Genomic DNA, 71,731 nt, shown 5'->3' on the forward strand with positions numbered 1-71,731 from the left:
CTAGTACTTGTCATCATAATGCAAACTAAAGATATCTGTTCTGAACTCAATTAGCAGGCTTGGCAGCTGAACAAAGTTCTCCTTTTCTGTGTGAACTAGTTTGTGTACCTTAATCCTGGCTGAATGAGAATCTTGATTTCAAAAGAGAGGTGTTCACTTTTGGTATTATGCACCTAATGTGAACCTTTACCCTGCATGACAGGTGGCTCTGTTTAAGGCGGATAGCGCTGGCATTCCTTGTGATGACAATGGCAGACCCGAGTGATCAGAGTCTTCTTCTGGAAGGACCACCTTTTCGACAACGCCAACTCTCGTCTTGACTTTTGACCTATACGTCACTGTGGCCTGGCATGAGCAAACCTGGCCTCTGGAGCAGTTATATCTCCTGCACGGACGCACTCTACAGTACTCCCTCATTGTTCGTAAAGAGGATACCTTCAACCAACAAGGCAATGGCGCTAGTGCCGTCGACGAGGACATCATTGCAAGTCCATTGTACCTACCAGGCATTTGAAGGCGAGGCAACTTTAACTCTAACTATTGCTCTAGTTGAAACTTTGACCTGAGAAGTTGTAGCAACTGGTAAGGAGTTCCTGTAGAAAGTTGAAATAGTAGTTCTGGAGAGGGACTTTGAAGGCGGAGAAGGCAATGACTGGACAGCTCGGGAGTTAAATAATAACATTGTTAGCGAAGGAGAAGGAGAAGGTAAATGGCCCTTGCTTCCGGAAACGTGTTTGTTGGCCGTGATGAGGCATTGACACAGTGGGAGATAGTAACTCAACTGCCTTGTGGTAAAGGATCATGTGGAGAATGTGAGTTTACACATTGCTTTTCAATTATTCTTTGTTTCTCGCACTCCTTCCACCTGAATATTTGACAAGTTCCGTCATATTGGCACAACGGCTTTAAAGTTGACAACTGCACATCCAGATATGAGCACATGAATTCCTTGTTGCACTCTAGATTTTTTTAGAGCACTCGCTGATAAAATAATGCTTTCTTAATGAAGGATTTTGACCAACATAGTTTACTGTTAATCTGTTACTGCTACTGACTGATCTATGCCATCTCCTCATCGTGTCAAATGCTACCAAAATGGGGGGAAAAATGAATTCCTCGCTTGTATGACTAATATAGTTTACAGAAAAGGAGAATGTATTCACTTTTGTTCATCTTATAGGTTTCTTAGAACAAATTCATGTACTTGCCCTTCTACCATCTGTTCTTACAATGTTTTGTTTGTTCCTTCTAGGCCGAAGTACATGCTGCTGTGAAACAAGCAAATGAAAACTGGAAGAATGTCTCCGACATCTGACAGTTAGTGAAACACTTTTGGAGTACCGATCACAGCTCTTGAATATGAGATCCCCATCTTTGTGTGAAAATGAATTTTATTGCCGGAGTCAAAGTTTGATCCCTTAATTTTATACTAGTCGGATCAACGCTCAACTGCTAAATCATATTTAGCATTGATCAATTGTTGCAGTAAATGTGATTTTTATGATGACATGGAGTGGACGATTAGAAGAATAAAATAGGTTCAAGAACCACTTGGAAATTTTTGGTTTATTTGGCATAAATCATGTTATTTTTCTTACAGATTGCTCATTATTTATATCAAAATATTTAAGAAAATAAAATATAGGTTAACAGCATAGACCATAAATATGTGTTATGAGATTTTTTTAAATATACAAAATAAATCAATTTAATTTATAAAAATCCACTGTTCTTTCTATTATATTATGCATTTTAATTCTTTTTTCTATTTCTATTATTTTCTTTTCCATTTTGTAAGAAACATTCGTTGTCAAACCCCTTTTTTGGCATAAACATAAGAAAGCTTTGATGGGCGATGGAGCGGGAGCCCGAGAATAATTTGGATTTCATCGCCTGATATATAGCGCTGACTACTAGGCCTTTAATAACCTCTCAAAAAAAAACTAGGCCTTTAATAGGTTGTTTTTCTTAAACGGCTTCGCCTAAAGAACCCTTGGAACCAGATATTGCAAAATACAGCCTCAGACTTTTAGATATGTGCAACGCTTGTAAAAATATCAAGACCTCAAATGTCCAGGAATGCAGAAAACCCTCCTTGAGGATATTACTAAATAGAAATAATTTTTCAAAACAGCGAGTTGCGAAGGATATCTGGTTATATACTCATTATATAAAGTGTGTTCAGGAATACTTCAACTATTAGCTTTGCTGACTCCAAGACGGAGTTGGCCCGAACGAAGCCAAATTTCAAGATCATAGGTCCCTCGAAGTAATTACGATTCATGGAGTTCCACGCAATTACTGAAATATGCCACCACCAAAGATATTTTGGTTTACTTCGAGGTTCCCTTGTAGTCGAAACCCTAGTCATGACCCTGCCGTCGGTCGCCCTCCAGACACCTCGACCTCACGTAGCCCTCATCCAGTCATCGTGACAAGCTCGGCCTCCCGCCTAACTTGCACTGCCTTGACACAAGCTCCTCTTCCCGCCGACCTCAAGCCACCGAAGCCTCCAACAGGGACATACAAGTCTCACTGCATCTCTCTCCAAGGATGGCTTGCCCACCTCTTATCCATCCATTTTATGAGATATTTCCAATCGCAACATGAATATTTACGTGACCCTCGCTTCCGTGCTCGCTACCGCGACTTCCATGGAGCTCCCCCAATTCCGTTCATGAGGGGAAAGATAACATCCCACACTTGTTCCCCACCACCAAATTCCGCGCGCGCATTCTCGACGACAAGTGTGGGTACTTTGAGCATGATGCGTGGGACTGCCGCCATGGCCGCGTTCTCCTCAGCCATATGGCTTACGAACCCGGCCCGCTCGTCGTTTGGGACCCCATGACGGGCCGCCGGAGGGAGCTGGACCAGCCCGGCCAGTTGGGCAGAAGCTATGGGGCAGCGGTGCTCTGCACCGTGGCTGGCTGTGACCACCGTGCGTGCCACGCAGGCCCCTTCCAGGTGCTCTACATCGGTTTGTACACGATTGAAGATGGTGAATGTGTTGTGCGCGCGTGCATGTCCTTGCCGGTGACGGGTGATTGGAGCAAGCCATGCTCTGATTCTCGTTTTAATAAGTGGAACGACCCATGCTCTGCTCTTCATCTTGGGCCCATCGCAGTTTGGGACGAAATGCACCCTGTCTTCGTTGAAGACGCACTTTACGTCAAGCTCATGTATGTGGATGATCGTCACATAGCAATTCACATAGCAACATTACTTCGCTTGTTTTCTCGTATTGTTTTAGGATTTTGCCACTAAGCATTTATAATTTCCCATTGTTGTTGGCATTTGTACGCGGGTGAATATATGTGTTATCTTGTAATGAACCCTTGCAGCATCACATATGCACTCTGTTATATCTGCAATCACTAGAATTGATATAGTGTATAACCAGATTTAGTGGTTATGCCATCCTAGAATTGATATAATGATGGTTTCTGCATGCTGGCCTGCTGATGCGTCCTAATTATACTTGTGGGTTTAATTAATGCTGCATGTCACCCTGAAAAAGATTAGTGCTACCTGTCAAGAGCTGATGTCACTGTTCTTCTTTGGGTGTGTCTAGGTCTCGGTCGACTGAGACTTAACAAAGTCTTAGTCAAGTGATATAGTATATGGAAAGAAAAAGAAAAAAAACTGAAAAGAATCTTTTGTATGAATCTCAATGCAAGATCGATGGAATATAACATCGACTGAGACATAATGAAGTCTAAGTCGACTGAGACTTAGCAAAACTGTTCTTCTTTTAGCAAGCAATGTTGCTGAAGAGCATAGCATGCAAACTGAATCTTTAGCCATAAGTTTAGGGTATTACGGGATATGGGGCTGCATGGCTGCTTGAAGATCTGATACAGGTTTTTAGTCGTTCAGCACGTCCGCAAAACTTTCAGGTACTTGCTGCATACTTTCGGCCTACAGTGGACATAATAGTAGTAGATTGCAATGTCCATGTAGTGGGATGAAGATATTCACATGTTATTATGCAGTGATCAACATATGAGGCAGGTGCCACTGGGCAGCAACATCAACCACATGTTGATGACTCACCCCCTCGGGGATTGAAGGTTTCAAGTTTTTTTGCAAGATGCCTCCTGGGAGAACAACTCTCTGCATCCTGCTACAAGCCTTGGAATCCATGTTTGCAAAGAACAGGACGATCATGGCAAGATGTGCTGATTCAGAAGGCCACGCTCCTAGCATATGATCAAACATTAGCTAAGCTGCAGCTTCAGGTGACCTCCTTTCCAATCCAAGACAGTGGGAAATTTGACATGATCTCGCAGATCTTGGAGGCTTATAAGTTATAACGATCTAGTAGGATTGAGGATATGTCACATCGATAGGGATTTTGAATGTGGCGCGGCACATAATTGTGCTACAGTAAATGCTCTTTGAAAAGCTGTGCGTTGTACTTGTATATCCCCCTCTGCTTACTGTACTAGTTCACTTCAGCTCAAAGGGCTATGCAGTGCCCAATGTTGCTCGGGCTGAGCAACTTTGTTCCCTGGGACTTCAAAGTCCTAGATGTACTATGTGTTTGAATTCGCAAGAAATGGCGCCCTAGGGGCTAGGGCGCCTCCTTCTGTTCAAGTGAATAAGTAAATTATTTTTTGTCAGAGATTGCAAGGGTACATTGATCATCGCTACTACTAACCTCTGTCCACTGATGCTTGTTGTAGAGCTAATGCAGCAACAGGGCTGGGCATACAGAAGATCGCCACGTCCCAATGCTTTTCCCCTAATCATGCATTATTAGCTGGTCAAACAATTTCACTTCCTGTTGGACAACAAAAAAGACTGTCAGGTTCAGGGGTGCAGACCAAACAATTCCACTTCCTGCTGTTAAGCCTCAAGATCTGTAACTTTACTACTCCCATTAGTTATGAGATCTTTATAAATCTCGTGCAGGTCAAATAATTCCACTTCCTGGTGCACATTACCAGTCTCTTGCAGGTCAAACAGTACCATTTGCTACTGGACAACAGAGAACTGTCTGAACCTGTACCTGTAACCGTCTGAAGAACGACATGCTACAGTAGACTGGAGTCTTCTTTGTCTATCAATTCATAGGCATGAAAACCAAATAGCAGAGCACCACACGTAACCTGCTCAAACTCTTCTCATACTCACCTTTGCACCATTCTATAGAGTCATTCAGATATGCCTCCGCCTCCATGTAGTAACTTGTTCTCACGCCTCAAAATCTGTAACTTTTATCAGTATGAGAATTTCTGCCAAATGTTTTTTGTCTAGAATATTGTCAATTTTAATACCAGAAGATCTTACTAGCAAGCTTGGAATATTTATTCCCCCCCCCCCCCCCCCCCCCCCATGTTGTATGACTTTTTCTTGTTTCAGTCATTAAGCCCGTCCCAGCAAAAGTGCAGCGAAAGCAAAGGCAAATCGTCCCGTTTCGCGCGTTTAGCGTCAGATCGCATTTTTTGAAGGATTGCGTCGCGGGGAGAGGCTTCCAGCCAGCGATTGCGCAACTTTCGCCCGTGATTTAAAATTTGGTGATTCCTGACGTGATCGATGGTTGCACAAAGGTTCTAGATGTCGATAAGCATGATGCAAAATGAGAGACCTCTAGTGTGAGGCAATATGTAGGCATGAAGAGGCGGCAAACCAAATACGGCAACTTGATATTGAAAGATATTAAGACATCAATTACAGAAAGATAAGACATTTCAATTATGAGGAAGAAGATTAAAGTCGGTTAGCTCTGTCCATCCGTAAATCCTGTGACAACTAGTAGGTTCATTACAAAGATAATCCCTTCACCCGCTTACGCATGCCACTTAACACCTGGAATTATTAAGCTGGCCGACTAAGTTACCAACAAAATGACAAAACAAACACCATTGCACCAAACCAGCTATTAATAGTGCATAATTCATCACGAGACCACGTTGCCCCTTCAAGTGGTCATTTTTCCAATTGATGATATTGGCCTTCTGCTCTTAAGCACATCCAACACTAAGCCATCAATGAGCTTCATCGTAGGGGTTGATCCTCTCTGCAAATGCAGATTTATTTGTGTGATTCCATACCCCTTCATAAGAATAACTGGGTCTAACATTCAAGTATAGTACATAGCGCTCAATGTTTTCTTGAGCCTACATACATTATCACAAATTAAAAACATCAAATATAAATTTTCATCTGGTTAAACATCAAATATAACTAGGTGTAAAATATTTCAGAGCGACACTTACTTTGGGACAGAGGGCTTATTATTTAAGGGTGGTTGTTACCAAATCAGAAAGAAATGGACATATAAATATACCTTGTGGATTGTAGAAACTCATGTAGGGAATCAAAGCACTGAACTTCTCGCTCTTCCATAGCTTCTTCCATATGAGGGACTTGAGACTAATCTGGTAGATGCCAAGGTCTGTAGTCACGAAAATGATATCACTGCCTTCCACGGATCCAATCAGCCTAAGACTTTCCTTGGGATTCTGAATAGGGAGAAGGTTCTGAAGATCGACAACTCTATGCTGAGTCCATGACGCAAGGCCCTCGGCACCCGTCTGGATTGAGCCTGACCATAGGTTGAGGGTTAACCCGTCCACTTGTGCAAACCCCAAATTGCCATCCCCCATGGCCATGGGGATAAAGGAATGGTCTTTGAGTGGTAAGCCATTAGAGCGCACGTCCGGTAGATCAATCAATGACAAGCCATCAGAGGCCATGTCGTACTTGAGAATAGCCATGTCACGAACACCATCAACAATGGAAAGCATGAAGTGGAGTGCGTCTTTGATGAGGACAGGGGGCATTATTTCAGGAATGAATGCATGCCTAGCTTCAAGTTCAAGACCAGGGCTCAGGGTCCACTCAAGCTCAAGATCAAGATCAGAGCTCTCGCTCCATGCATCATCCATCTCCAGCAACGCGACGGACACGTGTGCAACACAACCATCACCGTCAGCGGTCGTGAAAAAGACCACACGGACGGGCCCTCCGTCACACAAGCGGTGGTCACAGCCGCTCACAGCACAGACCACCGTGGCTCCATCGCCCCAGCATCCATCGGGCTTCTCCAGGTATCTCGTGCAGCCTGTCATGGGGTCCCAAACGAACAGCGGAGCGGGGCAACCAAAGGGGTTTTCAAAGAGAACGCGGCCATGGCGGCAGTCCAACGCTTCATAGTCGTCCCATTCCTGGACCTCGGGAATGCGCGCGCCGAATTTTGTGGTGAAGGCAAAGCGCTGGACGGGCCGTTCTCCTTCGTCGTGGGGGCGGTCGGCGTGGAGCCAAGAATAAAAGAAGCCAAGCATGGGGGGAGTATCATGGAACTCTCGGTAGCGAACGGAGAAGCTAGTGCCGGTGAGGAGGCCGAGCCAAAAATTGCTGGCCAGGGAGGCACGCATGAGGCTCGAGGGCTCGTCCGGTGGGAGGCGGAGGAAGACCTCCTCGATAAGCTCGTTCGGCAGCGTCGGTGCAGGCCTCGTCGCCGGAGTCGGAGGCGTCGGCATGGTTGTTGGTGGAGGGTAGGAAGGATTGAGATGGATGTGGCGGGTTACTTGTCACGGAATTACCCTCAGTCTGTTCCAACTGAAGCAGAAAGACAAATCAGAGAAATGAAGGAGGAAGAGGAGGGGAGTAATCAGTGGAGAAGACTCGCCTTGAGAGTTGAGACGTCGGGAAGCGTCCCTGCCGCCGTCGTTGATTGCTGCCGGGGACGCCTCTTGGTGGTGGTCACGGGCGGAGAGAGGGCCTACAGGAGAGCTAGCTACCGGGGAGGGGAGGACATGACGGAGGGCATATCATTTCTCATTTGATGATGCAATCGATGACATGCTGGCTCGTTGACCAAGTTTAGATTTAACAAATTGGGATCGTGATCGCTGGCGAACAGCCAGAGAGAGACATGTGACGCATCATGAGCCCACCGACACCGATTGATCCAACGTGCATGCACGTGGCTCCGTCCACACCAGTAAAAAACAGGGCTTTGGTTATAGGGCAATATTCATATTAGTCTCGGTTGCATTTAGTCCCGGTTCGAGCGGCTAAAGCCATTAGTCCCGGTTCAAATGGGCCCTTTAGTCCCGGTTTGAGACACGAACCAGGACTAAACCGGGACTAAAGATTAGACCTTTAGTCCCGGTTTGAGATATGAACCGGGACTAAAGGGTGCGATGCCCTTTAGTCCCAATTCGTGTCTCAAACCAGGACTAAAGGGCCCATTTCTCAAACTCTCCGCCCCGTGTATCGCCATTTCAGTTTTGAAAAAAACAAAAGAAAATGATAAAAACTTCAAAAAATAAAATCCTTCAAAATGTAGTTATATTACTACATCTACTAGTTAGGAAAATTAAAAAACTTAAATTTGGACATGTTTTGCAAAAAAGTGTCATAAAAAAGTAAAACGGCTATAACTTTTGCATACGATGTCGGAAAAAAACGTATAATATATCAAAATGTTCAGCACGAAAGTCCGCATCCGATTTTAACCGCCTATGGCCTGTTTGCAATTTTTTAGAATCCTCAAATTGTAAAAGGAAAAAAAGATATGCTCAAATTTCAGTTTTTTCTTGAATTTTGGTTAAATCTGGTCAAACTACTTATTCAAGAAGTATTAGTGTTACTACATAATTATTCAAGAATATTAGTGTTATTAAATAATTATTTCAATCTTTTTGAATTTTGATCAAAGCTGGTCAAACTACTTACTCAAGAAATATTAGTGTTACTAATTTTTTTTTAGAATAATAGTTCCAAACTCAAACAGTGAAACGTGTGACTTCATGCTCAAGCTAAACTCCTGAGGGTTAATAGGATTGACATATTACTATTGTCAGGAAAACAACAAGTGCAGACTTGGAAACAAGGGGGAATAGAACCCAGAAGTTAAGCGTGCTCAGGCTGAGTTAGTGAGAGGATGGGTGACCGGCTGGGAAGTTAGATGATTTGGAATGATGAGGGGTGATTAGAGATTAGAGGTTAAATTGAGCAGTGATGATGGGTGATTAGAGATTAAGAGGTAAAATAATTTAGAAATTTGAAAATCGTAAAAAAAATAAAAAAATCCTAAAATTTCTTTTAGTCCGGTTGGTAACACACCAACCGGGACTAAAGGTGGAGCTCCAGACAGCAGCCGCGTGTAGTCCCGGTTTTTATACGAATCGGGACTAAATGGGGGGCTTTAGTACCGACCCTTTAGTCCCGGTTCCAGAACCGGGACTAAAGGCCCTCTGGAACCAAGACAAATGACCCTTTTTTTATTAGTCCAGCGTGCGCTGGATCAGACGGACGACAGCCGCTCGCTGGAGGTTACGTCCCATCTGCCGTCGGTCTCATTTGTGTGAATCTTGATACACAATCGGAGCCAAAGTAGTCTGCTGTGTGACGAATACCAGCAAACGTATTATTAGAGAATCAAAACACCACATCACAGCGCAGTGGCTGGCGACTCGCTCTCGCACCCAGGAGACCTCGACCCTAGGCCCCCCATTGTTCGGCGGATGACATTTTTTTATCGCTATTTCATACCTAGTTGTAAAGTAGTTATCTCACATCTAAGTTCATCAGCATAGGATAAAACTTTACTATAAGATTCGTGCAACGGTCCCTCGCACTCGTATGTCCCATGCATATTTTTTTGTAACACACCCCATGCAGCTATGTTTGTTGCTCAGTTGTGTCAGGTTGTTTCTGTTGGGCCTGGCCCAATGACGAAAATAACCATTTTCTTTTATGCATTTTTTGTGGGTTAGGCTGTCCATGTGTTTGATGGATATAATTTTTTAAGGCAATGTAATTGAGAGCAAGGAGAAGTAAGGAAACGTATAGCTACGCTCCGTGAGAAGGGCGCTAGGGCGCCAATTTGTACTTCAGTTTTGCTAAAGCACATCTAGATGTGCCATAAATATTGCACATCTAAGTCATGTATCATTGATCTTACACAAAGATTCGTGTGGGTATTTTCTTTCCTCCTTTTCTTTTTTTTGTGCTTGATTAAGTTACTTAGATGTGCAATAACTATGGCACATCTGTAGTTTTAGTTCGGTCTTTTGGAACAAGACTCTTTAATAAAATTTCCTTGTTATCCTGAGTAGTACTCTTTTTTTCGCTCCTGGCTTCTGCAACATCCGAGTTAGGGTTTTCCTGTCTCTCGCTGGCGCCGGCGCCGTCGCCGGTCCGCCTCGTCTCCTATGGTCCTTGGATCATGGAGGCGTGGTGGATCCCGGCCCTTGCCGACGGGAGGGCTTCGTTTTTAGATGTTTTTTGGAGTTTTTGTTAGGGTTTGTGTCATGCTCAGGAAGACGAGGCGAAGGCGACTTCTTAAAAATGGAATAAGGTCCTCCCCGCCTAGCCCCCGTCTCGGGGATGTTTTTAGCATTGTCGGAGGGCGTGTGGAGGCGTGTCTCTGGCGGATCTCGTGGGATCCGTTCAGCGTTTGTCTTCGGTGGATCCGTTTGGATCCGGTCTTCGTTAGTCTATGTGTCTGCAGGTTGCATCCTGCCAATCTAGATGTCTCTTTATCGGCGGCGGTTGCTGTTCTGGTGCACTGGTCTTATGGGGCCTTAGCACGATGAATTCCTGATTGTCTACTACAACAATGTTTGCCCGGCTCCGTTGAGGGAGGGGCGATGACGGCGGCCCGCCTTTGGCTCGCTCCAGTGCTTGTAGTCGCCGTAGACCTGGATGTAATTCTTACTTCTGGGGTTCTTTGTACTACCTTGACAGTTGATGAATAGATTGGAAGTTTTGTCGCAATTTTTTTCCTTGTTTGTTCTTTCTAATTTTTTTTCTTTTTGGCTTTAAATTTTTTGTTTTTTTGTTATCTCTTGTTTTGGTCTTTTTAAAATTCATGATTTTTAAAATTTTATAAGTCTATTTTAAATTCATCATTTGATTTCGTTCCCGTAATTTTCATGCAAGCTCTCTATCTCCCGCCTCGCTTATTGATGTTTGTTTACTGCGTATCCTGTTGTTGGCCTAGACCTTTTTGGCTTCGCTTTTGTCGGCCGTTGACTCGCAACTGGATCCTGACCTTGTTTTGTCCCAGTTGCAAGTCCACCCTCGACTCGCAACTGGGACCCATCCTTTTTTGTTCCAGTTGCAAGTCCATCCTTAAATCGCAACTGCGGCATGACCTTTTTTTCCTCCTAGTTGCAAGTCCGCACTCGAATCACAACTAGGACCCGGTCTTTTTTGTCCCCGATGCAAGGCCACCCTCGAGTCGCAACTAGGGCCCGACCTCTTTTGTCCGAGTTGTAAGTTCGCCATCGACTCGTAAATGGAATCCGACCTACTTTTTTCCAGTTGCAAGTCCACTGTTGACTCGCAACTGGGGCCCGACCTTTTTTTCTAGTTGCGAGTCCACTATTGACTCGTAACTGGAGCTCGGCCTTTTTCCCCAATTGCAATCCTCCCTCGACAGATAACTGTGACCTCACCTTTTTTTGTCCCAGTTGCAAGTCCGACCTTTTTTGCCAGCTGCATTCCACCCTTGAGTCGCAACTGGGCCTTACCTTTGTTCCTTGTTGCAATTCCACTCTTGACTCGCAACCAGGCCCCTTTGTTCTAGTTACAAGTCCATCCTCGACTTGTAACTGGGTCTAACCTTTTTTTTTGCCTCAATTAGAAGTCCACCCTCGATTCGTAATTGGGGCCCAGGCTTTTTTGTCCTATTTGCATGTCCACTCTCAACTCGTAAATGGGGCCAAACCATTTTTTTGTCTAAATTGCAAGTCCACCCTCGACTTGCAACTAGGGCCCAACCTTTTTTGTCCGAGTTGCAACTCCAACCTCGACTCGCAACTGGGGCCCGGGTTTTTAAGTCCAATTGCAAGTCCACCCTCGATTTGCAACTGGGCCGACCTTTTTTTGTCCAAGTTATAAGTTCATCGTCGAATCACAACTAGGCTCGACCTTTTCTTGTCCCAGTTACAAGTTCATCCTCGACTCGCAACTAGGGCCCAACAATTTTTGTCCCAGTTGTAAGTCCAAATTCAACTCGCAACTGCAGCTTGATCGTTTTTAGTCCCAATTGCGAGTCTACTCTCGACATGCCTTTGGGGGTCCGACCTTTTTTATCCCAGTTGCAAGTCCACCCTCGACAACGAACAAACCGTAGATGAGCCGACCCAAGTAGTTAGGATACTTTTTTGTTTTGTTTTCTTCATGTTTATTCTGCTTTTTATTTTATCATTTTTCCATCATTTAGTTTTCCTCTCCTTTTAATTTTTCTATTTTTAAAAAGTTGATCTCATTTTTTTTGTTTTTTCTGATTCTTTTTCCATTTTTAATAAATTCACAAGTTTCAATAAATGTTCCAAAATTCATAAAAAAATATTTTCCTAAAATTGTCTGTGCTTACCAACTTAAAAAAAATCAAAATGTGTTCATTTTTGTTCTCTTGTTATTTATCTATTTTCTTTATTTGCTTTTCTAGTTTTTTTCCTGTTTACTTTTCATTCATTTTTTCTACATATCCTTTCCTTGTTATTTTCTAAAATTTCTGAACCTTTTTTAAACTTATTTTCATTTTTTAAATCATGAACATTTCGGAATTATGAACATATTTTTTTAATCTGCGAATAAATTTTGAATCGTAAATATTTTTTTGTAATCCATGAACTTTTTTGAATGCACAATCAATTATTTAGTATGTGTTTTAAATTAATTTAATGTATTTATAGAAATCTTCATTTACTATAAATAAAAAAGTCAATGTATATAATTTTTTGACTATTTAATAAAAATGTTCAATGTATATTGCAAAACAATTAGTGTGTATTCAGAAAAATGATCATTTATTAAAGGATTGTTTACTGTATATTAGAACTTTTTTGGTATTTGTTAAGATTTTTATAATTTGAAATTTTTTATGTAAATTCATGAACATGTGTCTTTATAATATATTTTGATCAAACTTTGTTCCTCACTGAAAATTAATTATAAAATATAAGGGTGAAAAACACAAAAACTAAAAGGCAAACAAAATCATTGGTAGCGTAGAAGCTAGCTGAGAGACATACTTGTAAATGTATAACGATCAGACGCAAAAGCTAACAAATCCATGTTAGCACTAGAGATCAGATTTTTTCCAGAAAAAGCTAGCGATCAGATTTTTTTTGTACTCGTATCTAGCGTCCAGATTTTTTTTTATGGGAGCTAGCGACCAAATTTACGTATAGGCCGGCCACCCAGGCGTACCCGGGGCATGCTGGTTTTTAGTTGACGTATTGAAATCAAACAAATAGGAAAAAATAATGAAAAAAATGAGGTGGGTGCTGACATCATACTTAGATGTGAGGTATTATCTCACATCTAGATGTGACACAGGCGGACCCTTTTTTTTGTTGAAATTTTTTACATGCTAGTTTATAATTTTTTTCCAGCAGGTGTCATTGTTCAGCAGATGCCATTGTTTAGCAGATGACATGACCTGGGTTGTAGCAAATTTCCCCGTTGGTCGTAGAAAAAGCCGACGGTTGTAGCAAATCGCCGTCACTGCCATCGTGGTCGCAGCTTCGCTATGAATGATTGTAGCAGTTACTGTTGCGTGTGGTACCAAAAGTCAATGACGATTGTATCCTCCGTTTTCTGTGGGTCAAGCAAAAAACATCGCCGGACGTAGCAATTGGTGCTACTAGGTGCAGCTTCACAACGTGCCGATTGCAGCACCATCTTAGCCGGTTGCAACATCCCCATGCAGTACTTTGGTGTAAGGAAGCATGGAAGGTGTGCTGCGAATGGCGGAAGGTGTGTTGCGAATGGCAAAATGTGTGAAGGTGTGCTGTGCGAAATGGTGAAAAGTGTGTTGCCATGAATGGCGGAAGGTGTGTTGCGCGAATGGCTGAAGGAGAACAAAATGACAGAATGGGAGAGAAGAATGGCGGAATGGCAGAAGGTGAGGTGATGGTGAAACGTCGTGGCTTTGCTGAAGCTCGGCCTCCCGATGCCCAGGTTTGGGCAGCCCACAGTCACTTTGTTGTTTCTTCTTTTTTCGGTTCCTTTTTCTTTTCATTTTTACTATTTCTATTTCTTCTTCTTATTTTTCCTTTTTTTGTGTATTATACAAAATTCACTGTGTGTTACAAATATGTGTATCGCATATAAGAAAATGTCACAATATATTACAAAAAGTTCATGATGCATTATAAAAATGTTCATAATATATTAGAAACAGTTCAATAATGCAAATATTCACTGTCGTTTTGCAATTTGTTGAGCATATGTTACACCAATGCTCAATATATATTAAAAAAATCAACTTATATTACCAAATGTTCAATGCATATTCTAAAATTGTTCAACATATATATTCATATTTTTTTAGAACTTTCATGTTTGACACAAAAAAGGTCATCGTGTTTTATAAAAAATGTTCAGTGTGTATTGAAATAATGAGCACCATATATATAAACTTGTTTACTGTACAGAAAATTATAAAAAAGTAAAATTGCGGAAAATAAAAACTAGAAATATAAAATGACCAAAAAGAGCAGCTCTTTTTATAGGGATCCAAAAAACGAACAGCTACAGTAGACGTTCATGTTGCTACAGTACGCGTCCTCAGCAGTCCAGTATAGTAATTCATGTTGGGCTGGGCCAATGTGCGTTGCCTCCGCTGTTTTGACGCCTGCGGGCGTCGAACAGGAGGTAACCGATTCTAAAAAAAAAAGACAAGGAGGTCTCCTAAAAACTTCCGGGAAAGTATAGGAGCAGACCTGTTCCCGTGACGGATTCTACTCAAACTTGGCAGCTACGTACGTGAGCCCCGGCTAAAAATAAGGACATCAACAACAAACTTATTGACAGATCCCATCCAAGAAGAAAGAGAATCACGGCGGGCGGGCCATGGAACGCTACTTCTCCACCGACGTGTTGGCAGACATCCTGCGGCGGCTGCCGCCGAGCTCCCGGCGCCAGGCACGTCTCGTCTGCCGTCACTGGCGTGACGTCGTCAACAGCCGCACCACCGAGATGCAGAGCCGCGCCAGCCCCCTCATCTGGGACCCCAGCAGCGGCGTCGCGTACATAATCGACGATCTGTCTTCGGCGGGGGCGGCGGCGGGGAGCTGCAGGCCGCTTTGGAGGAACGCCGCGAAACGCCTCCACTACGGCGATAGTGCTGTGCAGCTGGTCGGCACGTGCAACGGCCTGCTCTGCCTCTGCGACAACGAGGAGCGCGCAGGCGGCGCCGTCACGGATGTCAACCCGGCCACCGGCGAGGCCCTCGCTGTCCCGGCGCTGCCGTGCGCAGCACAACTCGTCGGGCGCCACATCACGCAGACCAAGTGGAGCGAGGCCAAGGCATGGCACGAGGCATACGGCTTCGCGTACCACCCGACGACGGGGAAGTACAAGGTGGTGCATGTCCCGTGCAGCTACGAGCGGGTCTGCGAGTTCGACGCCGTCCATGTGCTCACGCTCGGGGAGGCCACGTGGCGGGAGGTGCCTGTGCATGCCGGTCCGGGCTGCCTCTCGTCAGCGTCGACGCGTCAGCGTCGACGGCATGACTTACTGGCTCTGGGTCACGCTCAGCGGCACCCGCAAGGTCGCGGCGTTCGACCTGGACGACGAGCAAGTTGTCGCTCCCGCCGCCCCGGCGCTGCCCTCACTGCCGCCCGGACACATGCGCTACCACCTGACGGAGGTGCGCGGGAGGCTCGGCGTGGTCACCGGTGGCTCCATGTCGGCCGACGCGTGGGTTCTGGAGAAGGGACAGGGGTGGATCCACCGGTACGTCGTCGGGCAGCATGTCCCAGGGCCGCACTTTGCGTTCGCTGGCGGGTATTAGACAAGGGTTTTAGGGTTTGTGGCACACCTCCAACTTGGGGTGACCTTTTCATTATATAGAGAGGTACATAATAATGTACAACACAATTACAAAGTGGGGCCCAGTATATACATAGTCTAATACCCTCCCTCAATCTTAACCGTGCCCAGAAGAATTCACCAGGTTGAGATTGCGCCTACACCCTTCAAACCGAGGAAGAGGCAGTGGCTTCGTGAAGATGTCAGCAAGTTGATCTTTCGAGGAGATTAACTTGATAAGAAGCAGTTTCTGGGCAACACGTTCCCTGACAAAATGATAATCAACTTCGATGTGTTTGGTGCGAGCATGAAAGACTGGATTTGAAGACAAATACGTCGCACCAATGTTATCACACCAAAGTACCGGCGGCTGCTTCTGAGGGATCTTCAACTCTCTGAGCAAAAACTGTATCCAAATAAGCTCTGCTGTGGCATTTGCAACTGCTTTGTACTCAGCTTCAGTGCTACTGCGGGACACCGTTGCTTGTTTACGAGCATTCCAGGCGATCAAGTTCGAACCAAGGAACACTACATATCCCCCCGTTGATCGTCTGTCATCCGGGATCCCAGCCCAGTCTGCATCAAAGAACGCAGAGAGAACTCCAGAGGGGGCCGGTTGCAGATGCAAGCCATAAGAAGAAGTGAACCGGATGTAGCGCAAGATGCGCTTAACCGCAATCCAGTGAGAGTCTCGAGGAGCATGAAGAAACTGGCAGACACGGTTGACAGCATAGGAGATATCAGGACGAGTGATAGTCAAGTACTGCAAGCCGCCAACAATACTGCGATACTCAGTAGCCTCATCAGCAGAGAGGAGAGAACCATCGAGAGCAGATAGTCGGTCAGTGGAGGACATCGGTGTAGTAGCCGTCTTGCACTGGAGCATACCAGACCGTCGAAGAATATCGAGAGAATACTTCTGCTGAGTGAGAGTCAAGCCGGAACCAGAGGACAGAACTTCGAGCCCAAGGAAATAGTGAAGCTGCCCAAGATCCTTAACCGCAAAATCAGCACTCAAAGTAGAAACCAAGCGATCCACAACATAGTCCGAGGAGCTGACCAGGATGATATCGTCAACATAGACCAGTAGGTACATAGTAACTGTAGGTCGCTGAAGAAGAAATAACGAGGTATCGGCCAGAGAGGGAACAAATCCATGAGCTCGAAGAGTGGTGCCAAGACGCGCATGCCAAGCACGCGGAGCCTGCTTCAGACCATAGAGTGCCTTAACAAGACGACACAGATGCTACGGACGAGCTAGATCAACAAAACCGGGAGGCTGACGCATGTAAACCTCCTCCTCAAGGACACCATGAAGGAAAGCATTCTGAACATCAAGCTGACGAAGAGACCATCCACGGGTAATAGCCAGTGAGAGCAGAAGCCGGATCGTGGTAGGTTTGACCACTGGACTGAAGGTGTCCTCATAATCAAGGCCATGGCGCTGTTTGAATCCTTTAGCAACCAGTCGAGCCTTGTATCTCTCGATAGAACCATCAGCATGTTTCTTTACCTTGAAAACCCATTTCGAATCAATGATGTTGACACCAGCCTTGGGAGGAACCAGTCGCCACGTTTCATTCTTAAGAAGAGCGTGGTATTCTTGTTTCATCGTAGTACGCCAGTGAGGGATACTCAGGGCAGCCTGAAAATGCCGAGGCTCAGCAGTAGGGTCGGACTGGGCCTGTGCCATGCAAGTCGCAAGCCAGGCCACTGTGCCATCCGTGCGTTCCTTAGGACGAAACACCCCACTTTTGCTGCGTGTATGAGGACGCAACACAAGGGGCGGAGCAGGTGGCGAAACCGACGGTGAGGATGACGAAGGAGACGCAACATCCGTCATGGCAGATGCCGATGCAGTTGGTGGCGGTGACGAGGAAGACGCAACAGGAGATGCCGACCCACTGGAGGGCGACGCCGATCCAGGCGAGTGGGACAAGTGCCCCACAGGCAACGAGGACGGCGGGGGGCTCCCAGGCGGGGACGGCCCATGCATCGGTGCAGGTGACGGCCCAGGCGTCGGTCCAGAGGATGGCCCAGGCGTTGGTGTCGGGGACGCCGGTGCAGACAAGACGGCCCGCTGGGCCGACGCGCCAGTCAGCAGAAGCGGCGGCTGGGCCGGAGTGTTGACGCGTGGCGCAGCAGCCACGATCGCGGGCGCAGGCGGGCTCGTTGCATGGGACATGCACGAAGCCAGCCGATCGACGTGAGCGGGCGAGGATGACGTAGCAGTCGGGGACGAGGGAGCCGGAGGGTCAACCTCGTCCAGGAGCTCCAGCCGTGCACATCTCCCAATACCTGCACCATGGTTAGACAACAAAGAGTGCGAATATGCAGCATCTACAAATTGATCAGGCAATATAGTGGATGGGTGCACTGGCGGTGTGAAGCTTGTGTCAGGTGGGGGGAGAGCAGCAAAGGGAAAAACGTGCTCATAAAAAACGACATCTCGGGAGATATACACACGATTAGACGGGACATGAAGGCACTTATACCCTTTGTGAACAGAACTGTACCCCAGAAAGACACACTTCTTTGAACGGAACTCAAGCTTGCGATTATTATACGGACGGAGATGCGGCCAACACGCACAACCGAACACTTTAAGAAACGTGTAATCAGGAGTCTGACCAAGCAAGAGTTCAAGTGGAGTTTTCATATGAAGGAGCCGCGAAGGAAGCCTATTTATAAGAAAACAGGCTGTAGTAAAAGCATCACTCCAAAAATGAAACGGGATAGATGCATGAGCAAGCAGGGTTAACCCAGTTTCAACAATATGACGGTGCTTACGTTCAGCTGAACCATTCTGCTGATGTGTATGTGGGCAAGAGACACGATGAGCAATTCCAAGTTTTTCAAAGAAAGTGCTGAGATTGCGGTACTCACCCCCCCAGTCTAACTGTACATGAATGATTTTATGATTAAGGAGTCGCTCAACATGCGCTTGAAATTGTAAAAACACATTAAACACATCAGACTTATGCTTAAGAAGATAAATCCAGGTAAAGCGACTATAAGCATCAATGAAACTGACATAATATTCGTGCCCACTAACGGACAGCTGGACAGGACCCCATACATCTGAAAACACAAGCTCAAGAGGAGTTTTGACTATATGTGTAGAAACAGAAAAAGGTAACTGATGACTCTTGCCTTGCTGACAGGCATCACAGACGGCAGCATCTTTATTACTAGACTCGGACGGTAGCTCATGACGATGGAGGACATGGCGAACAATGGGTGATGCTGGGTGACCAAGGCGAGAGTGCCATAGTGAAGGAGACACACGAACACCACTGAAGACTTGGAACGCAGCAGCAGGAGTGGGAACGTCGGTGGGGGCATCAAGAGCATATAAACCATGGCGGTAGCGACCTCTAAGAAGTATGTTACGTGCAACTGTGGCAACACGAAGAACATTTCTAAGATGCAATGTCCTAGAGGTGTTTGTGGGAAGTGATGCCTAACCAACATGCGAAATGTGCATACCTGCCCCGTTAGCTGTGTGAACCTTGTCATGCCCGCGGTAAGGCTGCTGAACAGTTAGCTTGCCTAGCTCGTTCATGACATGCGTTGTTGCTCCAATATCCATGTACCAAGAAGGATCAACAGGATAAGAAGGAGTGTGACCCTGTTGCGCCATGTTAACTTGACACTCGTTACCCTTGCCATTATTGCCGAGGCCGAGGAAGTCCGTCTTGAACCGGTGATGATAGCGGGAGGTGACATGGCGAGGTAGGCCACAGAGCTGACATGGCTGAGCCGCACCACAGGCGGTACAGCGGGCGCAGGCGCGGTCGTCAACGACAACTACCGGGGCGCCAGGACGCGGGGCCTGCTGCTGCTGTGTCGAGGGCGCACCACCACCGGACTTGCCCCCCCTCCCGAGGACGAAGCTGCAGAGGGGCCATGGCCGCCGCCTTTGCCGCGGTACACGGCATTGACGGAGGAGTCGATGGAGACGTCGGGGCGGCGCGCATTGAGCCGTTGTTCCGTAGACAGGAGACGGCTGTAGAGTTCCTGAGGACGAAGAGGCTCCTTGCGTTCATTAATCACCTCGGCAAGCGAGTCGTAGTCGCTGTCGAGGCCGGCTAGGATGAAGGATGTGAACTCGCTATCACGAAGGGGCTCTTCAATGGAAGTAAGAGTGTCGGCCAATTTCTTGATCTTGTTGTAGAAGGCGGTCACCGTACCATTGTCCTTGCGAGTTTCACCAAGCTTGGCACGGATGGCCATGGATTGAGCAGTAGACTGAGACGAAAAACTCGGCTCCAGGATGTCCCACACCTCATGAGAGGACGCAGCAAAGAGGACGAGCCCGGCCACACCCTCACCTAGAGAAGACTGGATGGCTTGGTCCTAAGCGATCCACGCACGGAACATCGGATGATGTGGCGGTGGACACGGCAGGGTACCGTTGATGAACCCCTCCAAATAATGGCTGCGAAGGAGAGGTAGCACCTGAGCACGCCAGTACAGATAATTGTCCGGTTTAAGCTTCACCGGAAGGAGGTGCGAGAACAAAAACGGCGGCGAGGAGATCGCGGCCAGAGCAGCTTCAGCATCCACATATGGCGTAGGAGAGGGCATCGGTGCAGACGGAGCCGCAGCCGGTGCGTACATGTGCGAGGCGCCGTACGGGTAGGGCGCACCATAGGGCGGCGGAGCCAGATACGCGGCCTGGCCAGGGTACGCGCCATAGGAGGGACGCGCAGGTGGCGATGGGCCGTACGAGGCCGCATACAACAGGTAGCCGCCAGGGCCGCCGTGATTGACATGGGCGACGTCGGCAACAGTAGGGCCGGCTGCGGTGTAGATGGAGGCAGCCGGAGCAGGTGCGATCGCAAGTATCTGGTGCGACGCAGTAGGTGGCGGCGGCGCGGGCACAAGGGAGTGCATGGCAGCCGGAGGCGGCGGCGGTTGCTGGGACCGGGCCGAAGCAACGGGCGATGAGGATGACACGCCGGCGTACAGCGAAGACACCGGGCTGGCGAAGAGAGACTCCGCCGATTGGGTCTGCAGGGGGCCGAGCGATCCATCCGCCGTGTAGGGCGCAGTCCCGACGTTGAGGAGACACGTGAGGGACGGCGGGAGGAACGAGTGGTCCATGTGGACGGGGGCCGGCGGCAGAAGGGCGGGGAAGGAGACCGCGGTACCGACGGCGCTTGAGGCGACGGCGGCGGCTGGCGGTGGAGGCGGAGCGGAAGACATTAGATCGTTAGGTCGGATACCATATTAGACAAGGGTTTTAGGGTTTGTGGCACACCTCCAACGTGAGGTGACCTTTCCATTATATAGAGAGGTACATAATCATGTACAACACAATTATAAAGTGGGGCCCAGTATATACAGAGTCTAACAGCGAGTGCGTCCTCACGGTGCGCAAGAGGTCGTCCTTGTACGCCCACTGGCCGAAAGATGCGCCGCCGTCGGAATGGAGGCTGCGGCGCGACGACGGCCGCGGTGCGGTGCGCGTCGGCCACGGGCACCAGGGATGTCGCTCGTTGATATGGGAGGCTACTCTTTTGATAACTACCGGACGTTTGCCTACGTGAAGACGATGGAGCCACTTTGATTAACTTGATCATGTCTAATGAGGGTTTTCTTTCTTGTTTGCCCGCTGCTTAATTTGCTACTGATTATTTTTCATTAAAAGCTGCAAGTGCATCACTATTCACTAGCCCACCTTGATGACATAGCCCAATTCCTTTTTATTAAAGGCCAGTGCTAGGCGCCGGTGCGCCCGCCTAAATTGGGCCGGTCTCCGCGTGGCCGCACGATTTGCCGTTAATAGCTGTTCGATTAGAGCATCATCTTTGTCACCGTCCACCCCTCGCACGCAAAGAAACAAAAAAAGAAAAAGAAAAATTCAACAAAAGCTCCATGCGTCGCTTGACACATCTCGCCCGAGGAAAAAAAGTCCACCTCGTTCACCGCCAGTAACATCCCCTACTAACTACTGGAAACAGGGAATTTGCCATCAATCAGCTCTTTACCGTCTGCCAGTGGATGGCAAAAAACGTCTTTGCCATCTGCTTACAAAAAACAGACGGCAAAGAACTGACAGACGGCAAAGAACCTGATTGCCATCGGCCAGTTCTTTGCCATCTGCCAGCCGATGGCAAAAAATCTTTGCCGTCCGCTGGCGGACGGCAAAGAGGTGGGTGGGGGCCAGTGCTGCAACGGCCTATCAACCCACCTCTTTGCCGTCTGCCAGCAGATGGTAAAGAATCTTTTCCGTCTGCTGGCAGACCCACTTCTTTGCCATCTGCCAGCAGACGGAAATGATTCTTTGCCATCTGCTGACTGATGGCAAAGAGGTGGGGCTTTGCCATCCGCTGGCTGATGGCAAAGATGTGGGCCTTTACCATCCGCTGGCTGATGGCAAAGAGGTAGGACTATCTCCTTTCCCAGCCCGGCCCCACCCCCTCTCTCCCAGCCCGGCCCCACCCCTCTCTCTCCCCCACCTCACCCACCCACCACCGCACCCCGCGTGCCCCAACCCCGCGTTTCCGCCGCCGCCCAGCACCGCCGCCGGCCCGCCCCTCCCCGCCACCGCAGCCCGCCCCTTCCCGCCACCACAGCCTTCCCCTTCCCTGCCCCTCCCCGCCACCGCAGCCCGCCCCTGCGCCTGCCCCTCCACCGTTCCAGGCCACGGCGCCGCCCCCTCCCCGCGGCCCTCCCGGCCACCGCGGCGTGCCCCGCGGCCCTCCCTGCCACCGCAGCCCGCCCCTCCATCGAGCCAGGCCGCGGCACCGCCCCCTCCCCGCCACCGCGGCGTGCCCCACGGCCCTCCCCGCCACCGCAGCGCGCCCCTGCACCATCCACGACCCGCCCCGCGCCAACCTTCCTCCCTGCGCCGGCCTTCCTCAACCACCGCCGGAGCCAGGAAGTTACAGTGTATATATAGGGGCACTTTACACTATAATTCCCGGGTTAGTTCACTGTAAACCCTGGATCATCAACATTCTTGCAGTGTAGATGTTCATTTTTAGAGTGTAATTTACACTGTATATTCTAGGCGATTTCCACTGTATTTTTTGTGCAGTTACACTGTAATTCGTAGGTATTTTACAGTGTAAGCTGACAAGTTTTGGCAAGTTTAAATCTCTGGTACTTTTCAGTGTCAATTCTTGTGTTAATGTGGACTATAATTTCTAGGGGATTTACACTATAAGTCTTGGACTATTGCAATGTAATTGTTAGGCAGATGCAGTGTAAGTTGGCAAGTTCCGCTAGTGTAAATCTTGGACTGTAATTTGTAGGTGTTCTTGGACTCTTTTGCACTATAATTCTTGATAATTTTCAGTGTCATTTACTTTGTCAACACAGTGTGTAAGCTCTGATTTTTTCTCTTTCTACTCTTTGCAGCCTTGTTTTTGTATTATACTTCAGAAATGAGTTCCTGTCATTTTTCTGAATGTTTCTATGCTATTAGGTGCACACATTCTTTTGTATTTTTCTGCATGCTTTCACTAATATTGAGTCTGCAGTGTAATTTTCAGCTACCTCAGGATTATAGTGTAGGTTCTATGATTTTTTGCCACTGTATTTGTTCATTCTAGACTTCAAAGTTTCTGTAATTTGCAGAGTATCCTGTTTGTTTCTAATTTAATATACTAACATTTCCCCAGATTTTATTACTATATAGTAAGTAGAAGTGTTTCTGACCTGGTGATCTTCCTGGGATTTCCCCCAATGTTTGGCTGTTTGGTGGGTCGCAAGCTGATGGGCAGTTGTTCGCCATGGTCCAGGGTATTTGTGGTTCAGGTTTAGTTGAAACCGGGTGACAGTCTAGCCCGACCCATTTTTTAGAAATAGAAAGCATATAGTCGCCGGGGTGTGGTTTTTTGGACATACAAGTGTCCTCTGTTTATTTGTCAGGAAATGTGAATGTTACCGAATTGAAAAACAATCAAGTGCTAAATAGACACTCCCTAATTTTAAGAGGATTTTTAACCTAGCTTTTTCTGTCTAGTGCTGGTTTGGCTTGCCTTAGCTTTTATATTTGAACATCAGGTTCACAAATAGATACCAACCTAGACACGAGCTGGATAAACCCTATCTGATTTTGTTTTCTCCACTTGAGATTTGCAGGGGAGGTTGCATTGCCCGGAGGAAAGGCAGAGGAGGGTGATGCTGATGATGCAGCAACAGCACTAAGGGAGGCAAAGGAGGAGATTGGGCTTGATCCAGCCTTGGTCACTGTCACTTCTTGCCCAAGGTAAGATGTCTATGAGTTCTCGCTTATACCCCTACTGAAAAAAAATCACATTGTACAGCAGACAGACTATTTAAGTGCACACTGAAAGGCATGTTAGTTTTGTTTTCTTCTTAGACTTTGAAAAAACACATGCATGCAGCCAAGAATTAGGATATGCTTATAGATGTTTTGAGGATCATGCAGCAGGCTTTCTTTACAGTCCACTTTTTCCGGATAGAATTTATCTTTGCCCCTTTGACACCACGACACTCAGACACGACACCCCCGACCCCCGACACCTCTTCGGCTTCCTGTTGACTGAAAAGGTGCTTTTCGGCCTTCCAGAGGCCGACGGGGTCATATATTTATGAATTATGAGTTAGGTCATATATTTTCCGATTTTGTTATGAAAAACATCATATATATTTGTGTTGATCGGGTGGATTTAAATGTGCAGTTGTTTCGTCGCTGCGAGGGTCTGGTGTTCGACGACCTCCCCGTGCGTTCAACGAGCTCCGCCCCGGCGTTCGTGGGTGAGCACAAATGACATCTCCTCCTCCCCAATCATTTGCTATGTTCCGGTCTTCGTGCCGATGAAACATGCTAGCTGTAGGTAGATTGAATCATTAGTATGCGTGACCACTATGTGTCTCCCGTTCGAAAGGTTTACATCTATAAATATGCATGCGTTTGCATATTTATAACCGTGATTCTTTCGAATTGTCCAACGTTATCCATGGACCACCGGTCACACTAGTCAGAAAGACATGACCCATGAATGGATAACAAAAACCAAGGGGTTTGTGAGAGTCGCATTTGCAAATGGACAGAGAAAATTCTGGTGCCCCTGTGTCTGAGTGCGACAACTATCATAAGAGGTCAGAGTTTGAAATGATCAAACACCCGCAGAAGTGGGGTTTTACGCCTAATTATACGGTCTGGACATTTCATGGTGAGTCTGCCCAACGTGCCAGAGCTGAGGAGGGCCGTTGTCGCACCGACGAGCATGGTACCGGGATGGAGGACATGGTGGAAAACTTTGATGATGCTCGGGATTCGGATGATGAGATGGAGGAATCTGCAAAGGCCTTCAATGATATGTTGGAGTCTTCAAAACGTCCTCTCCACGAGCACACTGAGCTTTGTCAGCTGGATGCCATCGCACAAGTAATGGCTCTAAAGGCTCAATTCAACTTGGGCAGAGAATGCTATGGCGCGATGATGACACTATTTGGACGCTTTCTACCCAAAGGCCATGTAATGCCTGCAAACCTGTACCAGTCGAACAAAATCCTCCGTGTACTTAAGATGCCCTATAAGAAGATAGATGCCTGTGAGAAAGGATGTGCCTTATTTAGGCTTGAGTATGCGGACTTGAAGTATTGTCCCGTTTGCCAGTCTTCCAGGTACGTTGTGGTAGACAACAGTATGGATGAGAAGAGTCAGACAAAAATCCCAGTTAATGTTCTTCGGTATATGCCAATCATACCAAGACTTCAACATCTTTTCATGGTCGAAGAGACGGCCAGACAGATGACATGGCACAAATTGGGCAAAATAACCGAACTAGTTGCAGATGGGGAGATGATGTTGGTACACACATCAGACGGTTTTGCGTGGAAGCGTTTCGATGCAATACATCATGCTAAAGCGGCAGATCCAAGGCATCCTCGAATCGCCATAAGCACGGATGGGTTCAACGTGTTTGTTATGATGGCAGCCCAATACAGTTGTTGGCCTGTATTTGTCATTCCATTCAATCTCCCTCCCGGACAGATTATGCAAAGAAAGAACATTTTCCCGGCGTTGATAATTCCGGGGCCCAACTATCTGGGGAAGAGTATGAATGTGTACATGTAGCCGCTTAAGGATGAATTGCAAGAAGCTTGGGATAATGACATCAAGACATACGATGCCGCTACAAAAAAAACTTCCTAATGCGTGTGTGGTACATGTACTCGATGCATGACTTGCTGGCGTATGCGCTATTTGTTGGCTGGTGTGTGCATGGTAGGTTCCCGTGCCCCACATGCAAGGCAGCTCTTGAGTTTCGTCGGCTGCAGGCGGGTGGCAAGTTTTCTTATTTCGACATGCATAGACAATTCCTGGATCCTCGCCATAAGTTCAGAAAAGACAAGAAGAACTTCATCAAAGGTAGAGTTGTCAAAAACTCTGCACCACCTGCGTTGACAGGCCAACATACCCTGGATCAGTTAAATGCTCTCGAGCCGGATCCAGAGCGTCCAGGGTATTTCAAGGGGTATAATTCGGAACACGCTTGGACTCACAAGACATGCTTGTGGGATCTGCCTTACTTCAAAAACCTCCTTTGCCCACACAACATTGACGTGATGCACACTGAAAAGAATGTCAGCGAGGCCCTCTTTGGTACATTGTTCGGCATAGAGGGGAAAACAAAGGATAATCCTAAGGCTAGAGTCGATCAGGAGGCTCTATGTGATAGACCGCTACAAAACATGTGACAACCGAAAGGAAAGAAGAACTGGGCGAAGCCAAAGGCATGGTTCAATCTTGGAAGGCCAGATATGAGGGAAATTATCCTGTGGGTGAAAAAGGAGTTGATGTTGCCCGATGGGTATGCAGCGAATCTAAAGAGGGGAGCGAGCCTTGAAAAATTGAAAATATTTGGTCTCAAGAGTCATGATTGGCACATATGGCTTGAGCGGGTAATGCCGGTGATGTTGCGTGGCTTTATCCCTGAGGATGAATGGCTAGTACTGGCTGAGCTGAGCTATTTCTTCCGTGTTCTTTGTGCGAAAGAACTATCGCCTGGCTTGCTAGAAGAACTGGAAGAGTTGGCGCCGGAGTTGATCTGCAAGTTAGAGAAGATCTTTCCACAGGGCTTCTTTAATCCAATGCAGCATTTGATTTTGCATCTCCCGACCGAGGCACGATTGGGGGGGGGCATGCAGAATCGTTGGTGCTACGTAACTGAGAGGATGCAGAAGACACTTCGAGCAAAATGTAAAAATAAACGTCGAATTGAAGCATCGATAGCCGAGGCATTCATTACTGAGGAGGCGGCAAACTTCGTGACATCACACTACGAAGCAAAAATTCATCATTTGCATAATCCGAAGCCTCGGTACAATGCTGGCGACCCTAAAAAGGGTGGATCCAACCTCAGCCTATTCAAAGGGAAGCTTGCACCAGCCGGTGCTTATACTCCCTTATTGTTGGATGTCGACGAATGGCGGACCATTACATTGTATATCTTGAACAATGTAACAGAAGTGCGGCCGTACATCGAGTAAGTTCTCGGTACATTGTTTCGCAATCTCTAATTCCTTTGAACTGCTCTTATTCCCGGATATTTGATACAGTCGATACGTCGCCAAATTCTCGTATGGAGCGGTGATCCAAAAGGATTCCGTCGAAGAGTATGAGCTTCTCGCAATGCATGGACGCGGCTATCCCGGTTTCATCTCTTGGTTCAAACAAACGGTAATTTCCATTAGACCATTTCATTTCTTCATTTATTTTCCGGCTAATGCAACAATCATTTTGTATTAAACTTGTAGGCTAGTTCAGAGTCTATGGACGCTGAATTGAGACAAGTCGCTAAGGGTTTTGACTATAAGGTCCGTTCATTTGACAAATACGACATCAACGGGTATCACTTTCATACCTATGGTAAAGAGCTATCTATGGCCGACCGAAAGTCTACAAATTGTTGTCTCTCTGCTATCGGCGAAGGAGATACCGAGTATTATGGAAGAGTTGAAGCAATTTATGAACTTCTATTCTATGGTGCAAACCCACCGAACGTCGTAGTCTTCAAATGTTATTGGTTCCATCCGAAGGAGACTAGAAGGACTCATGAACATCTAGGGCTAGTCGAAATCAAACAAAGCACCCATTTGGATGTTCCCGATGTCTATATTACGGCTCAAGAGGCAACCCAAGTTTTCTATCTACTGTGGGCCTGCCAAAGTGATCCAAATCTCAACGGTTGGGATGTCGTTTATGAAGTGCCGCCACATGTTAGACCACCTCCCCCCAATGAAGAGGATTATGAACCTCACATTAACCCAGACACATATGAAGGAGAGTTTTTCCAAGAAACACGTCTTTCCAAAAAACATTTCAAGAACCGCTCTACTTCACCCCAGAACATTGAAGTAGACAGCGACAGTGAATCCGAGCATGAGCCGGAACAAGAAGAGCCGGAACAAGAAGAGGTTACTGCTGTGGATGACCTGTCAATGCTTGACTGATTACGTAAAGGAGGCCTTCCACATGTTGACGCATTTATTGATGATGATGATGAGCACGTCATCAGCGATAGTGATGATGATGATGCATTTATTGACCCCAAAGCATATATAGACGATGAAGATTAATATTATAGTTCATGTTAGGTATTCCATTTTTTTATGTTCATGATGATGACACACTTAAATTATATACATATTATTATTCATGTCAGGTATTCTTTTTTTATGTTGTACTAATTTCGTTTACTCTTTGTCATTGCAGGTGTTGACAGATGGTGGGCGCGGGTCGAGAGCGGTCCGAGGCTCCTTCCTCGGCGCGTGGTGGGAGGGGTAGTTCCATTCCACCCCAGACCCTCCGGAGAGCGCTAGATCTCAGTATGCAGACACCACCGGCGGTCGCTTCTTCTTCGGGCGGGAGAGGTCGGGGGGTGGGGGGTGTTGGGTAACGTAGCAGAAATTCAAAATTTTCTACGCATCACCAAGATCAATCTATGGAGTAATCTAGCAACGAGGGGAAGGGGAGTGCATCTACATACCCTTGTAGATCGCGAGCGGAAGCGTTGCAAGAACGCGGATGAAGGAGTCGTACTCGTAGCGATTCAGATCGCGGTTGATTCCGATCTAAGCACCGAAGAACGATGCCTCCGCGTTCAACACACGTGCAGCCCGGTGACGTCTCCCACGCCTTGATCCAGCAAGGAGAGAGGGAGAGGTTGGGAAGACTCCATCCAGCAGCAGCACGACGGCGTGGTGGTGATGGAGGAGCGTGGCAATCCCGCAGGGCTTCGCCAAGCACCGCGGGAGAGGAGGAGGAGGTAGGGCTGCGCCAGGGAGAGGAAAACTCATGTCTTTGCAGCCCCCAATGCCTCAACTATATATAGGGGAGAGGGAGGGGGCTGCGCCCCCTCTAGGGTTTCCACCCCAAGGGGTGCGGCAGCCCCAAACCCATCTAGGGTGGCGGCCAAGTGGGGGGGGGGGGGAGAGGGAGGCGCACCAGGCATGGGCCTTAAGGGCCCATCTGCCCTAGGGTTTGCCCCCTCTTCTCTCCAGGCGCATGGGCCTTGGTGGGGAGGCGCCCCAGCCCACCTAGGGGCTGGTCCCTTCTCACACTTGGCCCATGTATGCCTCCGGGGCCCTGTGGCCCCTCCCGGTGGACCCCCGGACCCCTCCGGTGGTCCCGGTACACTACCGGTGATGCCCGGAACACTTCCGGTGGCCAAAACCATACTTCCTATATATAAATCTTTACCTCCGGACCATTCCGGAACTCCTCGTGACGTCCGGGGTCTCATCCGGGACTCCGAACAACATTCGGTAACCACATACATACTTTCCCTATAACCCTAGCGTCATCGAACCTTAAGTGTGTAGACCCTACGGGTTCGGGAACCATGCGGACATGACCGAGACGTTCTCCGGTCAATAACCAACAACGGGATCTGGATACCCATGTTGGCTCCCACATGTTCCACGATGATCTCATCGGATGAACCACTATGTCGGGGATTCAATCAATCCCGTATGCAATTCCCTTTGTCTATCGGTATGTTACTTGCCCGAGATTCGATCGTCGGTATCCCTATACCTTGTTCAATCTCGTTACCGGCAAGTCTCTTTACTCGTTCCGTAACTCACATCATCCCGTGATCAACTCCTTGGTCACATTGTGCACATTATGATGATGTCCTACCGAGTGGGCCCAGAGATACCTCTCCGTTTACACGGAGTGACAAATCCCAGTCTCGATTCGTGCCAACCCAACAGACACTTTCGGAGATACCTGTAGTGCACCTTTATAGTCACCCAGTTACGTTGTGACGTTTGGTACACCCAAAGCATTCCTACGGTATCTGGGAGTTGCACAATCTCATGGTCTAAGGAAATGATACTTGACATTAGAAAAGCTCTGAGCAAACGAACTACACGATCTTGTGCTAGGCTTAGGATTGTGTCTCGTCCATCACATCATTCTCCTAATGATGTGATCCCGTTATCAACGACATCCAATGTCCATGGTCAGGAAACCGTAACCATCTATTGATCAACGAGCTAGTCAACTAGAGGCTTACTAGGGACATGGTGTTGTCTATGTATCCACACATGTATCTGAGTTTCCTATCAATACAATTCTAGCATGGATAATAAACGATTATCATGAACAAGGAAATATAATAATAACCTATTTATTATTGCCTCTAGGGCATATTTCCAACAGTCTCCCACTTGCACTAGAGTCAATAATCTAGTCCACATCACCATGTGATTAACACTCATAGGTCACATCACCATGTGACCAACATCAAAGAGTTCACTAGAGTCAACAATCTAGTTCACATCACTATGTGATTAACACTCAATGTGTTCTGGTTTGATCATGTTATGCTTGTGAGAGAGGTTATCAGTCAACGGGTCTGAACCTTTCAGATCCATGTGTGCTTTACGAATATCTATGTCATCTTGTGGATGCTACCACGCGCTACTTGGAGCCATTTCAAGTATCTGCTCTACTATACGAATCCGGTTTACTACTCAGAGTCATCTGGATTAGTGTCAAAGTTCGCATCGACGTAACCCTTTACGACGAACTCCTTTTCACCTCCATAATCGAGAAAATCCTTAGTCCACTAGATACTAAGGATAAGTTCGACCGCTGTCATGTGATCCATTCCCGGATCACTATTGTACCCCTTGACCAACTTATGGCAAGGCACACTTCATGTGTGGTACACAGCATAGCATACTGTAGAGCCTACGTCTGAAGCATAGGGGACGACCTTCGTCCTTTCTCTCTCTTCTTCTGTGGTCAGGTCTTGAGTCTTACTCAATACTCACACCTTGTAACACAGCCAAGAACTCCTTCTTTGCTGATCTATTTTGAACTCTTTCAAAATCATGTCAAGGTGTGCGTTCTTTGAAAGTATCATTAGGCGTCTTGATCTATCTCTATAGATCTTGAAGCCCAATATGTAAGCAGCTTTATCCAGGTCTTCCTTTGAAAAACTCCTTTCAAACAACCCTTTATGCTTTCCAGAAATTTTACATCATTTCGGATCAACAATATGTCATTCACATATACTTATCAGAAATGTTGCAGCGCTCCCACTCACTTTATTGTAAATACAAGTTTCTAACAAACTTTGTATAAACCCAAAAACTTTGATCACTCCATCAAAGCGTATATTCTGACTCCGAGATGCTTGCTCCAATCCATGGAAGGATCGCTGGAGCTAGCATACCTTTTAGCATCCTTAGGATCGACAAAACCTTTCTGATTGTATCACATACAACCTTTCCTTATGAAAACTGGTAAGGAAACTTGTTTTGACATCCATCTGCCAGATTTCATAAATGCAGCTAATGCTAACATGATCCGACGGACTTAAGCATCGCTACGGATGAGAAAATCTCATCGTAGTCAACTCCTTGAACTTGTGGAAATACTCTTTGCCACAAGTCGAGCTTCATAGACGGTAACATTACCGTCCACGTCCGTCTTCTTCTCAAAGATCCATTTATCTCGGATTTCATGGCTTCTAACCATTTGTCGGAATATGGGCCCACCATCGCTTCTCCATAGCTCATAGGTTCATCGTTGTCCAACAACATGACTTCCAAGACAGGATTACGCATTACTCTGAAGTAGTACGCATCCTCGTCCTCCTACGAGGTTTGGTAGTGACTTGATCCGAAGTTTCATGATCACTATCATAAGCTTCCACTTCAATTGGTGTAGGTGCCACAGGAACAACTTCCTGTGCCCTACTACACACTAGTTGAAGTGACGGTTCAATAACCTTATCAAGTCTCCACCATCCTCCCACTCAATTCTTTCGAGAGAAACTTTTCGTCGAGAAAGGACTCGTTTCTAGAAGCAATTACTTTTGCTTCCAGATCTGAAATAGGAGGTATACCCAACTGTTTTGGGTATTCTATGAAGATGCATTTATCCGCTTTGGGTTCGAGCTTATCAGCCTGAAACCTTTTCACATAAGCATCGCAGCCCCAAACTTTTAAGAAACGACAACTTAGGTTTCTCTAAACGGTGTCGTCTCAACGGAATTGCGCGGTGCCCCTTTTTAAAGTGAATGCGGTTGTCTCTAATGCCTAACCCATAAATGATAGTGGTAATTCGATAAGAGACATCATGGTATGCACCATATCTAATAGGGTGCAGTTATGATGTTCGGACACACCATCACACTATGGTGTTCCAGGCGGTATTAATTGTGAAACACTTTCCACAATGTCTTAATTGTGTGCCAAACTCGTAACTCAGATACTCATCTCTATGATCATATCACAGACATTTTATCCTCTTGTCACGACGATCTTCAACTTCACTCTGAAATTACTTGAACCTTTCAATAATTCAGACTTGTGTTTCATCAAGTAAATACACTCAGCATCTACTCAAATCATCTGTGAAGTAAGAACTTAACGATATCCACTGCATGCCTCAGCACTCATTGGACTGCACACATCAAAATGTATTACATCCAACAAGTTGCTCTCTTGTTCCATCTTACTGAAAACGAGGACTTTCAGTCATCTTGCCCATGTGGTATGATTTGCATGTCTCAAGTGATTCAAAATCAAGTGAGTCCAAACGATCCATCTGCATGGAGTTTCTTCATGCATATATACCAATAGACATGGTTCGCATGTCTCATTCTTTTCAAAAACGAGTGAGTCCAAAGATCCATCTACATGGAGCTTCTTCATGCGTTTCTATACCAATATGACTCAAGTGGCAGTGCCACAAGTATGTGGTACTATCATTACTATCTTATATCTTTTGGCATGAACATGTGTATCACTACGATCGAGATTCATTTTAGGTGCAAGACCATTGAAGGTATTATTCAAATAAACAGAGTAACCATTATTCTCCTTAAATGAATAACCGTATTGCGATAAACATAATCCAATCATGCTTAACGCAAACACCAAATCTTGATGGTAGAGGGAGCATGCGATGCTTGATCACATCAACCTTGGAAACACTTCCAACACATATCGTCATCTCACCTTTAGCTAGTCTCCGTTTATTCCGCAGCTTTTATTTCGAGTTACTAACACTTAGCAACCGAACCGGTATCCAATACCCTGGTGCTGCTAGGAGTACTAGTAAAGTACACATTCATATAACGTATATCCAATATACTTCTGTCGACCTTGCCTGCCTTCTCATCTACCAAATATCTAGGGTAGTACTGCTTCAGTGACCGTTCCTCTCATTACAGAAGCACTTAGTCTCGGGTTTGGGTTCAACCTTGGGATTCTTCACTAGAGCAGCAAACGACTTGCTGTTTCATGAAGTATCCCTTTCACCCTTGCCCTTCTAGAAACTAGTGGTTTTACAAACCATCAACAATTGATGCTCCTTCTTGATTTCTACTCTCGCGGTGTCAAACATCGCGAATAGCTCAAGGATCATCATAACCATCCTTGATATGTTATAGTTCATCACGAAGCTCTACTAGCTTGGTGGCAGTGACTATGGAGAACTATCACTATCTCATCTGGGAGATTAACTCCCACTCGATTCAAGCGATTGTGGCACTCAGACAATCTGAGCACACGCTCAACGATTGAGCTTTTCTCCCTTAGTTTGCAGGCTTAAGAAACTTGTCAGAGGTCTCATACCTCTTGACGTGGGCACTAATCTGAAATCCCAATTTCAGTCTTCGGAACATCTCACATGTTCTGCGACGTTTCAAAAACGTCTTTGGTGCCACAATTCTAAACCGCACTGAACTATCACGTAGTCATCAAAACGTGTATGTCAGATGTTTCGTAACATCTACAGACGACGCTGAGGTTCAGCACACCGAGCGGTGCATCAAGGACATAAGCCTTCTGTGCAGCAATGATGACAATCCTCAGTTTACGGACCCAGTCCGCATAATTGCTACTACCAACTTTCAACTAAATTTTCTCTAGGAACATATCTTAACCAGTAGAACTAAACGCAAGCTATGACATAATTTGCAAATACCTTTTTGACTATGTTCATGATAATGAAGTTCATCTGATTATGGAACTCCCACTCAGATAGACATCCCTCTAGTCATCTAAGTGATTCATGATCCGAGTCAAACTAGGCCGTGTCCGATCATCACGTGAGACGGACTAGTCATCATCGGTGAACATCTCCATGTTGATCGTATCTGCTATACGACTCATGTTCGACCTTTCGGTCTCTTGTGTTCCGAGGCCATGTCTGTACATGCTAGGCTCGTCAAGTCAACCTAAGTGTTTTGCTTGTGTTCCGAGGCCATGTCTGTACATGCTAGGCTCGTCAACACCCATTGTATTCGAACGTTAGAATCTATCACACCCGATCATCACGTGGTGCTTCGAAACAACGAACCTTCGCAACGGTGCACAGTTAGGGGGAACACGTCTCTTGAAATTTTAGTGAGGGATCATCTTACTTACTACCGTCGTTCTAAGCAAATAAGATGCAAAACATGATAAACATCACATGCAATCAAATAGTGACATGATATGGCCAATATCATTTTGCTCCTTTGATCTCCATCTTCGGGGCACCATGATCATCTTTGTCACCGGCATGACACCATGATCTCCATCATCATGATCCCCATCATTGTGTCTTCACGAAGTTGTCACGCCAACGATTACTTCTACTTCTATGGCTAACACGCTTAGCAATAAAGTAAAGTAATTTACATGGCGTTATTCAATGACACGCAGGTCATACAAAAAATAAAGACAACTCCTATGGCTCCTGCCGGTTGTCATACTCATCGACATGCAAGTCGTGATTCCTATTACAAGAATATGATCAATCTCATACATCACATATATCATTCATCACATCTTCTGGCCATATCACATCACATAGCACATGCTGCAAAAACAAGTTAGACGTCCTCTAATTGTTGTTGCAAGTTTTACGTGGCTTGTATAGGTTTCTAGCAAGAACGTTTCTTACCTACGTAAAACCACAACGTGATATGCCAATTTCTATTTACCCTTCATAAGGACCCTTTTCATCGAATCCGTTCCGACTAAAGTGGGAGAGACAGACACCCGCTAGCCACCTTATGCAACTAGTGCATGTCAGTCGGTGGAACCTGTCTCACGTAAGCGTACGTGTAAGGTCGGTCCGGGCCGCTTCATCCCACAATGCCGCCGAAACAAGATAAGACTAGTAACGGCAAGAAGAATTGGCAACATCTACGCCCACAACTACTTTGTGTTCTACTCGTGCATAGAAACTACGCATAGACCTAGCTCATGATGCCACTGTTGGGTAACGTAGCAGAAATTCAAAATTTTCTACGCATCACCAAGATCAATCTATGGAGTAATCTAGCAACGAGGGGAAGGGGAGTGCATCTACATACCCTTGTAGATCGCGAGCGGAAGCGTTGCAAGAACGCGGATGAAGGAGTCGTACTCGTAGCGATTCAGATCGCGGTTAATTCCGATCTAAGCACCGAAGAACGATGCCTCCGCGTTCAACACACGTGCAGCCCGGTGACGTCTCCCACGCCTTGATCCAGCAAGGAGAGAGGGAGAGGTTGGGAAGACTCCATCCAGCAGCAGCACGACGGCGTGGTGGTGATGGAGGAGCGTGGCAATCCCGCAGGGCTTCGCCAAGCACCGCGGGAGAGGAGGAGGAGGAGGTAGGGCTGCGCCAGGGAGAGGAAAACTCATGTCTTTGCAGCCCCCAATGCCTCAACTATATATAGGGGAGAGGGAGGGGGCTGCGCCCCCTCTAGGGTTTCCACCCCAAGGGGTGCGGCAGCCCCAAACCCATCTAGGGTGGCGGCCAAGTGGGGGGGGGGGGAGAGGGAGGCGCACCAGGCATGGGCCTTAAGGGCCCATCTGCCCTAGGGTTTGCCCCCTCCTCTCCAGGCGCATGGGCCTTGGTGGGGAGGCTCCCCAGCCCACCTAGGGGCTGGTCCCTTCTCACACTTGGCCCATGTATGCCTCCGGGGCCCTGTGGCCCCTCCCGGTGGACCCCCGGACCCCTCCGGTGGTCCCGGTACACTACCGGTGATGCCCGGAACACTTCCGGTGGCCAAAACCATACTTCCTATATATAAATCTTTACCTCCGGACCATTCCGGAAATCCTCGTGACGTCCGGGATCTCATCCGGGACTCCGAACAACATTCGGTAACCACATACATACTTCCCTATAACCCTAGCGTCATCGAACCTTAAGTGTGTAGACCCTACGGGTTCGGGAACCATGCGGACATGACCGAGACGTTCTCCGGTCAATAACCAACAGCGGGATCTGGATACCCATGTTGGCTCCCACATGTTCCACGATGATCTCATCGGATGAACCACTATGTCGGGGATTCAATCAATCCCGTATGCAATTCCCTTTGTCTATCGGTATGTTACTTGCCCGAGATTCGATCGTCGGTATCCCTATACCTTGTTCAATCTCGTTACCGGCAAGTCTCTTTACTCGTTCCGTAACTCACATCATCCCATGATCAACTCCTTGGTCACATTGTGCACATTATGATGATGTCCTACCGAGTGGGCCCAGAGATACCTCTCCGTTTACACGGAGTGACAAATCCCAGTCTCGATTCGTGCCAACCCAACAGACACTTTCGGAGATACCTGTAGTGCACCTTTATAGTCACCCAGTTACGTTGTGACGTTTGGTACACCCAAAGCATTCCTACGGTATCCGGGAGTTGCACAATCTCATGGTCTAAGGAAATGATACTTGACATTAGAAAAGCTCTGAGCAAACGAACTACACGATCTTGTGCTAGGCTTAGGATTGGGTCTCGTCCATCACATCATTCTCCTAATGATGTGATCCCGTTATCAACGACATCCAATGTCCATGGTCAGGAAACCGTAACCATCTATTGATCAACGAGCTAGTCAACTAGAGGCTTACTAGGGACATGGTGTTGTCTATGTATCCACACATGTATCTGAGTTTCCTATCAATACAATTCTAGCATGGATAATAAACGATTATCATGAACAAGGAAATATAATAATAACCTATTTATTATTGCCTCTAGGGCATATTTCCAACAGGGGGGGGGGAGAAGAAGGAGAAGGCTAGTAGAGGTGGACGTGGCGGCGGGAGAGGTAGGAAGGCTGCTACTACACCTTCGTCGCCGCCACCCCCAGCTGATTCACCTGACCACAGGACTGCTCCGTCTGAGATGAGCCGCCTGAGGTGGACCCGTCTCGGACCCCGGTCCACGAGCCTCGGGCCAACGAGCCTTCGCCCCACGAGACTCCGGTCCCAGAGGCTCCGTCCCATGAGACTCTGGATCAGGCTACATCGCAGCCGAACCGATTGGGGGACTGGCCGGAGGCGAGTGGCCATGCTGATGGTGGCGAGGGTGGCTATAGTTCTGATAGCTATCGTGAGAGCGAGTGGGTTGAGGGGGGGCAATGTCTACCAGCGTGGTGGTACAAAGCTCCTGCCCACCCCGGCGACCCCTGACCAGAGGTGGTTGATTACGCCTGATGGGGAGAAGTAAGTGCATTTACTCTTTTTTAACCTTTTTCCTTCACGTTTCTTCGAATATCTAATGCGTTAGCCTTGTCATACTGCAGGTCTTGGAATCACGGTCGTGGTGTCCGCAGGCCCAACACTGTCCTTGGTGTCATTTGTCGCCAGAGCTTCCCGGGGTGGGTCACATTGCCCGGTGAGGGCCAGGTTCCAAAGCTAGGAATGACCTGGGAGCACTACTTGGCTGCCCTGGCCCCGCCGGGGGAGAGGATCGGCGGTGTCGAGTGCCACATGGTGGCCGACGTTGTGATCTAGACGTTTTGGGTAATTTTTCCTCTCTCGTCCACGTTGTGTTTTCTTGTTTGATTGGCAACCCTAGTGATTGTACTAATCCGTGTTTTCTTGTTTGATTGTAGACCTTCTACAAGTGTGCTGAGGGACAGGAGGAGGCCGCGGCTCGGGTTATCGACGCCGAGTGCAGGCTCCTACTTCAAAACTGGCGGAACGGGGCTCGGACGCAGGCTATTCGAGACTACTTCCCCTCGACTGGTATTAGGATGTCCAAGTCGAAGTGCCGCACAAAGCATTTGAGTAAGGAGAAGTACATGAAGGTAATTACCTATTCTTAAGGCCTTATACTTAGTTTCCTTGATTTGATTCGTAGGCGTAGCGCTCAAATTTCTCTTACTTAACTTAGGTGCCCCCGAGATGGTGTGCAGATAGGCTGGATTGTTGGGAGGCGTTGGTGGATGAGTGGTGCTCTCCCCAATGGGTATCCACCCACAACAATGCAAAGGATCGGTGTGGCAAAATGAGCGGTGTGCCACACCATCAAGGCAGCATCAACCTATATCAGTACGGGGATAACTGGGTATGTGGTTTGCTTCATGATTCATGCAAATTCATTCTTCATGCTAGCTTGAGCCCTTAACTAATACTTTGTTCCTCTCTTTTAGGCGCGACACAACAAGACGGATGTGCCAGAGCTGTTTGACCTCTATGCCATGGCCCATAGTGCGCCGTATAAGAAGGCCAAGGCATTCTCTGAGTCTGATCTCGATGATCCAAAGAACTTCACCAACCACGCCTCCCACAACAAGCTCGTGAGGTACAAAGACGAGGGGAAGGCGAGGAAAGGGCCGAACTTTAACCCGAGCCAGCCTATTGATCCAGAGCTGGTGATGATATTTTGTGGCGGGAGGCACCATGGCTTGTTAGCCATTGGGGATGGACTGATACGTTGTACTAACACTCTCCCGCAGATCAAGAGGCGCCAGACGAGCTCCGATCCTGAGATAAGGCCTCGTCCACGGCCAATGGATCTAGAAATCAAGGTTAGTTATACAGAATCAGATACCTTTCCTTTCCTCCATTACATTATGTGTGCGGCCGTCGATGATTACAATTCTAAAGAGGAGTGGTGTTGCAGGCTGCTATTGAGGAAGAGAGAAAGAAAACCCAGGTGCTTCTGGAGGAGGAAAGGAGGCAGGCAGCGGAGAGGGAGAGGGAGATTGAGGAGAGGACGGCTAGGCTTTTGGAGGAGGAGAGGAACCGGAACGACTTGGCTAACCGGGCCATATACGAGCTCTTCGCGGTAAGTTTCTTCTGTATATTAGCTAAATCATGCACATAATGTTCCTTTCATTAGTAACTAATATGACTGACTCGTCAAAACCAAATGTGCAGTCCATGTGTGAGAAGAACGGTCAGGCCCCTCCGCCGATGCCAGTCATTGCTCCGGCGGGCACGGTTAGTTTCATTTGAATGGACATTACTTATTAGTCTTCACATTTGAGTTGCATCATGCTAACGAGACATTGCAAATGATCTTTAATTTGGTGCAGCATAACTCCCGACAAGCATCGACGTCTGCCACTAGCACGAGCAAGAACCCCGATCCTCCTCCGTCTGCCACTACCGCGAGCAAGAACCCCGATCCTTCACCTACGGGTTGACGGTAAGTTTTCCCTAGTGCTTTGCTTAACAAATGCATATTTAGCTTAAGAAATGACCTATTTAGCTCCAAAATGACCTATACTTGGCACTTTTTCCTCCAAAATGACATAATAACCTTAATTAGCTCCAAAATGACCTATTTAACCTAGGATAGCTCTAAAATGACCTATACTTAGCACTTTTTCCTCCAAAATGACATAATAACCTTAATTAGCTCCAAAATGGCCTATTTAACCCAGGATAGCTCTAAAATGACCTATACTTAGCAATTTGTTTCCTCCAAAATGACTTAATATGCTTAGCTAGCTCAAAAATGACATAATAAGCTTAATTAGCTCCAAAATGACCTATTTAACCTAGGATAGCTCTAAAATGACCTATACTTAGCATTTTTCCTCCAAAATGACTTAATATGCTTAGCTAGCTCAAAAATGACCTATTTAACCTAGGATAGCTCTAAAATGACCTATACTTAGCATTTTTTTCTCCAAAATGACTTAATGTGCTTAGATAGCTCTAAAATGACATAATATGCTTACGAAATGACATATTTTAGCTCCGAAATGACTTCATATGCTTAGCTACCTCCAAAATGACATAGTAAACTTATGAGCTCCAAAATGACCTTACTTAGCATTTTTACACCAAAATGACTTAGTATGCTTAGCTAGCTAAAAAATGACATAATAACCATACTTAGCTCCAAAATGACCTATTTTACAGATATAAGTTGCATCATAATAATCTTCACATTTTAGTTGCATCATAATAATCTTCTTCTTCTAGTCCTCTTCTTCTAACTTTCTTCTTTCCCATTTTGCAGATTTGCTTCAGATCACGGAAGCTTGGGTTGATGGAGTGCTTGTCTTTAGTTTTTGTTTTGACTTTGTGAAACTTGCTACCTATGATGAAACTGTGTAATATTGATGAAACTATGTATATGTATGGATGAAACTTGCTACTATTGGTAACAAGTGTTGGATATGTGTTGGATATATATGTGTTCATGACTATTGGTAATATGTGTTGAATATGCTATATTGGTCATATATATATGTTTGATTTCCTATGAAAATGAATTGATATAAGAAAAAACAAAATTAAATGTAGCAATATAGACACTTTGCCATCTGCTGGCCGATGGCAAAGAGCTTTGCCATCAGCTGGCAGATGGCAAAGAGGCCAACCTGGGAAGCGCTCGTCTGGCCTATTTGGTTCCTTTGCCGTCTGCCAGTAGATGGCAAAGAGCTTGCATCCTTTGCCATCGGCTGGCAGATGGCAAAGAGACTGCAGCCTTTGCCATCAGCTGGCGGATGGCAAAGAGCCTACAGTCTTTGCCATCAGCTCGCGGATGGCAAAGAGCCTGTAGCCTTTGCCGTCTGCTGGCAGATGGCAAAGAGCCTGCAGCCTTTGCCATCTGCTGGCAGATGGCAAAGCACGCCGTTAGCCTCCTAACGTGGCTAACCCCGTTCCTTTGCCGTCCAGAGGCTTTGCCATCCGCCAGCTGATGGCAAAGGCTACAGGCTCTTTGTCATCTGCCAGCAGATGGCAAAGAAGCCTTTACGGTAGTTTATTCAGCCGGTCCTTTGCCATCCGCCGGCCGTGCCTTTGCCATCTGCCATGGCAAATGGCAAAGTGCCCCGTCAACGCACCCCCTTGGTCTTGGGGTTCCTTCATACCTGTCAGGGATTCCTTAAGGAATGCGACCACATCCCGCACTTCACCTCCACCTCAAAGTTTGGCGCGCGCATTCCCGACGATGACTGGGTTTTTTGAGTACGCTGCGTGGGATTGACGCCATGGTCGCATTCTCCTTGTTGATAATGAGACTTTTGCCATGGCGGAAGCGCTCGTCGTTTGGGACCCCATGATGGGCCGCTAGAGGAAGCTGCCCGGGCCCGACCTGTCGGACCACAGCTATGGGGTCGTAGTGCTCTGCGCTCTGAGCGGCTGTGACCATGGTGCGTGTCATGCCGGCCCCTTCCAGGTGGTCTTTGTCTCCGTGGACACCAGGGAAGATGATGGTGATAGTTGAGTTGCACAAGCGTGCATTTGCTTGCCTGAGGTGGGTGGCTGGAGCAAGCCGTTCCCTCAATCTGATTTGTGGGGCGAGCCATGCTCTGGTCTTGACATTGCAGCCGATGCGTTAATCACGCGAATGCCCCTGTCCTTGTTGAAGAATCACTTCACTTCATGGTTGAGTATGACCATGATGATGGTCACGTAGAAATTCTCAAGTACAACTTGAGATCTAATTTCTTATCATTGGTTGATGCGCCGCTTGTGGGGCCTGACATTGCTGTTACCGTTATCCTCATGGCCATGGAAGATGGCAGTTTGGGATTTGCATATGTGGGCATGTTTACCCTCTACCAGTGGTCAAGACAGATGAATTCCAACACAGTTGTGTCATGGAGTCAACATACAGTTATCCGTCTCAAGAATCTTATCTCTAATCGAAATTCTGAGGAAAGACTTAGACTGATTGGATCCACTGAGGTCAGTGATTCTGTTTTCATGACCACAGACCTGGGAATCTACGATATTAATGTCAAGTTGCAGCGATGGAAGAAGATATGGAAGAGAGGGAAATTCCATGCTTTGATTCCATACATGAGTTTCTACAATCCACAAGGTATAGTTGTATTTATACCCTTTGTTGGGATTTGGGGACAACTGTTAAGTGATACTCCATATAAGTTAGTGGAAGAAACAAACCAATGAATCTCTAATCAGATATAAAGTTACATTTCAAATGTTCCCATCTGAACTTTGGCTGCTATGCAATTACAACTATATTACTTAATTGGCAATTTATATAGTATGATGTCACCCCCCTTTTTGGAATCGCACCGACAAATCTATGTTTGCAGAAAGGTGATGCGGTGCCTAGTGACGCGCACATTCATAAGGTATGGCTGAGTATGCTTAAGGGCGGGAGCCCACTCTCATCAAGAAAGATGACAAGCTTGGAGGTGACAGGGGTCTTGTGATGAATTATGTCACTATTTAGTAGCCCTTTTGGTGCAGTAGTGCTTGCTTGATTTCTCATATTGTTCTTGGCTTTTGTCAGTAAGCTTGTTGTTTCCCCATGTCGTTGGTGTGCGTAAGTGGGTGAATGGATTATGATATAATGAATCTTCAGTTCTTGGAGCTGCATTAGAAACCGTGTGCGTCATTGTTTAATTTTCTTGACAATGCATCTGCAGACAGTAGCTTAGCCTTGCCATTTGACAGTTTGCTCTCCCAAATCTAAATTCATTCCTCAAGAGTGAATAACGATGACATGTCAAGAGCTAGTGGTTTGTCTAGCCCTAAAGAAATAGAGATGGTGATGGTTGCATGTTGTCTCACTGATATGCCTTAATTAATTTAGTGAATTTAGTTAGTGTTTTTTTAGCAAAGCAATGATACTGGTGAGTACAACATGTAAACTGTATCTTGAGCTACATGTTTAGGTAACTACAGATATGGTGTTGTATTGCTGCCTGGAGATCTTGTTAGCTTTTATTTCTCTTCAATAGCTCCACAAAAGTGCACAAATATCTTGAGTAGTTCGTTATCTATTGCATGTAAATTTTTGGCCTGCAGTGCACATAACAAGTAGTGCACTGCAATGTCCATGTGAGACGAAGATGTTCATATGTTTGGTCAGAGTAATCACTGCAACTGCTTTGTTGTTCGTGGATTTTCCTTAGATAGGATCCTTTACTCAAAATCATGAACACACGTTTCTCTACATTTTTCTTTACCTATATATGAGAAAGAGGTATGGCTCTCTTCCAAATATCTGGTGGATAGTTAATCTTGTTCTTCCTTCATGGAACAAATAAATTGCCTTTCAAGTTGCCTCTTTATTTGCATTCACCTATCTCCCATATTTGGATCTATATTAGTGCATTCAACCGGCTTTAGTAAGATATATGATGTTAATTATGGCATAGAGCTGCTACACACCATAGTCACTTCCATCTTTTTTTGCATGTTTATGAACCTGGATAACCAAAGAAACATTATGTCGCCAGCTCAAGAAATGGATGGATAAATATACAGAAATAGAATGTCAAACGACAAAAAAAATCAAGATTGGTTCACGCTGAAACTGTACCAAATGAGGGTGAAATTTTTTCATTCAACGTCAACCATGGTTCTTGCAAAAGAAAAAAAAATCAACTATGAAGCTATGTGTTTTTATGTATGAGAAATCAAAAGGTAGAAGCTAAAAAAGGAATACTTCATGATATCCATGAAAAAAAAACACATTTGTGTAGACATGATTTCAAATTCTACTGCTTAATGATTTGCATCTAGTTCTTTATGGAATGCATGAACTCCATAATGTTTATTTTAGTGAATATTCTGTTTTAGTAATGGAACAACAGTGCTACAAGTCGGAATCCCTGCTCCGGACTGGATTTGGTTGATTCATTGTGGAGACTAATTGTTCTACTGTGCATGCATATTTGTGTGGGCAATAGGTTTTCACTGGTTCATTTGAAGCGAGAAACACTCCTGAGTTATTAACTTGTTCCTTAGTTTTAAACTTCTAAAGAAAAGGAGAGGGGCGAACAAAGTGCACATGAGATTGCCAAGTTTTGCTCTGGTGTTCAATCTGATGCTATGTTAGTGGGTTCTGTTCCTCAATGTGTGGTGTCTTGTGTAACAGAGGATTGCAATTCTCTTTCTAGTTAATATATGGGCTGTTTTACTAAAAGTACATACTAAAAAAGAAATACTTCCATGCTCTCCATGAAAAACGAATGACGTATATTTAAAATTCTCCAAATTCTATGGCGCTTCAAGATTGGTGACATATATTTCTATATGGAATTATATAAACACCATTTTTTTGAAAGAACAATATTTTGTTTTAGCAATACCCCTGCCCCCTTCCCCTATGGCCATGTTCCCATGCCCGCATGATATTAACTTGGCCCCTAGGCGGTTGTCTTTTCTATAAGAGAAAAGAACATGATTAATGAATCTAGATGCACCTAGAGACAAAATTGACCTTGGGGTTGCATATACCAATTTTTGGTGGAGAGCTATCAAGTTGAGGCTCCCCTGGACGTGTGACGGACCTTTCATCTGTAGCCGCTTCTTTTCCGTTTCACAATGGGCCTTGCGTGCCGGCACTAATAGAAAAAACGGGCATTATCAGCGGCCCCCGGAGATGGTTGTGTCCCCATGTTCCAAACCCGTCTGTAATATTCCATCGAAGGTGGTTATTTCTGTGGTCGAGGAGGTTGAAATTTGAAATCGCCTATAGTAAACATCAGAGGCGGTTGTGATTTTGAAACTGTCTATATTTTAGGAAAAAATGGAGGCAGTTTTTGAAATGAAACCGCCTGTAGTACTTCCACCACTTATAACATAAGCCCCCCACAGCTCACATTCTCCACTCCTACTCGAAGAAACGAATCTTCCGTCCCAACATCTTCCGCATCCACATCCAGATAGGGTAATGGGGGTAAGTGTGCCAGTGCCACCACTAGCTTCGCCAGCAAGCCACATGGACAACCACTTGGAGGAGTCATTCCTGCCGATGCTGCCTGACCTGTCGCCGCATTAGCTGTGTCAACATCTGGGCAAGGCAGGGGGTAACTGTGTCGGCTCCACCGGTGCCCCAGCCGGCAAGCCTTGAGGATGACCACTGGAAGGAGTCCTTACCGAGGCCGCTGGGAGTAAGTGTGCTGGAACCACTGCCTCTGCTGGTTTTGATGTTTCACGTCTTGCATTTCCGCAGCTTCGGCAGGAGATTTTTGTTGTAAAAATGAATATCACTAGCTGTTCATCTATTGTTTCGATGAAAAAAATCCTGATCAAGTCCTCCTGATATGTTTGGATGTTAGATGGACACATATCTCTGTCTACTTTTAGTGTTAGTGTACTACGGAGATCCCAAAACAAATTACGCACTAGCCCGATTCAACAAACCTTTTTGTAATCTCTTTCACATTCAGCGACACATTACAAAAAGACTCCCTCGACATTGCAAAAAGAGGCATAGCTCTGCTCAGGCTTCCTGACTTCCTGACGGGCGTGGCGTGCCACCACGCTTCCGCCTGTTAGTTAGGATACTAAACTCCCTAGATTTGGAACCTCCCGATGCGTCAGGGGTTGTGGGGTACTGTGTCGCTTGGGCCCATCTGTAAGGGTGTTAAATTCGATAATATATTTAAAGTCCATGGACATGAAGTTTTTGACCTTTATTTGAAATCTAAGAACAATTGAAAGAAATCATGGTTTCCAAAATTTGCAAAAAAAAGTTAAAATCAATATTTTTTAACATTCAACATTATATATTTAATGCCCTACTTGCCCCCGGTGATCACCGCACATGCCCACGTGCACCCCGCAGCCCCTACCTACCTCCCGCCACACTTCGATTCATTCGCCAGCCACTACCATCGCTGGAATTGACGCATCAAGCTGAGATCAGTTCATCGACGTGAAGCCGGAACGGGTCTGTGCATCCACCCCGAGTGCTCGCTACGCCTTCGACCTCTAATTCAGGCCGCCACCGCTTCCTTGAGCTCCATGTAGCAGCGACTTACCACCAAAGGCCGGAGGCATGCGGTAGCGGCCATGGGCACTTGGGCAACGAAAATCCCAAATTCAGATAGGGCGGAGAAGAGGTGGCTCGACATGTTCGCCGCCGCGGAGGAGGCGGCACACGCGTACGACATGCTTGAGCTCTGCTACTCTGAGAGCCCGACAAAGCATATTTCCTCGCCGACACCCCCATAGAAGCTTGAGACTGAGCGCGCCGATTCGGCCTACATGGCCAAGCTCATCGCAAAGAACCCACAGTTCATCGCCGTGAACTAAACGTGGTTCGAATCAAAGGAGAACGATCAGATGTTTGACGAGCTCTTGGCCGAGCCCTCCGAGGAGGCCGGGCCCTCACCGAGGTTATGGTGGCAGAGGTTGGATCATCACTATCAGTCTATCACCCAGCCAGCATATATTTAGAAAATATCCTTAATTGCAAAAACTCCAGCAGCTTATAGACTAGTATATAGTTCGATCAGCCAAACCCCACGGCCCACGCACAACTCAACTGAACTGAAGCGGACCGTGAAATTGAAACCCTCGCCGCCAGACCACACCCCTCATCGATCCCCTCCCAATTGAAACCCTCCCACAGACCACACTCCTCATCGATCCCCTCCCAATTGAAACCCTCGCCGCCGTCACCCACCATGCCGCCGCCGCCCCCGCCACCAGCATCACTGCCGGGCGAGCTCCTCGAGGAGATCTTCCTCCGCCTCCCGCCGGACGAGCCCGCGTGCCTCGTGCGCGCCTCCCTCTCCAGCAAGTTCTGGCTCGGCCTCCTCTCCGGCCCTCGCTTCCGCGGTCGCTACCACGACCACCATGGAGCTCCCCCCATGCTCGGCTTCCTTCGTGGTTTCTGGCTGGAGGGCTGCCACTGGGGCGAAAAAGGTCCCGTTCCACGCTTTACGTCCACCGCGAAATTCGGGGCGCGCATTCCTGACGACGAATGGGACGACTATGACTACTCTGCGTGGGACTGCCGCCATGGCCGCGTCCTTCTTGGGGATGCGCGTTACTCCGCGCTCCTCGTCTGGGACCCCATGACGGGCTGCCGGAGGGGGCTGGACTGGCCCAACCTGGCAGACAACAGCCGCGGGGTTGCCGTGCTCTGCGCCGTTAGCGGCTGTGACCACCGCACTTGTCACGCGGCTCCCTTCCAGGTGGTTTTTGTCGGCGTGGAAATGGGAGAAGATGAGGATGATGATGATTGTGCTGCATTCGCTTGTGTGTCCTTGCCAGAGACCGGTGACTGGAGCAAGCCATGCCCTCCATGTGATCAGTGGAGCGAGCCATGCCCTCTTCTTCATCTTCCAGCCGATGCATTCATCAGGCCAATCCCCCCTGTCCTCATCCAAGAAGCACTTCACTTCATGATTCAGTCTCTTAAAGACGATAGTGAAGAAATTCTCAAGTATGACTTGAGCTCTAATAGCTTATCACTGATTGGTGCACCGATTGAGGATTCTGAAACTGTCACTTCCTCTATCCTCATGGCGATGGAGGATGACAGTTTGGGGTATGCACATGTCAATGGATCAACCTTCTACCTATGGTCCAGACTGATGGATTCCAACGGAGTTGCCTCATGGAGTCAACGTACAATTATCAATCTCATGAGCATTCTCCCCATCCAAAATCCTGTGGAAACAATTAGAGTAGTTGGATCCGTGGAAGGTGGTGATGTCATTTTCCTCACCACGGTGCTGGGCATCTATGAGATTAATGTCGATTCGCAGCGATGGAAGAAGATAGGGAAGAGAGAAAATTTAGATGCTGTGATTCCATACATGAGTTTCTACAATCGACAAGGTATAGTTGTATTTATATGTCATTTAATTCATTATGATTTGGGAACACCTATTAAGTTATACAGCAAATAAGTTAGTGGAACAAACAAAACGATCGATCTCTAATCAGATATAAAGTTCCATTTTTAAATGTTCCTCAGCAAAGTTAGGGTGATATGTAATTATAACTAATTATGCTAATTTAATTGGCTATTTATATCGTATCATGTCATCCCCTTTTTGGAATCACACTGGCAAATTTATGTTTGCAGAAAGGGTGATGCCCAATGACGTGGTGCATTGACAAGGTATGGTTAAATATGCTTAAGGGCAGGCAGGCACTCTCATCAACAAGAAAGATGACAAGCTTAGGCGGCAGGGGTCTTCTGATGAATTATATCACTACATATTGCTTGATTTCTCATATTGCTTTTAGCTCTTTTCAGTAAGCTTGACAGTCTCCCCATGTTGTTCGCGTGCGTAATTGGATGATGGATTATGTTGTAAACTTGTAATGAACCTTCAATTCTTGCAGCAGCAGCAGTAACCATTTGCTCTGTTGTCTAATTTGATTAAAAAATGCAGCTGTGATAGTACCTTAATCTTGCCATTTTGAAAATTCTACAGTTTGATGTCTTGCAATGAACCTTCAGTCTTACAGAGCTTCATTAAGAACCATGTGCTTTGTTGTTTAATTTTCTTGACAATGCATCTGTAGAGAGGAGCTTAGTCTTACCATTTTGAAAACTTTACAGTTTGCTCTCCCAAATCTGAATTCATCTCTCATGAGTTAATAATGTTGACGTGTCTAGAGCCAGTGGTTGGTCTCACTCTAAAGAAGTAGAGATGGTGATGGTTTGTGCATGCTGTCTCACTGATATGCCTTTATTAATTTAGTGAATTTGGTTAGCGTTCATTTTTTTAGGAAAGCAATGTTACCGACGAAGTGACGAGTATAACTTGTAAACTGGATTTTGAGATACATGTTCAGGTAAGTACGGAAATGGTGTTGTATTGCTGCCTAATGATCTTGGAAGTTTTTATTTCGTTATCTGTTGCATACTTTTGGCCTCCAGTGCACAAAATGTATTTGCATGATTTTTGTCGAGAATTTTGACATTTCTGAGTAAGATTGGTAATTCTTTTCATGTCATCCGTAAGGACTATCCTATATGTATCTGCATCCAGTACCATTTAAAGAACTATATATTTTGTTCTCCCGGCTTCGGTCCAATCTAAAGACCTCTTCCAGAGTAGGTTCGGATGATCAGCACAGCATGAGGGCTTGTCCTGAGCTAGGATTTTCCGCTGATCAAGAGATGATCAGGGATTGTGCATGGCTTGATTATAAATCTTAATTACCTTCTGAACTGAAGTACTGAACTAATACTACATGTCAGGTGTTGTTATTACCGCAGAATTTTTTTACTTTTCTAGCAAATTAATGTTACTGCAGTTATCTTGAGATTGTTTTTTGTTGCCATATTTTTCCTATATAAGTAATGGTACTTGTTGCCTAGATTATAAATGCAAATTCATGTTCTTGCAGTAATATAATCTCTACTACTATTAAAAGAGCAAACGTTTTCTTTCTTACGGACACCCGTTCAATGTACACTGGTTAATTATGGTCATTGGATTATCTAAGTCAATGAAATCTAACAGATTAGATTAATCTAACAAGATATCCGGGGTGCAATTAGCAATTATAATAGGCAGACGAATCATCTGCGGACGAAAAGAAATTTCCACACGCCACTGCGGCAACTTCGTTGTACGCAAACCCCGCGACCCCCAAATCACGGTAACTCCCCGTCCGCGTGCCCCGCTTAGGCTGAAGACGCCACCCTGCATCCTTCCTCCTACCCAAGGAGAAACCCTAACCCTCGCCTGGAAGGGGCAAGAGCGAGAGCGCGAGGGAGAGCGATGGATCGTTCCAAGCTGGGCGAGCTACATTCGTAAGTGGAGGCTTGCAAGAAGGTCCTGTCCATCCTCGCCGCCCCCTCACTCACCTTCTTCTGCAACTACCTCCAATCCATTGCCGCCGCTGCCGCTTGCACCAAGCTCGTTCCCAAGGCCCGATCCGCTGCCCCTTCCCTTTCTTCGGCCCCGATCCCCTCCTTCCCCCTTCTTGATTGTGTCCGACTGCATATTTAACTCTCTTGCATCAACAGGCTCCCGTCGCCCATGTCGCCGCCATTGCCCGGTCGCAGATTGGAGCACGGACCCGCCTCGCACCTCCTGCCACCCGCCGCCACTTTGCCAGGTAGGACACCCTTCTTCCATGCTTAAGGTGAGGAATATTGGTTCCTCCTCTTCCAAATTCATTTTTTAATGTTGTTGAATTGCCCATTTTAATTGTTTGGTTACGGTACTCTTTCACTGCTTGTGATGGATTTGATCGTGATTTTGGCATGGATATGAGATCTCTCCTTCTGCTCCTTCCAATATGTCAAATTGATTTTCTGTAGCTGAGTTGATCTTCTCATCTGGCGGGCTCAAGCTCCTCGTGGTCATCCGAGCTGACCTCCTCGCCTTGATAGGTGAGATTCATACTGAAATTGCCACGCTTATTTTTGTTTTTACCTCACTGAAGACATAAGGAGGTTTAACCAAGAAGTCTCCGAGTTGGTTCTTGGGAGTAGTTAGCACTTACAAATATGTATCTCTAATTGAGTGCCACCGAATATTTTTCCAGGTACTAACCTAATGATCATATACGGTCTTGTTTTAGGATCCCCCAGCAGATGAACCAGAGGTACTTCCAGGAATTCCTCTCATATTCGGACTGTGCTAAGCTATTCGAATTTGACTTTCAGGATTACATTCATCATTTTGGACGTACTGCACCTGGTGATAAAGGAAAAGGAACTGTATTGTTATTCTTCATGCCCAAACAATTAGAGTTTCTCATCTCCTTGAGGGTAATCAATTCTACGCCGAGATAATATGGCCTTTCTTTCCCTCTAAAGTTGGCGAAAATCACATATTTAGTGTGTCTGCAGGCAGCCAACATTCATCTCACAGAGCACGAGTTTAATAACAAGAATGTGCCAAATATGCAAGCACATTTTGTAAGTGCATCTTTTACAATATAGTGAAGTGCTCCAATCCAGTATTTTTTTTCTTTCCTTTTAAGTTGGTAATCCACCTTTTATATCCTTTACAATATGTTGACAAGTTACAACTGAATTTATTGAGCAGGATAAAATTGTTGGCGATAGCTACTTTCTACATCAGTCGGCTCAGCCAGCCTATAGATCCTAAATTCTACCATACGACTCACACGCCATGAAAGACATCTTTAGTGTTCATGGTCTCAGTTTGAAGGTAAAATGCTTCTTGAAGGTTTTTGTGGGATCTCTGTATTTTTATGTTTCGCTGGTTTACAGGTCGCTGTTATTTTGGATAGCATGTAGAAGCAACCTTGTCTTTTTGTTAATATTTCGGTGAGCATCTCCCAGAAGTACTTGGCTGATAGTATTTTCATCACCGCTAATATTTTTGTTTCATGAAAAGGTTCTCCTGTTTATCTTGTGTAAACTGACTTCACATACCAAATTTGTTTTTAATGTCCAATTCACTACGATTTGCCAGGACGTAGGTGCATCATTTTACTTTAGCAACCCTCCAAAAGTGGAAATTGACCTGGAGTGCAGAGTTATGAGGAAAATATGTTATAACAGAATTGTTGGTTCTAGACAGAGGCGAAAGAGGCATTGCATCACTGCTGCAAATCCTTAATTATAACAGGTAGTTTGCAAGATTAGAGAGGGCCAGATTCTTTCGGTTGTTTGTTATGACACAAATACAAAAGCTGAAATGATTTAGTATATGGACCAAATCAAGGACATAGTTCAGCGGATGGGATAAAGCCATACAAAGTTACATATACAAGTAATTGTTTCCAATCTTTCTATGAGCATGAACCTGAGTTAATATCGAAAGTGCTCGCCTATGTGATTACCATCTTTTTTCCTCATCTCCTTTCTTTAACAGGTTACAATTGTAAATTTGGAAAGGAAATTGATATTTTTAACTCTTGTTCCAAAACAGGTGGCCTTGAATTTGGTAAAACTTGCATGCCTGTCCCTATTTATTTTGAAATTTTGGGCAAACTCTGTATGGTTTTCTGTTGGACAACATCGGCGAGAAGGCAAGATGCTAAAGTATTTAAGGTTTGCGCCTTGCCTCCTTTTGAGTTAGGTGGAAATTAGTTCATGGACCAATTCTTTCTTTTGATGTTTTATTATTGTTTTTCTATTATAGCCGAGGAACTAGCATATTTTTTACAGGATTGATCGATTTGTTGATTTGTTTGTTTTATTTTGTTCCTGTAGTTGTAGTCTCACTAGTAGAAAAAGGGCCTATTGTCCCGGTTCGTGAGGGCCTTCTGTCCCGGTTTGTGAACCGGGACTAAAAGGTCGTTACTAATGCCCTTGGCCTTTAGTTCCGGTTCTTACATGAACCGGGACAGAAGGTCCTCCACGTGGCCGCTGCGGCCAGCCCAGGCAGGGGGGCCTTTGGTTTAGGGGTCCACGCGTCAGCATCTGGCTGGAGCTGAGGTTTTTGTTTTTTTTGAAAGGGGCTGATTTAGGGGTTTTGGGGGTTAATTTAGGTTGTTATTAGGTAGCTATTAGAGAGAAGTGTCCTCTCTTATATCTCCGTGCTTGGTTTACTAACGCTACGTACTGCTATGCCTAAACATGGCTTAGATTGAAGTGAAGGCAACATGTGGTGCATGTCGAAAGTAATATTAATCCTAACTTGATCAAGTTTGGATTGTACTACTTTCGACATGCATCACATGCATGTTGCCTTCACTTCAATCCTATCCATGTTCATTTCACCCGCTCATATATAATAACTCTTCATGCGCGCATCATGCATCATTTTTATTACTTGTTCTGTTCTCAGAATATGGAATCTATTTGTGCAATCTGACCTAACTCTCCTTGCTTTCGAGGATTTTACTAGAACTGACATAAATGTTCAGTATCTGGATTTGGATGTTCAGTATCTGCCATAGTTTATTTGGATGTTCATGTTCTGTTTATTCTGGCAGAGCATGGCCAAGCTGGCATGTAAATAAGATTTTTACCTCCAAGAGGTACCTAAATCTGGATTTTTACTTGACAGTTTGTGCACTATAATGTACAACTGACTTGTACTTCAGATTGGACTTCTAGTTGTCTATAGTCCTTGTATGTGTATATACATATCATTTAACCGTGGCCACTGATGTGCATGCAGTTCAGAACGCAAGAAAATGAACTATGGTCTGAAGTTCTTTTGAAATCCACCATGATGATGTTTATTGTGCTGTGTTTGCGTATCATTGTACTAATCTGCTTTTTCTCAACCAAGGGGCTGTAAGCAATAGATGGTCTGGTTTGCCTGTTAACAAGTTATAACTAGGTATGAATTGTGCTTCTGTACCATGATGTGAAATGGGTAAAGTGATTTTAGTGTCTCTTCCTATTGGATTAAGAACCTTTTACTCCATCAAGTGTATATGTATACATCATGGATGCCTCAGATTTTGCGTTTGAGCTAAGTTCCTGGGCAGTGGCGGAGCCACCTCCCGGGGACCCTGGGAAGCTGCCCGGGCTCTGCCCAGAAATTCCCACTTGATTATAAAAGGAGATGGAGAATTAATCATCAGTTTTAGTGGGCAAATGCCCATAAACCACATCTCTTTGTATTTTGCCCCGGCTCCATGTACTGGCTAGCTCTGCCACTGTTCCTGGCTACCGTTGTGTACGGTGTACCTATGAACCGTCCGTATCGTCGGCCCTTTTGGTGAGATAAGGTAAATTACCAAAACCGATAGGCTACGAATCAGGAGGCTTCAGTGATGTCTCAAGTCTGTTATGCCATAGAGCTGCTACCTGCTAATGTATTTCTTCATGTTTCATATCACGCTCGTCGACAATGGTTGAGTTTGCTGGAGAGCAGGATGGTCGGCGTGGATTTTTTGAACCCAAGCTCGCTTACACAGTTTAGAAATTTTGTTTGATAACATATGCTACTTTGAGATTTTGCATCATGTATATGCATGATTTTGCTAAGAATTTTAAGAACTGTAAATTTTTTCTCTCCCTTTGGTCGACTCCCTGAATACTCCTCTCATAGATGGCGATGAGGGTCCAGATTTGCTGTTTTCTTCGGCCCACGTGGTGACGATGCCTTCTGCATGCTGGCTGACATATAAATCTGAAATTTTCCCCGTGAATGGAAATACTACTGCATGGCAAGTGCTGCTGTTACTGTACTAAATCACTAAACCATTTTAGTAAGCAACGTGAATGCAACTATTCATTTGTCGACGAGGTATTGCTCCGTTTGATGCCTGATAGCTAATTCACCTTGTTCATCCTTCATGGTCAAAACAAATTGTGTTTCAAGGTGGCTGATTTTCTGCATGACATGTAACTAGCTTGGATTTACATGACTTGCATGTCTATTTTTCATATTTTCTTGATGTGTGGGTAATTTTTGTGTACATATGGATCTTATTAGTCCATATTGCTGGAGATTTATTTTGTTATGCTGGCTAAGCATGGGTCTTGTTATTGACCATGTCACCAGCTGGTAGGTGTTTTGGCTGTGCTTAGTTTGTGAGTCTGTTCTTGGCTTTCGCCGTCAATAATTCTTGACTATTGCTTGGGAACATATTCATGTCAGAACATAGAATTAATTTTCCTCTCGGTTATTTTTCTATTTGGGGTTCTGAGTGATGTTGAATTCAGATTTAACGCCATCCCAAATTTCCTTACTGAACTAGCACATAATGTCATTTTAATTTCCTTCCATATGCAACTATGTACATAATGTCATTTAAATTTGCTCCCAAATGCACCTTCATAGTAGAAAAATAAAGATTCCAACAACACCCCCCTCGCCGGCTCGCCTCCAACCCGCAGGGTGCCGTAGCAAGCTGTGAGGCCGGCGAATGCGGATCGCCTCTAGGAGGCGCCTGACTGTGGCGCCGTGCAGGTCGCCGGCGATGACGGAGTCCGGATCTAGGTTCTCGTGCCTAGAGACGGCTGATGCAGGCGATGCGGTACATGCGAGCGAGGTCTCCGCATTCGACGCCACTTCTTTGCTGCCGTGTGCGACTCGTCGGAGGAAGACGAACGAGGAGTTGGCTGAAGAGTTTTGGACGGACATTGGCTACCCTACTCCGGCATCAAGGGTGTGGGGGAGACCATTGTGTCGACAGACAGGTGAGGTATCTCGTGTGTGTGGGTCGGAGGTGCATGGGGAATCGGCGTCATCGGACTTGGCGGTGGTCGCCGCGATTCCCAACATGATCACTCCGGAGGATTCACCAAGGACACCTGCCACGGCCACTCGCGGCCTCTTCGGGGTGCCTGCTCGGTCTAGGGCTCTGATCAGGCCTTGGATCAGCCCGATCCCGCCACCTTGGATCTCGCCTTCACGGACACTCGGCGATCTTCTGCCGCATGCGTGTCTAGGCGAAAAGGAGGCCTCGCCGCAGTCCAGTTCGCCGGCGCGGACTTCAGGCCGGTCAGGGCGGACCACCTCGACGCATGCAATTGAAATTTTTGATCCGACGTTCGTGGCAGGGCCAGGTCAGACTCGGGACCGGTTGAATCCTGCACGTGCCCTCTGTATGGTCATCTCAGTCGTTGGCTTGGCCACTTGTGGAATTGGGTTGGGCAAGCACCGAACGCTAACTTTACTCGATCCTTCGTGGCCGTCGTCCGCTCTCCTACCATGACGCGAGGCGATCCGGCCGTGTCGCCCGGCATCACCACCGGTCACCAGCCCCACCCAGCTCCAAGCACCGCCCAGCCACCTGATCCTTCTCCGTCAGGAGGTGCCCCAGGCTTCGCTCCGGGGGTCTACCAGCCGGTGCAGCCATCGCAAACTCATGTGCCGCAGGGCCACTTCGTGCAAGCACATCAGCCGCTAGTGTATCAGACGCCGGTGCAGCAGTCACAGGTATACCAGGTGTCGTTCCAGCAGCAGTTCATCGGTACATCGGGTCAATTTTTGCAGCAGCAGCCATATCTTCTTCAACCTTCGGGTGGGTTCGTGCAGCAACAACAACAGCCGGCAGTGCTCTCCTATCAACCTACAGGGAACACTCAGTTGCAGCAGCATGGTCCTCCCGCCGGCGTGCAGTCGGCTCCCACCTTCAACGCCAGACCGGCGTATAATTCTGCTGCCACCGGGGCCGCTGCCACTGCACATCCTCGCAAGCCGAGGGGTGGCAAGGGTGGCCGCCCTAAACATCAACAGGGAGCGGTTTCTCCAACTACTGCTCCTCCGCTTGCTGTTCCAATGCTGACACCACCAACTCAGGTGCCCGCCTTTGCCTCTACGTCGACCATGCCAGCGGGACAAGGGAATTATACCCCAATGCAGTTGGGCCTTATGCAGAATCAGTCACCAGACACGACTCAATCTTCTGGGGCAGCCGAAGTTGCAGCACTGCCAAAAAGGTTGTGGTGTTCTAAGTGCCAATCTGCAGGACACATTTCTGATGACTGCGACACTCAACAATATTGTTTCATTTGCAACAAGTATAATCACCCGATGACCATGCGTCGGTGTCTTGCTCTCAAAATGCAGAAGCCGGTGGCTATGCTTTGCGGATATGGAACTTAAAATATGGCCTTCTTTCAGATGCCCAACAATATCTGTAGGGAGGATCTCTCCCCAAAGGATTCACCAACAGCGTTGGTATCGATCTCTGGCGGCTCTAACAATCCCAGTATTGTGGAAGTAGAGATTGCTAAGATTGCTCAGTTTCAGCAGCAGTGGACTTGGGAGGCTATACCGCATGGCCAAGACGCTTTTCTCATGTCCTTCCTAAGCGAGGAAGTTCACAGAGGGTGACTGGGTTTGCAGTTTTCATCAAGTCTCACAATGTTACTATCGAGTTCAAGCCCTGGAAATCGGAGGACATACCACATCGATTTGAGCTACTACCTATTTGGGTGCATGTGCATGGGATGCCTCACGCACTTCGTCACTTCTTGGGTCTTTGGGTGGTCGGCTCGGTGATTGGCGCGACTCTGGATGTTGACCTTCTCTGTTTGCGTCGAAGAGGAATTGTTCGTATTCAGGTAGCGGTGCTGAACCTCGATGCTTTCGAGAGGAGCACAATTGATTCTCTCTCTTCTGGCGTGGTTGTTCAAAGGAAGGGTTATGAGCTATGGTATAGCGTCGAAAAATCAGATTTCCGTGTTGATGCTGATTTCGTGCCTCGTGTGTGGGAGCACGGAGATGATCCAGGGGGCGACAAAGGACATGACACGGAGGATACAGTGAGGGCCAATGATTCAAGTAAGAGGCCCAAACCCACTTCATCGTCGAGCGACTCTTCGGTTCCCTCTACCTCGGGTGGATCGAGTGGTGCCCATGCCGATGAACTCGTCCACGCCTCTCTCGGGGGGGGGGGGGGGGGGGGGGTTCTTCGACGCCGGATAAGTTCTTCATCGCTGTCACACCACCTAACCCTAATCGACGTCTGCATTCCAAGGCTGCTTCTACGTCTCCACCGTCGGCCATGACACCTTCGGCACCTTCGTCTATGGCGACCCCGGCGAACACTACGCCGACTCTTTTGACGACTTTGGCGCCATAGACTTTGACGCCGCCGACTCCGACTCAGCTAGCGGCACCACCTCGCCTCGAAGAGGGGAGCCAGGACCGGACTCACCTTGAGGGGTTGGTACATGCGGAGGCTCTTATGTGCGTGGCTTCACCGCCACCATCTCCCACACCTACGTCACCTACTTGACGAGGAGTGATTTTCTCCCCGTCTGTTAGGGTTGACCATGAGTCGGCGATGGCGGAGTTGCGAGCTTTGTCCTTTACGCTTCCGACGCCGGGAGGGGCGCCCGCATCTAGGGCTCTCGTGGAGCCGGAGGCTGACATGCAGCCCTCATGGTCTTCTTCATCATCGCCGCCCCCGTCTACTCCACCACTCGGGGCCACCGGGACTGCCACTGCTGCCGACCTCGCTCCACCATCGCTGAGGCGCAGCGGTCGTCACTCCATCGGTGCTGATGGTACAACAGCCACCGACGAGGACTCTCTGGTGAGGGCCATGCGCAGGACGGCTGCCCGCAACCTCAACTTTTAATGTACCTCCTCTCGTCAATCATTTTTGTCTTTTGATAAATCCAAAGTATATTCAAATATTACTAGCCTTGGAGTTTCATTAGGACGTAACGAGAAAGAGGTAGGTTTTTCTGTTAGGGCTCTTAAACAAGTGGAGTTCGACCGGCTTACGGTTGCTCCTAAGTTGTCGACATTTGTGGACCCTCTCGTGTCAGATGAGGAGGATGAGGATGCTGATGCTAATCAGGAAGGCAAGCTTCTCTCCCATCTAGTTAAAGACACAAGTGAGGTAGACTTGGATGATACCGTACGTCACACTATGCTATGTGAGCTTGTAGCGTCGGTATGAAAGAACAAGTCTAATTCAGCAAAGAAAAGAGGCCGCCCATCTAAGAGGACAAAGGTCTCTAAACAACAACAAAAATGGTTCATCATGAGAGGCATGTTTTGGAATAGCAGAGGTCTTCGTGACTTGGCTAAACCCAAACATATTGCCGATTGTGTAAAGGATCATGCGTTGGACTTTGTGGCTATCACTGAGTCGGGCAAACGTGACTTCCCAATATGTGATCTTGACCACTTTTCATGTGGTTACGATTATGAATGGCACGTCTTACCCCCATCCGGGAGGTCCGGTGGAATCTTGCTAGGCATCCATTCCACGTACTTGGAACTTTTGTCCACGTCAAAGGGGGAATATCATATCAAATTTCACCTTCAAAATAAGTTCGACAACTTCCTCTGGAGCATGGTGGTTGTATATGGAACCGCTCAGGAGGAGTTTAAGTCTCCCTTTCTAAAGGAACTTGTTAATACCCGCCGAGACAATCCCCATCCCATGTTAATCGGGGGGGGGGGGGGAGGGGGGCGATTTCAATATCCTTCGATATCAGCAGGAAAAAAATGACCGGTTTGATATTAGGTGTCCATTCCTCTTCAATGTTGTTATTGACAGCCTAGACCCGCGGGAGCTCACTATGTCTGGCCGTCAGTATACCTGGGCCAATAACCAATCAGTTCCAATCCTTTGAAAAACTTGACCGGGTGCTGGTTAACACCGACTGGGAATATAAATATCCCCTAGCCTCGGTACGGTCACTAGAAAGAATTGAGGCCTTATCGATCACGCTCCATGCGCATTGCTAACCGATTTTGGACAAACAACTCCATGTTCTAACCATCATCAGTTTAAATTTGAACTGGGATGGCTAACTAGAGAGGGATTTCTCGACCTGGTCAAGAAAGTGTGGGCGCGTCAACCTCGCGGTAACGCACCCATTCAACGATGGAACAATTGAACTCGCGCCTTGCATCGATTCCTTCGTGGATGGGCTAAGCATGCTACTGGCATTTACAAAAAAGAAAAGTTGCGACTATCTACATTAATTGATACCCTCGATAAAATTGCGGAGGTGAGGCCTCTTTCTGCTGCTGAGATAGAGCAAAACAGCCATCTAAACGAGCAGATTGCCTGCCTGCTCCGTGAGGAAGAGATTAAATGGTACCAACATTCCAAGGCCGGACTACAAAAAATATACACTTCCGTGATGATACGTGTTTGTCACAGTAGGCCAAGTTTTCTGTCATGCATGTACATCCATGACGATTTTATAACAGAACCAAGATAGTCATACTGTAGTGTCATAGAAGTGTTCCATGACATTGATACGTCTCCAACGTATCTATAATTTTGGATTGTTCCATGCTATTATATTATCTGTTTGGATGTTTAATGGGCTTTATTATACACTTTTATATTATTTTTGGGACTAACCTACTAACCGAAGGCCAGTGCAAATTGCTGTTTTTTGCCTATTTCAGTGTTTCGCAGAAAGGGAATATCAAACGGAATCCAAACGGAATGAAACCTTTGGGAGAGTGACTTTTGGAACAAACGTGATCCAGAGGACTTGGAGTGGACGTCAAGAAAGAAATGAGGAGGCCACGAGGCAGGGAGGCGCGCCTGCCCCCCTGGGCGCGCCCCCACCCTGTGGGCCCCTCGCAGCTCCACCGACCTACTTCTTCCTCCTATATATACCCATATACCCCGAAAACATCCAGGAGCACCACGAAACCCTATTTCCACCGCCGCAACCTTATGTACCCGTGAGATCCCATCTTGGGGCCTTTTCCGGCGCTCTGCCGGAGGGGGAATCGATCACGGAGGGCTTCTACATCAACACCATAGCCTCTCCGATGATGTGTGAGTAGTTTACCACAGACCTTCGGGTCCATAGTTATTAGCTAGATGGCTTCTTCTCTCTCTTTGGATCTCAATACAAAGTTCTCCTCGATCTTCTTGGAGATCTATTCGATGTAACTCTTTTTGTGGTGTGTTTGTCGAGATCCGACGAATTGTGGGTTTATGATCAAGTTTATCAATGAACAATATTTGAATCTCCTCTGAATTCTTTTATGTATGATTTGTTATATTTGCAAGTCTCTTCGAATTATCAGTTTGGTTTGGCCTACTAGATTGATCTTTCTTGCAATGGGAGAAGTGCTTAGCTTTGGGTTCAATCTTGCGGTGTCCTTTCCAAGTGACAGCAGGGGCAGCAAGGCACGTATTGTATTGTTGCCATCGAGGATAAAAAGATGGGGTTTATATCATATTGCTTGAGTTTATCCCTCTACATCATGTCATCTTACCTAATTGCGTTACTCTGTTCTTATGAACTTAATACTCTAGATGCATGCTGGATAGCGGTTGATGTGTGGAGTAATAGTAGTAGATGCAGAATCGTTTCGGTCTACTTGTCGCGGACATGATGCCTATATACATGATCATGCCTAGATATTCTCATAACTATGCACTTTTTTATCAATTGCTCGACAGTAATTTGTTCACCCACCGTAATACTTATGCTATCTTGAGAGAAGCCACTAGTGAAACCTATGGCCCCCAGGTCTATTTTCCATCATATAAGTTTCCAATCTATTTTTACTTTGCATTCTTTACTTTCAGTTTATATCATAAAAATACCAAAAATATTTATCTTATTTATCTCTATCAGATCTCACTTTTGCAAGTGGCCGTGAAGGGATTGACAACCCCTTTATCGCGTTGGCTGCAAGGTTCTTATTTGTTTGTGTAGGTACGAGGCGACTTGTGTGTAGTCTCCTACTGGGTTGATACCTTGGTTATCAAAAACTGAGGGAAATACTTACGCTACTTTGCTGCATCACCCTTTCCTCTTCAAGGGAAAAACCAACGCAAGCTCAAGAGGTAGCAGACATTACCAAAATTATCATCGCGGAAGTGTCCACTTCCATGACGATAAATCGCGCGTCATAGAAGTGTTTTCGGCAAGGGTGACCGACACGTGGCATTTACCGTAATAGGTCGCCGTTAAGCTATCGGGTCCGGTTTTGGATCCGATAACCCGTTAACAGCCCGGACCAATGGGGATTTTCCACGTGTAAAATTCTCATTGGCCAGAGGAAACACGTGTTGGCTCACCGTTGGGACAGATGTCATCCACTCATTGGACAGGAGGCGCCTATGATACGTTGACACGTGGCACAGCCCAACAGAGGCCCATTCCGGTGAAAAGGGCGGCCCGTTTGGCTTGGTCAAAAGGTAACGGGTCGGCCCACGGAAAGCCTGTTAACGACATGTTCGTACATCGCCCATTTACGGCCCGCTAACTCCCGGCCCGTTACGGCCTATCGGAATTAAGCCTAGTAGCTTCATCTGGGCCGTCCAATATGATTCCAGCCCATTGTAACTTCCGGCACATGTATGGCCCATGATGTCTTTCGGCCCATATGAGGCCCTTCGTAACTCTGGGCCCAATAATGGCCCGAGATGAAACTGGCCCATAATGAACAGTGTATCGCTTTATACCCATTAACGGCCCATTATTCCGTCGGCCGTTTCCAGCCCATGTTAACTTTCGGCCTTCTAAGGGCCCATTTATTCTTGGGCTCATTTCTATAATTCGGTTAGTTATGGTCTGTTACTGGCCTGTACCGTTTGTGGGCCAAATTCAGCCCGTGGTTACATTCGGCCCGTTAACCCGTTGGGTTGTTTTCATAGCGTTACCAAATATGGCTATTAACGGCCCATTATGGTCCACAAATAGTATGGCCCATGTTTGGCGAAATGATTATACGCCCCATAGAAGGCCCATGGGTCCTACGGCCCGTAGAAGGCCCATGGATCATAAGGCCTGTAGAAAGTCCATGGATCCTACGTCCCGTAGAAGGCCATGGATCCTACGGCCCGCAGAAGGCCCACGGATCCTACGGCCCGCAGGAGGCCATGGTTACAACAGTCTGTGTGTTGCCTCAATTATTGTGGCCTAGTTACCAAAAATAGGTTATTGTGGCCACTAGAAAAACTCGGAAAAAGAACTGCAGTGACTACAAGCAAACAACTAAACAAGACAATAAGGAAATAAATAAGCAAGAAACTAACGCTAGCCTATTATAGCTATTACACATATTACATCCACTGGGCATCAAAGTTCGCCACCAGTGCAAATATAGGGAACAAAGCAGCATATTACATACACTGGCCATCAAAATTGGCCACCAGTGCAAATAAACACGGCAGCAAAACAGGAGCATAACTGAAACAACTTCAGAACAACTCAAGAAATGTTATCCTGGGTATCCACCATGCTGGCAATAAGCTAGCAAGCTTATTAGCTTTGTCCTGTTTGGCGCTAAAATCCTCCAATGCTTGCTGTTGCACCAGAAAGTATGCATCTGAATGCTCCAGGGACTTCCGCAGTCCTTTCGCTTCTTGTGGCAGCACAACTGATTGATGTCTTTCAGCTTTTAGTTGAGACTCAAGAAACCGAACTGATTCAGACAGTGAGTTTGAATAGCTTGTGCAAGCGGTAGTGGCCAGTAACTCGAACACTAAACGAAGACAGGACTTTGGGGTTGTCTCACTGTCTTCAAGATAGTCTTCCTTAGCTGTTTTATCAGCTTTGTTGGAGACCAACAAGGATATCTCACTATCTTGAACCTTATCTGCATTACTTCCTTTACCATTGCTTAATAAGACACTCTTCCCCAATATTCTGTCAGCATTCTAAAAGACGAAACAAGCAGACACATAACAGGTTTAGCATGTACTAGTATATGAAACTCATTTCGGTGAACCAGTTCATTAGTAAGGTGGACAGGATTAAATTACCAAGTCTTCTATTGCCAAGTACTAGTACATAATAAAAGCATCAAACAAACATATATCTATGTCCTATTGTCACTGCATTGTCTTGCCAAATCAAAATAGGGACATGGTTCAAATCATATCAGTTCAAGACAAAGCAGCAGTGAAAGAATAAAAAGCGTGGGAAACTAAACGGCACAACAAGATTTCAGATGGGTACCATGGGTCTACATGTACAACAACACTATTGGCTCTGTTGTGATAATAGTAATGTGCATGATATGAGAAGTCAATTGTATACACAATTGAAATTGAAATCAACAGAGCTATTGATAAGAGCACCTGTTAAAGAAACATGCGTGAACATACCTGCTGTCCCATTGGAGTTTCGATTGGATACTTCAATTTAAAAATAAGTTTGTATGAGTAAATACAGTGATACAAGAGCAAAGCAGTATGCACGATAGCAATGGAATCTTAAATTAGAACATTTGTTCTTCAGGTTTAAGCACTTGTTCTACATGAACAGAGTACAATAAGACACAAGAATACATCACTTAAAAAATGAGCTCATAGACCTTACCACATTCTTTGTTCGGGACCAGTACAGAACAAGGCGTTACCAGTGATCGTTCAGTAAATGTGTCTCAGGAGAACGTAAGGGAATTTGATGAGTTTCTTTGCCAGTGAAGTACGTTTTCTTCAGGTAATTCCGATACTGCCACCAAGGATTCATGAAGATAGCAGAGGTATTAGCACAGGTTACCTCATCCCGAGTTTACAAATCGGTCCTTCTCTATAGAGAAAAATGGGAAAATTTGTTGTATTATAACCATCATGGAGGTAGAATGTATGGGACAAAGCAAAGTAATTGCCATGAATAACACTACCTACACATAACTCCTGGACAAACACCTGCAACTAGCATTTTTTCTTCATCTTCAGTATAATATTTCCAAGATGGGAAGATACGCACATAGGATTTAACAACATCAAATGCGATAGATGCTAAACTACGACTGGCTGGTTGTGCTTCCTCCACATGAATAGGCGTACTAACTGGTGGAGTTGGGGTTCGCCGTGGTAGTACTGGCCCTTTGGGCACTGGAGCTGCCTTACTAACTGCTCTTTTTTTGGAGCTCTGTGGTGGAGATGGTGCTGTGTCAATAGGAACTGGGTTACTATCTGCTGGGGTTGGGGTTAGATTAGGTGAAGCTGGTTCTCTGACCATCGTAGTAGGGGTACAATCTGCGAGAGTCTGGGTTATGTGTGGTAGGGCTGGTTCTCGTGCATGTACAACCGGGGTGCTATCTCCACCAAGAGGTAGCACTGTTTTATTTGAAGACCGTGTTTTTACTCCGCTAGATACTGGCATCGCCCACTCCAATTCAAATGGCTGATAAACAGGAAACATAGTTGAATATACAGACATTGTACGAGAGACAGATGCAATAGATAGTGTGGAAAAAAGAGGGCATGGAATAGTTGACATGTATATTGTTTAACTAAAATGGATAGCATGACATAATTTCACACATATGATGTCTATCTAAACTGGATAGCATAGCATAACATAATTCAAAGATACGATGAATAACTAAACAAGATCACATGACATAATTCACATACATGTTATCTAAGTAATCAGGATCACATGATTTAATTCACATATGTGATTTATATGCTAAACAGAGGGCATTCGATATGATGTCTAAACTAAGAACATGGTGTTGAATATTGTGTATATGACGTCTAAACTATGCAATGCAAGACACCATATGCATGATATGAGCAGTATAACCATGCCAAGTTAGAGCATACACCTCAGTGGGGGAATAGGACTGATCATCTGTCTCTGAATCCATATCCGAGGAGCTATCGGGACCCAACAAGAGGTCTGCTTTGACAGGTAGCACTGTCTGCTCTGAAGGCCTTGTTTTCACTCCAGATTTTTCCATCTCCCACCCAAATGGCTGATTCACGGGAAGAGTAGTTTAATCTACAAACATTGTCGACAAATGGAAATGTAATGAAGAAAAGGATGGGCAAGATAAAATTCAAATATATGATGCCTAGTTAAATAGGATGGCATTGCACATTTCACATATATTATGGCTGGCTAATAGACATCAGACTGCATGATTCCCATGTATGATATAGAAACTAAACAGGTGGCATTACAGAACATGTCTAAACTAAGCAGATGACATATATGATGTCAAAAGTAGGCACTTCAAGGCAACATATGCATGATATGACTAACATCATCATGCCAAGGTAGAGCAAACACCTTGGGGGGTAAATAGGAGTGGTCAACTGCGTCTGAATCCACCTCAGAATAGATATATTCCTCTGGATTACAATATGGAGAGGGGGGGGGGGGGAGGGTTTGCCATTGAACCAACCATGGAGCGATGTCTGCATGACATTGTATTGCCGCGCAAAACTCTTCTCTTTTTCTCTACATGTTCAGCATGACTGTGTACAATATCTGACATGCATACGAAAAAAATATGGTGAGATTATGTAAGGAGAGCATGCATAAATCTAGAATGATGGTAACAACCAGTGGATGGATCCAAAAATAATGATAGTAGGCTGATGATTGCTTTAATTTAATAAAAAGACAGATGATTGCTTTACTATTTGTTTCCCACCCAAAATAGCCCTAATGGATAACATGAATGTAGAGTAATAAGTGATGCAACAAGTGTACAACCTCTTTGCCGTAGCCGCGTCGACCTCAGCATCATTGGGTCGGTCGCTGAAGAAATTGAGGCAGAGGTGGCTATCGAGGTGTGGAGGAAGATCTGAGGAATCTGTAGACGGCGTCCAGGGCACTGCTTTGTTGTGATGGATCGTTCTGTCGCTGGAGCAGCCCCGGTAAGCCGTAAGACGTCAAGGCTGAAGCAGCACAAGACATACATTGTTAATCTCAAGTGGGATTCCAATAGCATCTCGAATAGATGATGTAAAATAGATGTAAAATTTACATCACCAAAAACCACCTGACTACAACAGATGAGGTAAAAACTGTTGACTCTGAACTTAACTGTCGAAACTGAAATTTACTGTGGAATCTGAATGTTACTGTCGAAACTGGACGCAATGGTAGCAGAGAGGCACTTGACATGTAGTTTAGGGAGGGTTTGCAGTTCATCTTCAACCTGCACCCCCCTGAGCCGCCAGCCACCACCGGCCTCGCCGCCGGCCCCCGCGTTGCCTCGCCGCCCCGAAACAACTCCCCACCGCGGGTCCGCCGCCGCCCCGCCGCCCCGAAACAACTCCCCACCGCCGGTCCGCCGCCGCTCCGGCCAGCCCTCTAGCACACCTCCCCCCCCGCGCCGAGCTTTTTCTCCGGCGATCCCCACGCCACCGCCCCACCACCGCCCCACCCCACCGCGGGCGACCACCGCCCCCACCCTGAACCCTAAGATAGATAGTGGGGTACCTCTCCGGCGAGCCCCCCTCCCCGTTGCGGGTGGTTCTTCCTTAACTCCGGCGAGCCCCCCCCCCCCCCCGCACCCCCTGAAAATCGACTGACCCAAAAGTCGATTCAGTCAACTGAAGTGTAGCTAAATCGGAGCAGAGCAGCAGCACGAGCGAGGGGGAGAGCAGCAGCAGCGCGAGCGAGCGAGCGAGAGCCAGAGCAGCAGCAGCAGCAGATCCGGCTGGTATGGACGCCGCCGCCGAAGGGGCCTCGCACTGGGGGAGAGACGCCGTGGAGATGTCGCTCGCAGCGCCAGCTTCGAGGTAGCCGCTCCATGGGGGTGCGGGATGGAGCATCGTTGGCGCCGGGAGGTCGAGTTAAGGAGAAGGTGCGATGCGATGAGTGTACAACCTCTTTGGTGGCGCGCAGTAGGCGCCGGCTTCGTCCGAGGAGTCGGTGAGGATGTTGCGGTTCCGGTGGAGCAGGTTAAGGCAGCGTCGTGGGGATGGAGCAGCCGCGATAGACGAGGCGATCGTCGGAGCAGCTCCTTGGAGGTAGAGGACGGGGCGGCTGAACCGGTGGGACGACAAGATGGACGACAGATCCTCATCCGGGGAGGTGGACGAGGGACGTCGAGATGTTGCGGTGGACGACGTCGTCGGGGAAGAGGCTCCGGCTGGGGAGCGGTGAGGTGGCGGACAGAGGAGGGTGGGGTTTCGCGGCTGGAGCGGAGAGGTTATGGCGGCCTGGGATTCAGAATGGCGAAAAGGAGGCGATGGGAAGGGGGAACCATGACTTAGGGACGCGCTTGTCCAAAATGTAGGGTGTGTTACAAAAGTACCCCCACCGATTTGAACTAGCGGCCCTTTCGGCTCAGTGTTAGAAGGGGATTTCGCGTGTCGGGATTTGGCAACTGGAGGGAGTTTTCGCGCATGTAATTTCGGGATAGCAAGGCGCGGGTTGTGAAGGCGCCAGTTTTGGGAGCACGATATCTGAATTTTCGGGATATAACAAGGCGTGGGTTGAATTTTAGGGACAAGCCTAACATGTAATATTGTACTTGTACGTACCAAATCAATTCGCACTTCCATCAACGAAAAAAATGAAAAAAAATAAAACTATTCACACCACACAAAGAGAGAGTCTTGTCCCGTTTTACTATACACATGCTCTTCAAAGCTACTCATACCAACATGTTATGTCCAATTAATTTTTTTCGTTGGGTGTATAATGCATGTAACCTACTCATACCAACATTTTAATGCATTCTAAATGTCTATACTACCGCTGCAATTCGAACTAAATTTGAATTCGTTTCTCTATTTCAATAAGAATCTACAATCATGATTGTTGCCAACTTCAACCATCATTCGTGTATTACCTTAACAACACACCACCTGATTACTATAGAGATAGATACGAACTATGTGTACTATATGAACTCGAATTCAATTTTTTGAATACACTTGATGTTGATTCGAAATAATAGTACATTTGATGTACTAACTATATATTCATAATCTAAACCATGTTCCGTACATACACCGTGTTTATCACACAAAGTATAGTGCCCCCCCTACATTATGAAAGTATTTAGCCCTGAGCTGCAAAAGTCACACATTAGCCCAAATTATAACCAATGTTCTACATTATGATATCTTTTTCAAGTATCTGTATCCACTTGTTTATAATGAATTATGATATTTGTTCGTGTTTTACACCTTCATGATCCTCTTCTCTTTGTAGCTAGCTAGCGCTAACTTTCTACCGTGCATGCACACGCCCGCCCCCTCTCACCCTCCCTCAGCGTGCCCTCCATCGCGCACGTTTGTTATTTCTCTTTAGGTCGTTCACCCGCGGTGTGTGTAGGCCCCCCGGCTCCTTCTTTCCAGCACACACCGGATGATATACCTCTCTAGCCAAGTGTGCCTACCACAAACACATACTTCTCCTCCTCTCTTCTCACCGTCCATGCCCCCTATGTCCAATACGGTTCCACGCAGGTGCACACTCCCGCCCCTCTTTTCATCGATCTCATACTTGCACACTCCTCCCCCCTCGACATGGTAGGCCTCTCGCACCACCTCTTAGCTGCACCCCTCTCCCCGTGTCTGTCTCTCCGGAGCTTATTTGCTTCTAACACATGCATGCATGTATACGTACCGATCTCCCTACATATAGCCAGGTCGACTATAATTCGTTTTCCCCAAGCACCGATAGACTTACCTCACTAGTTTTGTCTTTCCCTTTCTCAGACACACGACGGTTGATCTTCCTATGTCGTTACGTATGCTTACCACAACCATATCGTCTCCCCTCTTCATCCTTGCATGCCTCCCGACCCGTCTCTCACACGCACGTGCATAGACAGACAGACATCCCCCGCCCTCTCTTATTGATATTGCACTCGTACCCTCCGTTTGTCTAGCAGGCCTCTCCCACCATTTGTGAGACGCCACTACACCACCAACCCTCCGACGCTCTATCTTTTTCTTTCTCCCAACCTTATTCCTCTACTACACATATCCATGGATGCCGATCGATCTCCCTCAATACATAGCTAGGTCCCTCTCCTCCCCCACACATATACTAGTCGATCGGTCTCTGCCCCCCCCCACACACACCGATAGTTGAACGTTGTAGGTAGGTATCCATGCCACAGAGAAAAACTGCACCTCTTCCCTCTCAAATTCCAGTAGGCCAGCCGCCCTATATCTTTGACGTGGGCAAACACAAATTCGATGGCACTCTTTATCGATCGTGCGTCCACACACTTCATCCCTGTTTTCGATTCTATCGATATCTCACGTCCATGACTCCGTTTCACCCACATTGCATATGCTACGTTTTTTTGTTTGAGATATCATCGACACATTGCCTCTGTTTCGCACAAACCATCTCTCTCACACCCACCCACGTATGTACCTGCACCTAAAGAAGAGGTGCACGCAGGACGCACGTACTCACGTCTCGTTCCCGGCCACACCCACACTGGTACATGGTGGAGTTAGTTTCTATACGAAAAGGAAGCCCACGTGATAGTTTGACGCGTGTAGCGGTTGTTTACTCGAAGGAGGGTCGGGTACCATGCCAAGACAGAACAAAGTTCGACTTGACGCGTTAGTATTAAATAAAGTTATATATTCCTCAATGGCACGTACAGAATATAAAATGATTGCCGTGGGGAAAATGGAAAAATCCGCTCCACTATATAGAAGGGAGCCTGCCTGCCGGGGTTTGTCTCTCGTCACACCATCTCACACAAGGCGGTGGTGGCCTCTCTCTCTCACCGTTGGTCAGTGATCCGGCCGCATCCCGTCCGCCGGCGGAAAGGGAGGATGTGCATCGTTTCTCCGTTCGACGGCGTTGAGGCAGCACGTCCCGATCTGTGGTACCTGTCGTTCTCTCTGACCAAGCTCCGACATGGTAGGGCCTTCGCCACTTGCTCGCCGCCGCAGTATGGGCAGATCCCGGCCGCCGGCGCCCTCCTAGTAACATCCCGACGACCCTCATGTATAGCTTCCTCCGGCCTTGCTCCATTGCCCATCTTCCCGCGTTGCTGCATGTGGATCTTCTTTAGTTGTTTGCTTAAAACATATCTCGGCTGGCGTACTTTCCATCTTGCAATCTCGTCTTCAAACCATTTTTGTTAAACCACCATGCTGCTATCTTTCCCTTATTACATGGAATATGCTTCTTTTTTGTCGGCGTATGTGTCTTCAACTCGTGTTATTGGGCAGTAATTGTTTCCTTTCTACCTACTTTTGCAAACAGGGCTATCCATTTTCACCTCGTTGCTATTGCGACCTTTTGATGAACTGCAAAAATCACTTTTTTATTAAGAGTGTTTTGTGCAGTCCCGCCAAAATGTCACACGGGCAACGTTTTTACATTTCTGTTGGACTGCAGAAAGGGATATTGGGTTTGCTATCCTCCTCATCCAACTCCGTGCCTAATCTTCTCCAACAAGTAGTTAGTCCTAAAGAGAGATCGCAGAGGTGATCGGCTTCTATTTGTGTGTGTTATGTTTCATCATCTAGTTCCACTATTATTGTAATCACACTGACTGGATATCTTTGCAAACAGGGATGGTCCGCTCGATTTTAGTGGAGCTGCACAAAATGATCGGATTGTGGTTTCCTCCATACACCTCTTTTTTGGCTACAGAGCTGGGTGAAACTAGCTACCAAGCAATGAACTCTGTGCCCAAGAAATGAAGCCATGCCTATGAACATCATCGATCAATTATATATTTTTCTTTATTTGTACACCTTCTCACAACTTTGTCTTCAGTTGTGATGTGAATATTGGCGCTGCTCTGCGAACCATTGAGATGCATTAGCAGCCATGGTAGTTTCATTTGTATTTCATGGAATGTTGTAACGAGATAATCTTGAGGCAAGAGGACACATGAATCCTAAGTTGAAACCTTTTTTTCCCTGCGGGAACCAAAGTTGAAACCTTCGTAGCATCACAGTACAATTTCATTAAAATTATGCATACATATAAACAAATCCTGAAGGATTGATAGCAATGCCAGAAACAATTCAACTTCGTTTCGCCGACATGTGGGACATCCTTCATCCGGCTACACCTGCCATGCAGCAATATTGAGTGCACAACTGCAGGGAAAGGTTCACCCCGGTCGTTGCGCCGCAGTAGTAATGACTAGTGAGCAGTCAAATCACAGAGCCCCACCTTCGCCACAATAAGTTGCTCAGACGAAGCAACCATCATTTCACTGTTCCTTGAATCCGCTGGTACTCCCATATTCCTAGAGTAATAAGTTGGTCGGGCGAAGCAACCATCACTTCACCTTTCCCACAGTAAGTACTAGTACCTCCTTTTTTTTTACTCTAGAAACAACCACACGCGAATATTGGCAGTAGCAGCACAGCAACTGAATCAAAAATCAAAACCAACCAATGAACTACTACTAATGGTGAGCGTTTGCTAGTATCATGTACTCCGTCTCTCCATGTATATAGGGCATAATGCGTTTTCCGAGACTAACTTTGGCCCTGTTTGGATCCATGGATTAGAGTTAGTTTGAGCTAGTTGGG

At 46.5% G+C, this 71,731-nt stretch overlaps 4 protein-coding genes, 1 long non-coding RNA gene and 1 pseudogene across 5 annotated transcripts; 5 read left to right on the forward strand and 1 right to left on the reverse strand.

Annotated features, from left to right (window-relative positions):
- The first annotated feature begins 2,787 nt into the window (after positions 1 to 2,787).
- Positions 2,788 to 42,853, forward strand: LOC109770520 (uncharacterized; annotated as a pseudogene).
- On the reverse strand, positions 5,422 to 7,757 carry LOC109770514 (uncharacterized). The gene is made up of 3 exons (XM_020329217.4): positions 7,640 to 7,757; positions 6,296 to 7,569; positions 5,422 to 6,025 (listed from the first exon to the last, which is right to left on the reverse strand). Exons 2-3 carry the CDS (start codon positions 7,488 to 7,490, stop codon positions 5,994 to 5,996), a joined length of 1,227 nt encoding a protein of 408 aa, XP_020184806.1. The 5' UTR covers positions 7,491 to 7,569; positions 7,640 to 7,757; the 3' UTR covers positions 5,422 to 5,993.
- On the forward strand, positions 14,375 to 15,860 carry LOC141022735 (uncharacterized). Its single transcript, XM_073498993.1, has one exon. The coding sequence runs from the start codon at positions 14,830 to 14,832 to the stop codon at positions 15,829 to 15,831; it is 1,002 nt and encodes a 333-aa protein (XP_073355094.1). The 5' UTR covers positions 14,375 to 14,829; the 3' UTR covers positions 15,832 to 15,860.
- On the forward strand, positions 38,687 to 40,674 carry LOC120965458 (uncharacterized). Its single transcript, XM_073498994.1, has 4 exons — positions 38,687 to 39,045; positions 39,141 to 39,305; positions 39,398 to 39,668; positions 40,491 to 40,674. The coding sequence occupies exons 1-3, from the start codon at positions 38,716 to 38,718 to the stop codon at positions 39,473 to 39,475; spliced, it is 573 nt and encodes a 190-aa protein (XP_073355095.1). The 5' UTR covers positions 38,687 to 38,715; the 3' UTR covers positions 39,476 to 39,668; positions 40,491 to 40,674.
- A 3,961-nt stretch (positions 42,854 to 46,814) lies between the features above and the next one.
- On the forward strand, positions 46,815 to 48,644 carry LOC120964196 (uncharacterized). Its single transcript, XM_040388609.3, has 2 exons — positions 46,815 to 48,034; positions 48,285 to 48,644. Exons 1-2 carry the CDS (start codon positions 46,873 to 46,875, stop codon positions 48,314 to 48,316), a joined length of 1,194 nt encoding a protein of 397 aa, XP_040244543.2. The 5' UTR covers positions 46,815 to 46,872; the 3' UTR covers positions 48,317 to 48,644.
- Positions 48,645 to 50,194: 1,550 nt separating this feature from the next.
- LOC123493917 (uncharacterized) lies at positions 50,195 to 53,526 on the forward strand. Its single transcript, XR_006663345.2, has 4 exons — positions 50,195 to 50,305; positions 50,484 to 50,936; positions 51,018 to 51,086; positions 51,217 to 53,526. It is a non-coding gene; the product is annotated as an uncharacterized lncRNA (long non-coding RNA).
- The last annotated feature ends 18,205 nt before the right edge of the window (positions 53,527 to 71,731 follow it).

The sequence above is a fragment of the Aegilops tauschii genome, chromosome 5, assembly GCF_002575655.3.
Source record: "Aegilops tauschii subsp. strangulata cultivar AL8/78 chromosome 5, Aet v6.0, whole genome shotgun sequence".
NCBI lineage: Eukaryota > Viridiplantae > Streptophyta > Magnoliopsida > Poales > Poaceae > Aegilops > Aegilops tauschii.

Excerpts from the sequence above, each read along its gene's own strand:
- LOC109770514 (XM_020329217.4), bottom strand. The coding sequence starts at position 7,490 with ATGCCGACGCCTCCGACTCCGGCGACGAGGCCTGCACCGACGCTGCCG. Across the intron at positions 6,026-6,295 it reads GAGTTTCTACAATCCACAAG|AGAGGATCAACCCCTACGAT; the intron begins GTATATTTATAT and ends CTGCATTTGCAG.
- LOC141022735 (XM_073498993.1), top strand. The coding sequence starts at position 14,830 with ATGGAACGCTACTTCTCCACCGACGTGTTGGCAGACATCCTGCGGCGG.
- LOC120965458 (XM_073498994.1), top strand. The coding sequence starts at position 38,716 with ATGGCCCATAGTGCGCCGTATAAGAAGGCCAAGGCATTCTCTGAGTCT. Across the intron at positions 39,046-39,140 it reads CAATGGATCTAGAAATCAAG|GCTGCTATTGAGGAAGAGAG; the intron begins GTTAGTTATACA and ends GTGGTGTTGCAG. Across the intron at positions 39,306-39,397 it reads CCATATACGAGCTCTTCGCG|TCCATGTGTGAGAAGAACGG; the intron begins GTAAGTTTCTTC and ends CCAAATGTGCAG.
- LOC120964196 (XM_040388609.3), top strand. The coding sequence starts at position 46,873 with ATGCCGCCGCCGCCCCCGCCACCAGCATCACTGCCGGGCGAGCTCCTC. Across the intron at positions 48,035-48,284 it reads GAGTTTCTACAATCGACAAG|AAAGGGTGATGCCCAATGAC; the intron begins GTATAGTTGTAT and ends TTATGTTTGCAG.